Genomic DNA, 72,089 nt, shown 5'->3' with positions numbered 1-72,089 from the left:
TAGTTTACTGTAAAACAACCTCAGGCAGGTCCTTCAGGAGGGATTCCAGAAGAAGGTATTGTTATCATAGGAGATGACAGCTCCATGTGTGTTATTGCACCTGAACCTCCCAGTGGAACAAGATGAGGAGGTGGCAGACAGTGACACTGATGATCTTGTACAGGCTTAGGCTTATGTGTGTGTTTGTGTTGTAGTTTTTAACAAAAAAGTTTAAAAAATAAAAAATATAAAAAAAAGTTTTAAAAATAGAAAAATGCTTACAGAATAACAATATAAAGAAAATATTTTATACTACTGTACAATGTGTATGTTTTAAGCTGAGTGTTATTACAAACAAGTCAAAAAGCTAGAAAAATGAAAAAACATGTAAAAATATCACAGTAAGCTAAGATTAATTTATTATTGAAGAAAGAAAAACATTTTCTATAAATTTGTGTAGCCTGAGTGTTCAGTGTTTATAAGGTCTACAGTAATGTACCATAGTGTGCTAGGCCTTCACATTTACTCCCCACTGACTCACCCAGAACAACTTCTAGTCATGTTCAGTGCTAGAAGTTAACAGGCTCTATTCATATTAAGTGACCTAGAAGGTGTGCCATATTTAATTTTTTATACTGTATTTTTACCTTACCTTTTCTATATTTAGACATGTTTAAATAAACAAATACTATTGTGTTACAATTACCTACAGTATTCAGTATAGTAACATGCTCAACAGGTTTGTAGCCTAGAAGCTCTAGACTATTCTATATAGCCTAGGTGTCCAATAGGCTATATGATCTGGGTTTGTGTAAGTACACTCTATGATGTTTGCACACGGCCAAATAGGGTAATGACACATTTCATAGAATGTATCTTCCTCTTTAAGTGGCTCAAGACTGTATTTTAATTTCAGCCTTATTCTAGTTCTTTCTTTCTGGGGCTCCAAATAGAAGTAGACCATTTGATTTTGTCCTACAAATTGATGATGCACTTTTCTTTTTTTCAGTCTTTTTGCTCCTTGTCTATCATTTTGAAAGTTTCTATTGCTGCATTTACATAAACTCTTCTTCTGTGGTGTTACTGGTTTTCATACATTTTTGTACATTTGGAAAATTAAAAACAATTCCAAAGAACTCACTGTCAAAGAATAAAAGAGTGGAAGTTTGAAAATATTTAAACCAAAGTAATAAAGAAACTGAAATGGAAAGGAAATACATTTCAAACTCATTTACTATAGCCAAACATACTATTTAAAGAGAATTTAAATTATTAGAAAAATTTAAATTCTCTTTAAAAAACAAAATTAAGGCCGGGCGCGGTGGCTCAAGCCTGTAATCCCAGCACTTTGGGAGGCCGAGGCGGGTGGATCATGAGGTCAAGAGATCGAGACCATCCTGGTCAACATGGTGAAACCCCGTCTCTACTAAAACTACAAAAAATTAGCTGGGCATGGTGGCACGTGTCTGTAATCCCAGCTACTCAGGAGGCTGAGGCAGGAGAATTGCCTGAACCCAGGAGGCGGAGGTTGCGGTGAGCCGAGATCGCGCCATTGCACTCCAGCCTGGGTAACAAGAGCGAAACTCTATCTCAAAAAACTAAAAAAAAAAAAAAAAATTAAAAATTGATGAGCTAAGCACCTAGCTCAAGATGTTAGAAGAAAAAGCTGGGTGTAGTGGCACAAGTCTGCAGTTACTGCAAATATAGCCTCAAACTCTTGGGTTTAAGTGATCCTCCCTGCTCAGCTTCCTAAGCAGCTGGGACTACAGGAGTTCACCATAACACTCTACTAATTAATTTTTTTTTTTTAATAGAGACAGAGTCTCAGTATGTTTCCCAGGCTGGTCTCCAACTCCTGAACTCTTGATCTCATGTGATCAGAAGTTCGAGACCAGCCTGGGCAACATACTGAGATCCTCCTGCCTCAGCCTCCCAAAGCTCTGGGATTTCAGACATGAGTGTACCCAGACTCAGTTATATCTTTAATTTAAATTTAGGAAACTCACCAATATCATTAGCTATATTTATAAACTCACCAATATCATTAGCCTTTTGGTGCAATGTTAATTTCTTGGGACAAAATCAACTTAGGTTTAATCATATACTTAAAAAAAATTTCAGATAATAATATATTCTGAGTTTACTCCTAAATTATATAGATCATGTAGAATCTTAAGCATCTACTGCTGAATACAGAGTTGAAAAAATATATGCATAAACAATAATAAAATAGCATAGTTACACACTTATGATATCAATAACTATTAATTGACTAAAGGCATATCCAAAGAGTCATTGGGATAATTAAATGAGATAAATTATTTTTTAACTTTTAAATTCAGGGTTACGTATGCAGGATGTGCAGGTTTGTTACATAGGTAAACATGTCATGGGAGTTTGTTGTAAATAAGAAAAAAATTATAAAGTTCCCAACATAGTTTCTAACAAAGGTATTAAATGGCTGCTCTGTGCAGGACACTGTGCCAGGTGCTGGGGATATGAAGATGACTAAGACAGCACTGCTACTCTTTGGGAGCTTTGGCTTACAGGACCTACATAAACACCTCCCCTATATTTTGTCCACAAGGAAATTCCTAGTGAGCTGCAAGATCTTTACCCTAAGGTATTTCTCTTAAAATTTCAGGGCAATGTAAATCTATAGCTTACCTTTACAAGTGCAGTCACCCCCTGCCTGTCAGACACAATGCACATCTGATTGTTCCCCTGCCGCATTTTGTTTCTGTTATCTTATGTAAAATGCAGATTCTCTGCATTTTTCCTCTGCTCCATTTGTCTATGTCATCTTGTGTAAAGAAATACAGATTCACTGAGCCAGACAAAGGCATGAATATTTTTTCCTACTCCCCTCTTACATGAAAATTGTGTACTTCTCAATATCTCACCCTTTCCCCTTTAAATTAGGAGCCCTCAAAATCATCTTCAGAAAAACACGCAGACCTGTCTTCCAGGCATGCAGCCTTAACTTTGGCAAATAAACCTTTTAGAATGTTTGCGATTTGTTTCATCATTTTTCTCAGTTGACATCTGGAAACCAAGAAGGGACCCTGAGTGAAGGTGGTCAGGCCTGCAGTAGCTCTCCTCTCCATGCTTGGGACTAGTTTGGGCACATTATAGCCCAAACCAATCGGATGATTTGCGGAAGTCCAGGACCTTTCTCCCCCAGGGATCCCTGATCTTCCAATGTTTTTCGGTGGGGGGGTCTGATATTTATTTGCTGTTAAAAAAAAAAAAAAAAAAAAAAAACCTCCTGGCCGGGCGCAGTGGCTCCCAGCACTTTGGGAGGCCGAGGTGGGCAGATCATGAGGTCGAGAGATCAAGATCATCCTGGCCAACATGGTGAAACCCCGTCTGTACTAAAAATACAAAAAAATTAGCTGGGCGTGGTGGAGCACGCCTGTAATCTCAGCTACTTGGGAGCCTGAGGCAGGAGAATTGCTTGAACCAAGGTCATGCCGCTGCACTCCAGCCTGGCGCCTGGTGACGGAGTGAGACTCTGTTTAAAAAAAAAAAAAAAATGAAAAAATGAAATGAAAAACCTCTTTTTATGAGGAGTTTCCACTCACATCCAGAAAGGTGAGCCTGTCTGCTTCTGCATTGGTGGAGAGCAGTCTTCAGCTTGGGCCCCCTCATTAGGTGAGAAACTGGTTTGGAATTCTGTCTTGCAAATTCTTTTTAAACAGCTAAAGTTAGCACTAACAACCAGCTGTTGCTAATTTCTGCTTACACTTGGAGCGTTCAGAAATCATAATTTGTGTAATCGTTGTTAGTTTTGTTGAACTGTTTTGTTGTTTGTTTCTGTGGGGTGTGTGTGTGTGTGTGTTTCTGTCCTTTGCCTTATCGGATTTGACCAACTCCATACCCTCTAGCTCATGAGTGTGGAATCCTCCACTCTGAAGAAATAAGAGTATCTTACTCCCCTCAGCCTTTTGGGACATTCTCAGGCAACTGAGAATCATGTGAGGGTATCTGGGAGGAACGTTTCCTAAGACATGCAGTGGCTCTAAGTAGGTTTCCCCCTCAGAAGAACATATTTAGGGTCTAATCTCAGCGAGCAGGTGCATATAAAGAGCTGACCCCTCGTGTACCTTCAGCCCCTGACACACTATGCCAGGTAGCTGTGACACATGTGGACTGAACCGATTCTGTGGGTAATGGCCCTGAAAAGCTAGGTCTGCAAGCAGCACACTTTGGGTCTGACACATGTCCTGACTTGGCCAAATCCGAAGAGGAACCTTAAATTATGGGGAATGAGGCCTCTATGTTAGCTAAAACCCCAGCAGCTGTGGAACATAGTTCCACCTTTAGAAACTCTGACCAGGTATATGCAAAATATTTATGGTGAATTGTCATGTAAATATTTAACCAAGTAGACCACTATAACTAAAGCAGAATCTAAGTTACAATGCCCTAAATGGGGCTCTTTTGAGATGCCCAAATTAGTGTACTCATGAACCAGGATGGAAAATGCAGTCACAAAAACTAAACAACTAGAATGGGAGAGCTACCTTCAGTGGTACCTGGAGAGTAAAAGCGGGGAAGATCACCTCATTTCCTTACAGAAGGTCAACAATCAACATAGAAATGCTACTCAAGCACTCTCAAATTTTTTATCTGTCTTAGAGAAATCCTGGGAATCCCTTACTTCTCCTTTGGCACCTCCCCCACCTCCACCTCCACCCTCACTCTTCCCTGATCTCTCTGAACTGCCCAGACCATATCTGCTCCTTCTTCTGCATGTTCCAATCTGTCATCTTCTCCTCTTTATCTATCACTGGCTCAACAGAAGACAGTAGAAAGTCTAACTTCAAAGACCCTACCTCCTGCCGGTTCTCTGGTGGCCCCAGTGGCAGCCTCTTACCTGGAGAAGAGGGACCTTGCAGGGACATCTCTCATGATCACTCTATTTTGGGAACAACTGGTAACAGGTATGGGAACCCTAGTGATTGTCTACCAACCCTGGTCAAAGGCTGAATTATGAGGCATAAAGAATTTCCTGACCCCCATAAAGATTCAACTGGGTTTGCCTGAGAATTTGAGCTCATTATTAGAACCAATATCCCAGGTCATTCAGACCTTTATCAGCTATTCCACATGTTGGTCTCAGAAGCTAAAGCTAAGGAATGGCTGGAAAAATCACAGTGGTCTGACCCTATAGCTGATTTGACGCCTTAAGGCCCAAGAGAGCCACAACAACCAGCCCCCCAAAATCCAGAAGACAGGGGCAAAGACATACGGGAAAGAGCCACTGCTCTGTTAAATATCGTTTCTTCAGTGTTCCAAAGGGTTGTGGATTGGAATAAAATCCAACAATGCTGCCAAAACCCAGCTGAATCAGTTTTAGATTATTTTACACATTTTGATAAAACATTGAGACAATACTGCAGGATGTCAGCTGATTGTTTTGAAAACAATATAAATGGTATGTTATTAAGTGTAAATTATTCTGTTTTTTTTTTTTTAGGCAGAGTTTCTCTCTGTCGCCCAGGTGGAAGTGCAGTGGCACAATCTCGGCTCACTGCAACCTCCACCCCCCAGGTTCAAGCGATTCTCCTGCCTCAGCCTACTGAGTAGCTGGGATTACAAATGGACTAAATGATGATTTATCCACCCTTGTAAAATGCCACATGACAAATTGGGCCAAGGCCAGAACTAATGAACTAGTTAACTTAGCTGATCAATTATCCAGCACTATGCTAAAAAAGGATAAACAAAAGATTGCTTGAGTTATGCATTTACAGCTAAAGCAATCAACTTCTCAAACCTCTCAGCCCCAGAAAGATTTTAAGCTCTCTCAGTTTGAAGACTCTGCCCTCCCAGTCTGTTACTACTGTTAAGAGACCAAGACACCTTAAAAGGGACTGCCTTACACAAAAAGGAAAGAAAAGGCAGGTGAGTGCAACTCAGGAAGACTAAGGGTGCTCCGGGGTTTCACCTCTCCAGATATTCTACCCTGACAAAGAAACTGGGAAAGATTAGTATAACAATAAACCGTGAGCTAACAACTGCCTCAAATGACACAGGGGCAACTATATCTCTTATAAATCCCACCTTATTTAGAAACTCCATTCCTCAGAGTAATGAAAGAATGAACATGGTGAGTGTGTCTAATAAAAGTATCTCATGTTTTAGGTCTAAACCTATACCTTACCATTTCGTTGGGTTCAGCTCCCCGGCCACAGGCTACACGTGTGACACTCTCAGTGTGTCTCATGTGTTTCTAATATGCCCTGAGGCCCCTGTCAATCTTTTGGGCCAGGATCTCCTCAATACCCATAATGCCCATATCTCTTCATCAAAAAGTGAATTTTTTAAGAATTGAAGCAAGGAGACCAAAAATACCAAATTAAAAAACGTTGTGACAATTTAGTGATGTTAAAACGTCATCTTGTGACCAGGAAAGTGAAATGGAGACAGAGAAGGGAACATTAGAGGGGAAGAGAGAACATTAGAATAAAGGGCAGGAAACAGTAAAGCTCCTTTTAGCTTCCACAGTCTTCCTGTTAACCCCAGAAGGGGAACACTTGCTCAAGGATGTCCCCTCCCACTCATGGTCTCAGTCCAATGCAGATATAGAGAAAATATTCTCAGTCACTGTCACTCCTATCAAGGTAGCGATAAACCCAAAGAAATCCCTACCCAACCTTAAAAAATATCCTCTGTGACAAGAAACCGTAGATGAAATTGCCCCTATCATACAAGATTATCTTAAAAAGGGGCTCATTATTCCCTCTGCAAGCCCCTGCAACAGCCCTATGTTCCCTGTAAAAATAAAAAAAGCGGGAAAGGATGGAGATTTGTACAGGACTTGAGGGTAAGAAAAAATATAATACCTAGAGACGCAGTAGTCCCCAACCCACATACCCTTCCATCAGCTATACCCACCACCAGCCAGGATTTCCCAGTTGTGGATCTCTGCAGTGCCTTCTTTAGTACCCCTGCACATCTGGACTGCCAGTATTTGTTTGCCTTTATTTGGAAAGAATGGCAATATACGTGGACTGTAATGCTCCAAAAATATACAGAAAGTCCCACTCACTGTTGGCAAACACTAAACGTTGATTTAGCGGATTTAATTTTTCCCCAGGGCTCAGCGCTCATCCAGTTTGTGGATGAACTTCTCCTTTGTTCAGACACACTCTCTTCTTCTCAGGAAGACAGTCTATATTTACTCAGTTAGCCACCAAGGGACCCAGTGTCTAAAGACAAACTGCAGCTATACTCACCGAAACTTAAGTATTTGGGGCATATTATCTCAATCAAAGGACTGAGTATTAACCCTGATAGAGTGAGAGGAATTTTAGCCTTCTCAATGTCCACCACCAAGAAGCAACGTAGACGACTTTTGGGCATGGCAGGCTATTGTAGAAACTGGATACCAAATTTCTCCCTTAAAACTCAACCTCTGTATGCATATCTAAAAATTGAACAACCTGATCCTGTCATGTGGACTCCAGAGGGAAAATCAGCTGTACAACAAATAAAGGAAAATCTACCTAATACGCCAGCCTTAGGGCACAGAAATTACAAATTGCCTTTCTCCCTTTTTGAACATGAAATCAGAGGTACTACATCTGGGGTACTGACCCAGAAACATGGTGATCATCAGAGACCTAGAAGCTACTGTAGCCAACAGCTGGACCCTGTGGCTCAAGGGCTGCCTCCTTGTGTGAGAGCAATAGCAGCCATGGTCCTTCTGTACAAGTCTGTTGAAGAAACAATTATGGGTTCCCCCTTCATCTTTTTTTGTGTTGCATTCTCTTGAAACCCTTCTGAACTCTCATAGTCAACATCTCTCTGTCAACTGGTCATCCTCTTATGAAATTCTTCTTTTATCATCTCCCAGTATTACTATTTCCCACTGTAATTAATCTTAACCTGGCCACTCTTTCACCGGGCCCTTCCAACAGAACCCCTCATGACTATGTTCTGATAACTGACCTACTTCTCACACCCAGGACAGGCCTACGAGAGATGCCACTGGAAAATGCTGAGATAGAATAGTATACAGATGCGTCTTATTTAAGAGGAGAGGATGGAAATTTTAGAGTAGGATAGGCTGTGATTTCCTTACTAGAGATAACTGAAGCAGTCTTCTTCCCCAAGCCAGATTAGCTCAAGTGGCCAAATTGATTGTCCTGACCTGAGCTTGTCACCAAAAGACCAGGCTGCAAACATTTACACTGACAGCTCTATGCTTCTGGAGTTGCTTATGACTTTGGGAGATTAGGGAAAGAGAGAGAATATTTTAATTTCCTCAAGGCAACTCATAAAAAATGGACAACAAGTAACAGAGTTGTTAGAAGCCATTCTAAAATCAAAACGTTTGGCAATTATAAAAATCTCAGTTAGACACCACAGAAAGTCGGGGTAACCATTTGGCTGAGTTAAAAGGGCAGCATTTGGGCCACCAGCCCCAGTTTGGAAAATGGCCTTGAAACCTGAAACACTTAAAAGCATGTTGAAAGAAACCCAGAACATAGCTCCTACAAAAGAGAAATTTACTTGAAAACAGGCAGGGAGATATTTGTCTCCTCAAACTGAAATATGGTGTGGACCTAATAATAAACCCATTATTCCAATGGGATGTCAGGTGTCCCTTATGGAATATGTTAATAATCTAACCCATTGGAATTCAGATAACATGATATCCTGGTGTAGACGATATTACTGGAAACCGTCCTTCACAGTGGCACGAAAAGTTTACTCTTGATGTGTTATTTGTCCCAAAAATAACCCAAGAAAACCCCTCCATGGGGCCCAGTGTCAATTTCCCCTTCTGGCTGGACCCTTTGAGGTATGGCAGCTTGATTTTATCCCCCTGCCATCATCTCAAAGCTATCAGTATGTTTTAGGGTTGAAGCTTTTCCCTGTAGGCAAGCAACAGCCACAGCAGTTGGAAAAATCCTACCAGAAAAAATTACTCCACTATGGGGTGTCCGCAGTGAAGTTCACAGTGACAGGAGAGCTCACTTTACTGGCCAGGTTATTCAAAATATTTGTAAAATTTGGCCACATTTCAACATTCTCATTGTGCCTGCCATCCCCAGTCCTCAGGCCTGGTGGAGAGGGCCAATAGGATAGTGAAAACACAATTGGCTAAGTTCACAGAGGCATTTCACCTCCCCTGGCCCAGAGCACTCCTGCTAGTGCTGCGTTTACTCCAATCCACCCTTTCTGGACAACATCAACTGCCCCCTTAGGAAATTATAACTAGAAAGCCCATGTGGATGGGAATGAAAATAACCAATCCAACTTTTCTCAAGGGAGATATATTGCAATATTGGGTGGGACTCATTTATCACCTTAAAAAAGCCAAGATTTGGTAAAGAATTTCTTTCACAGTGTGCTACCTGAATATAAGGTGCCTGGTCATGATCTGCAGCCTGGAGGTTTTGTCTATTGGAAAAGACATTTAATAAGGGATTCTCTTCAACCCCGATGGAGAGGCCCATGCTAGGTACTATTGACTAATCCACCTGCCACAAAATTAGGGTGATTTAAAGCTCTCATGGATTCACATCTCTTATCTTAAAAAAGCACAAACTCCTAAGTGGATTGTAACTCTCATCAAAGACCTTCACCTCCAGTTCGCTAAACATCGACCTTCAACCCAGAATTAGAAGCAGATAACAGCTGTTGTGGACTGCTTAACCCCAAGACACAGGACAGCCTGTATACAAAAGAATGCCTATGTTTATTGTATAATAACCATTACAATTATTGTCCTAGAGATACTGGCACTGCTGTCTTATAAAGAATACTTGCCGTGTCTGATTTAACATCCTTTTAGTAGCTAAAATGAATTTCACAACCTTGCTATTATTGATCCTATATCCCTATACCTTCTTGCCATTGCCACCCACTGACACCCATGAAACAAACCTGTTTCTACAGTGGGCTCAGGATTATGGAGACAGATCACAAAAGGACACCTGCTGGATATGCAGACTCACACCTCTTTCCAGTGGCTCCGCCCTGCCATGGTGGGTATCCCCCTTCCAAGGTCAGGACTGGATAGAATACCAAAAATTTATTACATCACAGAAATGGTCTGGTATTCTTAGTGCTGGCATAACAGAGGAAGGAACATGGGAAAAGTTTTTCAATGGAGAGGACTAGCTCATTAGCTCTCACTTTAGCATCTCCCCCAACTAAAACAAAAGGTGGTAACTATGCCCAAAACAACAGCCTGTTTCAAAATGGAATAATGCAAATTTGGGATGAATTTATCTGGCCCACCCCTTCGTTTGGCCAACTCAGTTAAAATCCTGGGGGAAAAGAAACCACACCAAGGACCTATGGTCAAACAGTATGAGAAATATGGGTTGGATACCAGGGGAACGCTGTGACTCATTCTTATATTACAAGACACTGGCATGCCGCAGATCAGTTGTAGCAACCAGGTATTTGTTGGCTAGCTCCAAATGGGACATATTGGCTGTGTGGCATTAACTTACGGCTGTTGTCACCTCCAGGGTGACTAGGACAATGTTCCCTAGGTTATGCTTGGACACAAGGGTGAGTAACTCAGACCCTGCCAAAACTAGTAAGCCTTTTCCATTTACAATCTCACTGGACACCTTCAGTATTCCAATGGTATGATCACTTAACTTCAGTCCTCATACTTAAAGATTGAAGGTAGGTATTGAAGATATTATATAGCATATAGAGGCCTTAATGAATTATACCAATAAGGTCCTATGTGATAGCCAGATGAGTATCTCATTCCTAAACAACGAGGTCATGCTTTTGAGGAAAGCTGTGTTGCAAAACCATATGGCCTTAGGTATACTTGCGGCAGCACAGCAGGAGACCAGCATCATCATAAAAACTGAATGTTGTGTTTATATTCCACATGAATCGAAGAACATAACCTGACTTATGACTGATATGAAAACCCGATAACCAAGCTGCCAGATCCAAAACCCTCACTAATCGATTGGTTGAGTGGTTGGTTTGGATCTTGGGGAAGTTGGTGGCAGAAGCTGTTGCTTATAATAGTAATAATAGTAATAATTTCTGTTCTGTCTTGTTTCTGCTTACAACGTTGTTATGGTATGTGCTTGCAAATACTGTAAGTCCACGCACAACTGAAAGGGCTAGGGTAATGATTGCCCAGGGAATTTCTCTAATTGAGGAGGCAGTAATATAACCTGACCCAGTTTCATTTTATATTTACACACACACATACATACATACATACATACATACATATTCTTTTTTTCCTTAGAGATGGTGTTTTGCCTTCTTCCCAGGCTGGTTAAGCAATCTGCCCACCTCAGCCTTCTAAAGTAGAAGAGCGCGCGGAGACGCCGCGTGCCTTCCGGGTGACCTATAAAGACACTGGCGAGCAGAGTGCGGCCCCGCCCTGTTCGTCCACACCGCCCTGGCCCACGGGGTGGGGCCAGAGCAGGGAACCTCTACCTACCCTCCAGGCTTGGTCCTAAGCTGGATGCTTTTTTAGCGCCTGGAGTTGCCATGTATAAACAAAAAATTTAAAAAAGATAGCTGGCCAGGCGCGGTGGCTCAAGCCTGTAATCCCAGCACTTTGGGAGGCCGAGGCGGGTGGATCACGAGGTCAAGGGATCGAGACCATCCTGATGAACATGGTGAAACCCCGTCTCTACTAAAAATACAAAACATTAGTTAGGCATGGTGGTGTGTGCCTGTAATCCCAGCTACTCAGGAGGTTGAGGCAGGAGAATTGCCTGAACCCAGGAGGCGGAGGTTGCGGTGAGCCGAGATCGTGCCATTGCACTCCAGCCTGGGTAACAAGAGCGAAACTCCGTCTCAAAAAAAAAAAAAAAAAAAAAAAAAAAAAAAAAAAAAAAGAGATAGCTGGACGTCTGGCGGAAACCAGTTAGCTAGACTACTGTGTTCTGTTCTGTATCCACCCCGCCCATCCCCTGGATAAAATATATAAATAAAGTGTATATATATATTTTTTCTTTTCATTCTTCCCTGTTTTTTTTTTTAAATCTTTGTGAGGCATAACTTCTTAGGAACGAGCCTTCCTAGCAACGTGAGACATGATTTTTTTTGAGAAATGATCCTTCCTAGTAACGTGAGACCTGAACTTCTAAGAGTTAACCATCGTAGTGAGGGGAAACCAGCTCAAAAACAACAGCAAAAACAAAAACCAAACCAAACAAAAGAAGCAAAAAAAAAAAAAAAAAAAAAAAAAAAAGGCAGAAAAAGCAACGCTAGGCCAGAAAGTTGTATTGCTTCCTCAAAAATGCTTTCTCCAAAAGATTTTTTTAAAAAGAAGGGAAAATGTGAAAGGAAATTAAATCTGGAGACCCCAGGCTCATTAAGCTAAAGGGAAAAGTTAAGCTGGGAACTAGGTTATGCAAACCTGCCTCCCCATTTTGGTTTCCAAATAAGATGGCTACAGGATGAAAAGCTACAGGCCTCCTCCATATTTTACCCACAAAGAAATTCCTAGTGATCTGCAAGATCTTTTAAGGTATTTCTGTTAAAATTTCACCATGGCATTGTAAATTGACAGATTGTGTTTACAGATGCAGTCACCTCGATGCCCACCACACACAAATGCATGTCTCATTGTTCCCCTGCCCCATTCTGTCTATGTTATCTTACGTAAAAATGTAGATTTCCTGCATTTTTCTCTACTCCATTTGTCTATGTCAAATGTGAAAAATGCAGATTCACTGGAGAGACTTTACTCAGGTCTACACTTCCTTGTTCTGAATATTCAAAAATTATTGGAGTGTGGTGGCGCATGCCTGTAGTCCCAGCTACTCGAGAGGCTGAGACAGGAGAATCACTTATGTAAAAAAATGCAGATTCACTGAGCTAGGCAAAGGCATGAATGAGTATTCTTCCTTATTCCCCTCATACTTGAAAATTATGTACTTCTCAATATCCCACCTTTTTCCCTTTAAGTTTGGAGCCCTCAAAATCATCTTAGGAGAAAGGTATACAACTGTCTCCTGGGCATGCATCTTTGACTTTAGCAAATAAATCTCCTAAAACGATTGAGCGTTGTCTCATCATTTTTCTCTATTGACACCTTTATAAAAGGGCTGGAGGAAATTAGGCATGTTTGCCCTTCCTTCTTCCATCGTGTGAGGACACAGCAACAAGATACCATCCTGGAAGCAGAGACTGGCCTCTATCAGACATTAAACCAGCTGGCACCTTGACCCTGGGAGACCCAGTCTCCAGAATTGTGAGAAAGGAAATTTCTGTTCTTTACACATTACCCAGTCTGTGTGGTATTTTTTTATAGCATCATAAACAGACTAAGACAAAAGTCTTCGAACAATGAATGGATTTTGAAAGGAGTAAAAGATGGGCTGGGCACGGTGGCCCACGCTTGTAGTCCCGGCACTTTAGAAGGCTGAGATGGGCAGATTGCTTAACCAGCCTGGGAACATGAGAAAACCCCATCTCTAAGGAAAAAAAAGAAAAGAAAAAAAAGAGATGGAGGGGTGGGAGTTTTATAGACAAGGTAATATATAAGCAAACTGATAAGCAAAAGCACGTCATTAGTAATTCCATGTTGCTTTATCCGTATTCATGACCATGTTTACAAATTCCTTCTGGAATTCTGCTGACTATTGATATTTACAATTTTTGGCATTACCCCTCATTCACCTTTGAAAACCTGGAGCACATTTTTTTCTTTCTTTAATCTTCATATACATGCTTAAATAATTCTGATGATTAATGGAAATTATGTAACATTAATTTATTCACAAATATTTATTGGACCCTTGACATGTTCAAGGCCCTGTAGCTGGTGCTGTACGAGTTATTAAGATGAATATATAAACAACTATTCTATGTATACAAAGAACTGCTCTACAAAGCAGAAAGCTATAAAGTACCTTAATGGAGTTGAAATTGTATTTGCTATAGGAGGGCTGAGAGAAGAGGGAACATCTACAATTTTTTTTTTCTTTCCAATTCTCTTCCTACAACTAATTCATCCGACCTTGGAGGTTTGATTTGATTTTTTTAAAAAAGTTAACTGTTCTTTTACAACCTCCTTTTCAGGATTACTTGTCAAGGTTTGCTGCACCCTTCGCAGCTTGAAAGACTTTCTCTTCATCCAAAAATTTGGAGAAATTAGGAGCCATTGCCTTCTCCTCTGCCACTGGGTTCAAGAAAGCACCATACACTTTCTGGAGAGACTTTACTCAGGTCTGTACTTTCTTGTTCTGAGTATTCAAAAATTAGTGGGGCGTGGTGGTGCACACCTGTAGTCCCAGCTACTCGGGAGGCTGAGGCAGGAGAATCATTTGAACCTGGGAGGCTGAGGTTGCAGTGACCCGAGATCATGCCACTGCACTGTAGCCCGGGCAATAGAGACTCCATGTTGGAAAAAAAAAAAGGTATCTGATTGTGTTTAGCATATCTGCACTAACCCCTTGTCTTTGGCCTTTAGCCTCTTTATGAGTACCCTGATAGAGGAAGACCCAGAAAGTAGCCTTTCTAGTTTGTGACGCACTGTGTGTTTTGCGTGTTAGTTTAATCCTCAGAATGGCCCTGAAGGCTGGGACATCTTATCTGTGTTTAGAGTTATGGAAACTCTGATCCTCTAAGAGAATAATTTTTCCAAGGTCTCAGATCTCTGAAGTAGTAGACCTTGGATTGGAATATCTCTATTTCTGACCTTAAAGCCCATGCATTTCCCTCAACATATTAACCATGATAAGGTGTATTTTGAAGTTTATCTTCCTGGGTTTTGTAAAAGTCTTTTAGAAATCTCAGCTCATCACAAAGTTTCCTGTTCAGGCTCATGGGTTTCATGTACTCAGCCAGCGTTTATTTGCCAAAGTCTAGGACAGCCACCTGTCCTCTGCAGCAGCCCCAAGCCTATTCATTATTGTCATTTACAATTTTATAGTCATAATTATTTCTTTGTATAATAGCATTCTGAGATTTTCCAAAATTTCCCACTGTCCTTGTTTTACAGTGCGCAGAATTCACTTTTGCTCTAATTTGACTCCTAGATGACACAATTTCCCAGTTTTTTTAACGGGTGGGGGATGGGGGGATGCGGAACAGAATACAGTGGTCTAGCTAACCGGTTTCCGCTAGACGTCCAGCTATCTTTTAAATTTTTTTGTGTCTGCATGGCAACTCCAGGCGTTAAAAAAAGCATCCAGCTTACGACCGAACCTGGAGGGTAGGTAAAAGTTCCCTGCGCTGGCCCCGCCCCGTGCGCCCGGGCGGCGTGGGCGAACGGGGCGGGGCCGCACTCTGTCCGCCAGTGTCTTTATAGGTCACCCGGAAGGCACGCGGGGACTCGGCGAGATCTTCGCGGCAGGGCCTCTCTGCCACTCCAGCCCAGCGCCCCTCGCCCCTCGCCGCGGCCCTCAGGAGTCAGCGCCGGAGCTGCGGTCCCCGCCTCTCGGAGACTCTCTCGGCCTCAGCGCGCAGTTAGCGTCGCTTTCCGCAGTTCCGGACCGCGGGCGATGGCCGCCGCTGGGGGCGCCCGGCTCCTGAGCGCCGCTTCCGCGGTCCTCGGCGGCCCTGCAGGCCGGTGGCTGCACCACGCTGGGTCCCGCGCTGTTGCGGGCGGCCTCCTGAGGAGCCGGGCGCCTCGGGGGAGCTCTGGGGCGAGCCGTCCACTGAGCGTGTCAGCGCGGGCGCAGAGCAGGTAGGGCGCCGTGCAGGTGCGATCGCGGGCAAGAGCCGGGGTCCCGGTGGGTAGTGCCTGGCTCGCTGGGCAGGGTCTCCGGTTCCACCGCCTGTCCTGGGCGCCTGCGCGCCGGGCCCACACCCCGGAGGCCTGCCTCTCTCCCCTCTCCTTTGGGGTGCCCTTGCGGCTCAGTCTCGCTGCTCGGTGGCGTCGCTGCCTCCCTTCCGTCTCACCACAAAGCTCCTTCCTGCACCAGCCACTCCCGGGGGAAATCGGGGACCCACCCTGGACGCCCAGCTTCCTTTCCCAGCGCCTCCAGTGCCCTCAGGAAAGCCGGCAGTTTGCGGCTGTTCGTTCTCCTTTTGATTTGTTTGGGATCTGACCTTTGCTCTGCCTGCAACTGGTAGTGACCTTCGTGACAGGCTCCCTGCTGCTGTCCTGGCCTGACACTCCTGCTAGCAGTTTCTTTCAGGGCCTTGCCCTGCCGTGGGAGGACACCCTGGTCCCAGATCTTTGTCAGGGAGTGTTTAGGTAGAATACATCGAGCCCATACCTCTGCTGCCCTGTAGGCCTTTTGCTAGTTCCTCAAGTGCTGAAAGCCCCTCCGTTGAAGTAGCCTGCCAGGACTTGAAACTTAGCTTTGGTAGGGATTGTCTGACGTGTCTAACGTCGTCAGCCCTTAGGAACCCAGTTTCCCCATTTGAAGATAATAACAGTTTAAACCTCCTACGGTTAATTGAAGGATAGATGAGTTAATACAGCGATACAGGTAGTCTTGTGCCTGGCACATAGTGAGGGTTCTGTAGATGTCACCTGGTAGCGGTGGCAGCAGCAGCAGCTGCCGCCGCGGGCCGCCTCGTAGGCTCACATTGTTAAGAGAGTTTTGTATTAAATATTGCAAGATGGGACCAATTTCTCCCAAATGTGTTGAAGTTTTAGGTTCTCGGGCATATTTGTTTTTCAGAGACACTCCTTAGATATATTACAGATGAAATTTACACATAATTTCAGAGTCTAGCAACATGGTGGAGATTTATATAATGCATATCTGTCAACAGCTCTTTGACCCCATGATGTGGGGTAGCAGGAATCAAGAGCTAGTGGAAGTGTGTGTTGGATTTGTATGCTGCTTTTTCTAGTTTCTTCTTGAGAAGGTCCCTGAGAGCAGGGCCTAGGACTTTCAGTCATCGTTTCCCCACGAATCCCGTTATCTAAGGGGTACGCCATACATTTTTGTTGCGTGAACTTTGGGGGAAATCAGGGAGAAGGTAAGCCAGATATATTTGTTCCTGTTTCCTCTGCATTTCCCTGCCTTTGGCCTGTGCGGGTGCCTTGCTTTCTATTATACAATAGATGAGTTTTGGACAATTGTATACCTTGGGACAGATATTGAACATACTTTTGTAACTGGTATAATGGAACACGAATGTTTTTGTAGTAATTGGGAGTTGTCTCTCTCAGATTTGTTCGGATTTGGATATGTCAGGTTGTCTTAAAGGGGAACACATCTACTTCCTCATAATCCTGCTGCCCTCTTAAATTGGTACAATTTCTAATCGTGGTCTTATAATTCCTCTTACAGACTTTGGAGCTACTACTAGATTTTCCAGTTCTTACTGTGTTAATGGGACTTGTGCTGTCCAGTACGGTAGCTACTAATCACATATGGCTATTGATATTTAAGATAATTAAAGGTAAATAAAATTAAAGGTTCAATCTCCCAGTTACACTAGCTACATTTCAAGTACTCGGTAGCCACATGTGGGTATTGGACATTGTATTGGACATTGCAGGTATGTGGAGAACACCTTTGTTATGGCACAGAGTTCTTATGGACAGACAGAGCAGTCCTAGAAACTAGTTCTTTGAAGTTTAACAACTCAATAAGCTATCAGTAATTCAGAGTCGGAAAAACCTTTTACTCTAAAATACCGCGACACAATAATTTATATTTTGCGGTGATTTAGGTTACAAAGAGCTTTCATGTGCATTATTTCACATGACTCTTAAGACAATTCTATGAGGTAGGGAGGATAGATAAATGGGAATAAAAATTTCATATTAATTAGTTGGCAAAACTAGGACTAGAACTCAAGAAGTTTTGTTGATTTTTGAAAAAAATTTTAATTTCTATTTGTTTTTAAAATTTCAGTAGTTGCGGGGGGTGGGGAGTTGGGGAGAGATAGCAGGTTGAGAAATGCCAGATACAGGTGAAGGGAAGAAGGCAGCAAATCACACTGCCATGTGTGTACCTATGCAACAATCTTGCATGTTCTTCACATGTACCCCAAAACCTAAAATGCAATTTAAAAAAAAAGGGAGTTATAACAGTGCTGCTGTCTCAATAAAGCTGCTTTCTTCCAAAAAAAATTTTTTTTTAGTAGTTTTTGGGGCACAGGTGGTGTTTGGTTAATGGGTGAGTTCTTCAGTGGTGATTTTGGAGGTTTTGGTGCACCCTTCACCCGAGTGCAGTGGTGCCATCATGGCTCACTGCAACCTCTGCCTCCTAGGTTCAAGCGATTCTCGTGCCTCAGCCGCCTGAATTGCTGGGATTACAGGTGCATGCTACCACACTTGCACACTGTTTTGGTAGAGATAACGTTTCACCATGTTGGCCAGCCTGGTCTCAAACTCCTGGCCTCAAGTGATCTGCCTGCCTCAGCCTTCCTAAGTATTGAGATTACAGGCATGAACACCCGTGCCCAGCCTAATATCTACAGCTTCCGACTCCTAGGTTCCATACTCTTTCAACTGAAGAATTACCTTTTTCTCTCATTTCCAGTTCCTCTCCTATTCTTTGGTAAACCTATTAATATTCTTACTTGGCAGTTATTTTGTAAGGCTGTACGCCTTTAATACAGACCAGCAGGTTGGGCTTCTTAGCAAAAGGGCTTGGTCTTTAAATAAACGTTATTAATCAGTGTTTGTTGAAGTCTACTCTGTGTTACGTATTTTGCATGCATTGTCAGAACTATAATGTCCTGATTTTATAGAAGACGGGGCTGTTGTAAAAGAGATTTCAAATTCCTTTGCTGTAAGCTTAGCTGTAGAGTGCTTCAGAAGAACAGCAACACTAAAAACTCTGGCTTTCGGTAGTGTTTATAAATGATGGAATTCTTTCTAATGTGCTTCCTGTAGCTTTAGCTACCAGGCTTTCATTGATGTCAAATCTCTAGACTTCTCTGCTGGGCTCAGACCCATACCCATATTTCCATCTGGCTTTTGGACATTCTTATCTAGCTTTTTCACTGTTGAATTAAGCAGGTCTAAGCTTGAACTTATTTCCATCTTCCCCAAAGCTCCTTTGCTTCCTGTCTTATTTATTTATTTATTTAGAGACGGGGTCTTGCTATGTTGCCCAGGTTGGAGTGCAGTTGCTATTCACAGGCGCGATCCCACTACTGATCAGCACGGGAGTTTTGACCTGCTCCGTTTCCGACCTGGGCCGGTTCACCCCTCCTTGCTTCCTGTCTTAAACCTAGGTTAAATGGTACCACCTAATTGCGTGAGCTGGAAATCCCAGTGTTTTTCTTCCTCCCTTTTCAGTTTATCTTATGTAGATGGTCACTAAAATTTGGTCTACCTCCTGGATGTCTATTAAGTCACTGTGTTCTCTGTCCTTGCTTAGTTTGTGGTCTTTTGATAACCTCTAGAGTGGTCTTTCTGCTTCCTGGGTATTTTCATTCTCAGCCATTCTACTTTGAAAAAATGGCAGTTATCTTGTTGAAAATCACGAATAATGTGTGGGAATACTAGTTTTAAAGCATTTTTGGCTGTGAAAAAAAGTTGGAGAGCACAGGCCCTTTTGAGGAACATTCCCGTACATACACACAACATTTTGATGAGTTTTAATTAATAGAATCCTGGTTTTTTCTAGTGTTGTAATATTAGGGAGGGCTTCAGTTGTCTCATTTGTGAAATGGGATCACTGGACTTGATAATTTTCAAGATAGTTATGGCTCTGAAATTATTTAATTCTGAGTTTTACTTGAAGATGTAGCTGATGGGCTCTTGCCATCTATTGGTAGTAGTAAGAATAACAACTCATTATTTTAAGTTGAGAATCTTTTTAAATGTGAGGTTAAAATTAAAATGAACAATAGTGGAGGAATAAGGATCTAATTGCTAGTATAATGTCTTTTCTCAAGTTTTGGAGGGATGTTTGTGAGAAGTGAAAGAAATTTAAGTCTGCTAGCTGATAGCTAACAAACTATCTTATAAAACATGTAGGGAAGTATTTATCTTACAGATTCAAACAAATAAAAAACTTTTTCTAGTCCCTTCGATTTGTAAGTATATAATGTGGACTGATGAGATGTCAAATACACAGAAAACTATTAAACAACTTTTCTCAGCGATAGTATTCTATGTAGCACTTGCACAGCAGTCGCCCTATTAAGAGCAGAATGATTTGCTTTTTCTTTCTTTTTTTTTTTTTTTTTTGGAGACAGAGTTTCACTCTACCCCCTAGGCTGGAGTGCAGTGGTGTGATCTTGGCTCACTACAACCTCCGCCTTCTGGGTTCAAGCAATTCTCCTGCCTCAGCCTCCTGAATAGCTGGAATTATGGGCATGTACCACGATGCCCAGGTAATTTTTGTATTTTTAGTAGAGACAGGTTTCGCCCTGTTGGCCAGGCTGGAGTGCAGTGGTGCAGTCATATTCTACTGCAGCCTTCTCTTCCTCCTGGGTTGAAGGGATCCTCCCATCTCAGCCTCCCAATTAGCTGGGCCTGCAGGTCGTATTACTACACCAGGCTAATTATTTTATTTTTTGTAAAGGTGGGATCTTGCTATGTTGCCCAGGCTGATCTCAAATAATCTTCCCACGTCAGCTTCTCAAAGTACTGGGAATACAGGCGCAAGCCCCTGCACCAGCTTTTATGAGAGTAAAATAGACTTCATGAGTGATAATAATTGCCAAATGTCTTTTATTACCTGGTAGGTGGGTAGATGTGTTATGCCTTCTTCTCAAATAAATTTTGGAAAGAAAAGAAAATACTTTCGGCTAGGCATGGTGGCTCAGGCCTGTAATCCCAGAGTTTAAGGAGGCCAAGTTGAGAGGACTGCTTGAGGCTAAGATTTGAGACCAGTTGAGCAACATAGTGACACTCTGTCACTACAAAAAATAAAAATAAAAAAATTATCCAGGTGTGGTGCTGGGCACCTGTAGTCCCATCTACTCTGGAGGCTTTATAGGCTTTTAAACTAATTATTTTACATTATGTTTTGAAATTACTAAAAATACTAAAGGACTGCTTTCTTTTCCAGCTCAGAAGATAAAATAACAGTCCACTTTGTAAACCGTGATGGTGAAACATTAACAACCAAAGGAAAAGTTGGTGATTCTCTCCTAGATGTTGTGGTTGAAAATAATCTAGATATTGATGGCTTTGGTGAGTATGAAACATTTCTTAAAATGCGTAAGTAAAACTGTTAGGTTTCAAATTTTTTTTTGAAGAAGTTTAACCTATGGCATGCTAGGTAAAATGTTAACATTTAGGATGTGTTAGTGTTATATTCTTATTTATAAAGAATAATAGAGTGACACTGTTCTGTTCTTTGTACACTTAAATAACTCGTGGCCAGAAATCAATCTGCTGTAAGATTAGGCCTCTTTACCTTACTGTTTACGTGTGTGATGCAAAGCTGATGGTAGGGAGTACAGTTAAAAGATACCAGGTCGAGAGAAAAAAGTGTGATAGCACAGAGGGTAGTTAAATATCTTGAATGTCAGCTCGCCTTCCTAGGAAAGGTAACTTATCCTAGAAAGTGCTTTGTTTAGAAAGTTTTCATTTTTAGACTTCTGACCATATGCCTTAACTACATGTGCAAATCCGGTGTTCCTGCAACTGCCCTTTTACACTTCCTCAGGCGTACCCTGTACATCACCTGTCAGTTTTGTTCAAGCACTGCGTGCCTAGGATAGGAGTTCTCAAAGAGGGTTTCCTTGACTACTAGCATGAGTGTCACCTGGTAAATACAGATTTTCAGACACTTCTCCCCTGCCTGCCGCCCCTGCCCCAGACTCACTGAGTCACGAAGTTTGGGATAGGCCCAGCATTGCGTGTTTTAACAGCGTGTGTGTGATTTTGATGCATGTTCAAGTTTGAGAACCACTAGTCTGGAATAAGGCTCAAGGAACATATCTGACTAGGCTTCTTTCAAGGCATAGTTCACATTACACTTATAAAACCATTTCTAGATCACAGTTAATTTCTCTTTCTTCCGTTTTCCCATGATGTATTAAATCTACCTCTCTTTGTTAATGCTTATAACAGTTTTCCTTTTTAGAGAGACTGGACCTCTCTCTTATTAGATTACTTGTTTTTGAAAGACTGTTAGGTAACCTTATGGAGTAGGCTTTGTTCAGAGTTGGCACTCAATAATATTTGCTGAATATCTTTTTTTTTTTTTTTTTTTTTTTGAGACAGGGTCTCCCTCTGTCACCCAGGCTGGAGTGCAGTGGTACAATCACAGCTTACTGCAGCCTTGACCTTCTGGGCTTCAGTGATCCTCCTGATTCTGTCTCCTGAGTAGCTGGGATTACGTGTGTGAGCCACCATGCCCAGCCTTGAATATCTAAATCTACTTTTTTTTTTTTTGCTAGTTTTAAACTAATTATAACAACTAGAATTTGAGTGTATGCTACATTCCCGCATATGTTAAATGAAGTAGATTTTTTCTTTTAGTCTCTCTTTGATAGTTGAAGAAACTGAGTCTCATGGAAATTAATTTTCCCTGGTTATGCATGCAGCAAGTGAGAGGGCTAAGACTCAAACCTGTCTTGAAGTCAAGATGTGTATCTCATTGTGGTTTTGATTTGCATTTCTCTGGTGATTAGTGATGTTGAACATTTTTTCATAGGTTTATTGGCCGCTTTTATGTCTGTTTCTTTTTTGTTTTTGAGACCTAGTCTCACTCCGTCACCCAGGCTCAAGTGCAATCTTGCCTCACCACAACCTCTGCCTCCCGGGTTCAAGTGATTCTCCCGACTCTGTCTCCTGAGTAGCTGGGACTACAGGCGCTTGCCACCATGCCTGGATAATTTTTTGTATTTTTAGTAGAGATAGGGTTTTACCATGTTAGCCAGGATGGTCTCGATCTCTTGACCTCGTGATCTACCCGCCTTGGCCTCCCAAAGTGCTGGGGTATCAGGCGTGAGCCACCATACCCAGCTGTCTGTGTCTTCTTTTGAGTGGTGTCTGTTCATGTCTTTTTTTTTTTTTTTTTTTTTTTCCAATTTTTTTTTAAATTCAGCGAGTACATGTGCAGGTTTTTTAAATGGATGTATCCTGTGTTGCTGAAGTCTGGGGTATGAATAATCCTGTCACCCAGGTAGTATACATAATAACCAATAGATAGTTTTTCATCCTTGTCCCTCTCCTTTCCCCTTCTGGTAGTCCCCAGTATCTACTGTTCCCAACTTTATGTACATAGGACCCAGTATTTGGCTCACACTTAAAAGTGAGAACTACTTTGCTTTTCTGGTTCTGTGTTAATTTGCTTAGGATAATGGCCTTGAGTTGTATTCTTGTTGCTGGAAAGGACATAGTTTTGTCCTTTTTTTTTTGGCTGCATATTCTGTGGTATATATGTACTATATTTTCTTTATCCAGTCCTCTATTGACGGGCACCCAGATTGATTCCATATCTTTGCTATTATGAATAGCGCTGAGGTAAACATACAAGAGCATGTGTCTTTTGGTAGAATGATTTGTTTTCTCCTGGGTATGTACCCAGTAATGGGATTGCTTGGTTGAATGCTAGTTCCATTCTTTGAGAAATCTCCAAACTGCTTTTTGCAGTGGCTTAACTAATTTACATTCCCACCAGCACTGTATAAGTGTTTCCATTTCTCTGCAGCCTTGCCAACATGTGTAATTTTTTGACTTTTTAATGATATTCTTTTTTTTTTTTTTTTTTAATTTTTAAATTTTTTTTTTTTAAGCAGGCCGTTGTAAGGCCCCAGCTGGAGCGCTGACAACCCCGACTTTTTAATGATATTCTTTATGACTGGTGCAAGATGGTATCTCATTGTGGTTTTGATTTGCAAAGTGGAGTATTTTGTCGTGTTTCATGTTTGTTGGCCACTTGTATGTCTTCTTTTTTAAATATTTATTTATTTATTTTGAGACAAATTCTCACAGTCACCCAGGCTGGAGTAAAGTGGTGCAATTTCAGCTCACTGCAACCTCTGTGTCCTGAATTCAAGTGATTCTTGTGCCTCAGTCTCCTGAGTAGCTTGAATTACAAGGGTGCACCACCATGCCCAGCTAATTTTTGTATTTTTAGTAGAGACAGTGTTTTGCCATGTTGGCTAGGGTGGTCTTGACCTCCTGACTTCAAGTAATCTGCCCACTTCGGTCTCCCAAAGTGCTGGGATTACAGGAGTGAGCACCACGCTTGACCTCTGCCCACTTTTTAATGAGGTTATTTGTTTTTTAGTTGTTGATCTGTTTAAGTTCCCTAGAGATTCTGGATATTAGACATTTGTTGGATGCATAGTTTGTGAATATTTTCTCTCATTATGTGGGGTGTTTACTTTGTTGTTGTTGTTGTTTTTTTTTTTTTTTTGATACAGAGTCTTGCTCTATTGCTCAGGCTGGAGTGCAATGGTGCGATCTTGGCTTACTGCAACCTCTGCCTCCCAGGTTCAAGCAATTCTCCTGCTTCAGCCTCCTGAGTAGCTGGGATTAGAGGTACCCACCACCAAGCCCAGCTAAATTTTGTATTTTTGGTAGAGACAGGGTTTCACCATGTTGGCCAGGCTGGTCTGGAACTCCTGACCTCAAGCAATCTGCCCACCTTGGCCTCTCCAGTGCTAGGATTACAGGTATAAGCCACTATGCCTGACTACTGCCCACTTTTTTTTTTCCCGAGATGGAGTCTCACTCTGTTGCCCAGGCTGGAGTGCAGTGGAGTGATCTCGGCTCACTGCAACCTTTGCCTCCTGTGTTAAAGCAATTCTTCTGCCTCAGCCTCCTGAGTAGCTGGGATTACAGGTACATAAAACAAATAGCTGGCTATTTGTTTTGTATTTTTAGTAGAGATGGGGTTTCACCATGTTGGCCAGGCTGGTCTTGAAATCCTGACCTTATGATCTGCCTGACTTGGCCTCCCCACGTGCTAGGATTACAGGTGTGAGCCACCGTGCCCAGACCTCTGCCCACTTTTTAATGAGGTTATTTGTTTTTTGCTTATTGATTTAAGTTCCCTATAGATTCTAGATATTAGACCTTTGTTGGATGCATAGTTTGTGAATATTTTCTCCCATTTTGTAGGGTGTTTACTTTGTTGATAGTTTCTTTTAATGTGCCGAGGCTCTTTAATTAGGTCCCACTTGTCAATTTTTGTTTTTGTTGCTGTTGCTTTTGAGGACTTTGTTATAAAAATTCTTCGCAAGCGCCAGTTTCCAGGAGAGCATTTCTGAGGTTTTCTTCTAGGATTTTTGCAGTTTTAGGTCTTACATTTAAGTAATCTATTTTGAGTTAAATTTTGTATACAGTGATAGGTAGGGGTCTAGTTTCATTCTTCTGCAGGTAACAGCCAGCTATCCAGCACCATTGATTGAATAGGGAGTTCTTTCCTCGTTGTTTATTTTTGTTGACTTAGTCAAATATCAGATTTTCTAAATGTACGGCTTTATTCCTCAGTCCTCTATTCTGTTCTTTTGGTCTGTGTGTTTAGGTTGTCTAGTTTGTGTGCATAGGGGTGTTCATAATAGTCTCTAGGATCCTTGTATCTTTATGAGATTGGTTGTGATGCCATCTTTGTAATGTCTGATTGTGCTTATTTGGATCATCTCTTTTATTTTCTTTGTTAGTTTAGCTAGTGGGCTATCCATTTTGTTTATCCTTTCAAAAAACCAACTTTCAGTTTTGTTGATCCTTTGTGTAGATTTTTGGTTCTCAGTTTTATTCAGTTCTGCTCTGAGTTTAGTTATTTCTTTTATTCTGCTAGCTTTGAGGTTCTTGTTTTTCAAGTTCTTCTAGATGTAATATTAGATAGTTAATTTGAAATCTTTCTAACTTCTCAGTGTAGGTGTTCAGTGTTCTAAACTTTCATCTTACCACTGCTTATGCTGCATCCCAGAGATTTTGGTATCTTGTGTCTCTCCTTTCATTTATTTCAAAGAATTTTTTATTTCTGTCATATGGTGGAGCCACTTTAGCTGGTAGAAGTATTTCCTGATCTTTGACAGAAGTGGGTAAGCCATGCTGTGGTTTGTGTGCATTGGAACTTGTGGCTTTTATGCTGTTGAAAAAATTTAAATCTTAATATCTCGTAACAGTGTTAACTAAAGTTTCATTTAGTGATGGTATGGTACTGAAATATATCCTAAATTAATAATGTTGGAATGGCTGCTAAACATGATCCAACACTGAAAAAGGCTGAACAATCAGCCTGACATTTGGTGCTGTTTATTTAGGAGTAGATACTGTATAGACAAAAGTACTTACAAAATAGGATTTTAAAAAGGCATTAAAGTAGGATTTTTTTTTTTTTTTCTGAGACAGAGTCTTGCTCTGTCACCCAGGCTGGAGTGCAGTGGTGTGATCTTGGCTCACTGCAAGCTCCGCCTCCCAGGTTCAAGCACTTCTCCTGCCTCAGCCTCTCGAATAGCTGGGATTACAGGCGTGTGCCACTGTGCCTGGCTACTTTTTGTGTTTTTAGTAGAGGCGGGTTTCACCATGTTGGCCAGGCTGTTCTTGAACTCCTGACCTCAGGTGATCCCCCCGCCCCCCCACCTTGGCCTCCCAAAGTGCTGGGATTACAGGCATGAGCCAGAGCACCTGGCCTAAAGTAGGAATATTTTTAAGCTCACACACAAAAAATAACTTGGTCCAGGGTAATGGAAAACAATACTTGTGATATAGTATGGCTGTGTCCACACCCAGATCTCATATTGAATTCCCACATGTTGTAGGAGGGACTTGGTGGGTGGTAATTGAATCCTGGGGGCAGGTCTTTCTTATGCTGTTCTCGTGTTAGTGAATAAGTCTCATGAGATATGACAGTTTTATAAGGGGGAGTTTCCCTGCACAAGCTGTCTGTTTGCCAGCTGCCATCTGTGTAAAGTATGACTTGCTCCTCTTTGCCTTCCGCCAGGATTGTGAGGCTTCCTCAGCCACATGGAACTATAAGTCCATTAAACCTTTTTTCCTGTATAAATTACCCAGTTTTTTAATGTATGTCTTTGTCAGCAGTGTGAAAATGGACTAATACAGCAAATTGGTACCAGGAGTGGTGTGTTACTGAAAAGATACCTGAAAATGTGCAAGCGACTTTGGAACTGGGTAACAGGCAGAGGTTGGAATGGTTTGGAGAGCTCAGAAGACAGGAAAATATGGGAAAGTTTGGAACTCCCTAGAGATTTGTGGAATGGCTTTGGCCAATATGCTGATAATGATATGGACAATGAAATTCAGGCTGAGGTGGTCTCAGATGGAGATGAGGAACTTGTTGGGAATTGGAGTAAAGGTGACTCTTGCTATGTTTTAGCAAAGAGACTGGTGGCATTTTGCCCCTGCCCTAGAGATTTGTGGAACTTTGAACTTGAGAGAGATGACTTAGGGTATCTGGCAGAAGAAGTTTCTAAACAGCAAAACATTAAACAGGTGACTTGGATGCTGTTAAAAGCATTCAGTTTTAAAAGGGAAACAGAACATAAAAAAAAGTTTGGAAAATTTATGGCCTGACAATGTGATAGAGAAGAAAATCCCATTTTCTGAGGAGAAATTCAAGCTGGCTGCAGAAATTTGCATGAGAAACGAGGAACTGAATGTTAATCCCCAAGACACTGGGGAAAATGTCTCCAGGGCATGTCAGAGATCTTCATGGGAGCTCCTTCCATCACAGGCCCAAAGGCTTAGGAGGGAAAAGTGGTTTAATGGGCCAGGCCCAGAGCCTCCTTGCTGTGTGCAGCCCAGGGACTTGGTGTCCGGCATCCTAGTTGCTCCAGCCATGGCTGAAAGGGGCCAACACAGAGCTAAGGCCATGGCTTCAGAGGGTAGAAGCCTCAAGCCTTGCCAGCTTCCATGAGGTGGTGAGCCTGCCAGTGTACAGAAGTTAAGAATTGGGGTTTGGAAACCTCTGCCTAGATTTCAGAGGATGTATGGAAATGCCTAGATTTCCAGGCAGAAGTTTGCTGCAGGGGCAGGGCTCTCATGGAGAACTTCTCCTAGGACAGTACAGAAGGGAAATGTGGGGTTGCAGCCCTCACACAGAGTCCCTACAGGGGCATTGCCTAATGGATCTGTGAGAAGAGGGTCATTGTCCTCCAGACCTCAGAATGGTAGATCCGCTGACAACTTGTACTGTATACCCAAAAGAGCCATAGACACTCACTGCCAGACCATGAAAGCAGCCGGGAGGGAGGCCGAATCTTGCAAAGCCACAGGGGGGCGGAGCTGCCCAAGACCATGGGAACCCACCTCTTGCATCAGTGTAACCTGGATGTGAGATGTGGAGTCAAAGGAGATCATTTTGGAGCAATAAGATTTGACTGCCCCACTGGATTTTGGACTTGCGTGGGGCCTGTAGCGCCTTAGTTTTGGCTGAATTCTCCCATTTGGAATGAGTGTATTTACCAAATGCATGTACCCCTATTGTATCTAGGAAGTAACTAAATTGCTTTTGATTTTGTAGGCCCATAGGTAGAAGGGACTTGCCTTGTCTTGGATAAGACTTTGGACTGTGGACTTTTGAATTAATGCTAAAATGAGTTAAGACTGTTGGAAAGGCATGATTGGTTTTAAAATGTGAGGACATGAGATTTGGGAGGGACCAGGGGCAGAATAATACGGTCTGGCCATGTCCCCACCCAGATCTCATCTTGAATTCCCATGTGTTGTGGGAGGGACCTGGTGGGAGGTAATTGAATCTTGGGGGCAGGTCTTTCCCATGCTATTCTTGTGATAGTGATTTAGTCTCATGATATCTAACAGTTTTATAAGGTGGAGGTTCCCTGCACAGGCTCTCATTTTGTCTGCTGCCATCCATGTAAGACGTGACTTGTAAGGAGCCAATGTGTGTAGCTAGGCCTGGAGAAAACAAAAAAGAAGTAAGACATGACTTGTTCCTCCTTGCCTTCCGCCAGGATTGTAAGGCTTTCCCAGCCATTGTGGAACTGTAAGTTGATTAAACCCTTTTTCCTGTATAAATTACCCAGTTTCAGGTGTGTCTTTATTAGCAGCATGAAAGTGGACTAATACAACTGGTCCCATAGTTGCAGCCACAGAACTGTGGCATGAACATCAACCTTCAATGGCTGGTGTTTATAGGTGGTGAAAATTCATTTTTACTCCTCCCTGCCCTACCCCCTACTTTTTTTTTTTTCTGTAAGAAGTTTATCTCAACTTAACTTTTAAATTATGTGAAGATTTCAGCACTAGCATCTCTTGTATAAAAAAAGACAATTAGTTTTAGATTATCTTCCCTTCCCACCACACCATTTAACATACTGTCTGTTGTTTTTTTGACTTTTTAATAATATCCTTTTTTTTTTTTTTTTTTTTTTTTTGAGATGGAGTTTTGCTCTTGTTGCCTAGGCTGGAATGCAATGGCATGATCTTGGCTCACTGCAATCTCCACTTCCCTGGTTTAAGTGATTCTCCTGCCTTAGCCTCCTGAGTAGCTGGAATTACAGGTTCCCATCACCACGCCCAGCTAATTTAAAAAAATGTTTTTAGTAGAGACAGGGTTTCACCATGTTGTCCAGGCTGGTTTTGAACTCCTGACCTCAAGTGATCTACCTGCCTTGGCCTCCCAAAGTGCTAGGATTACAGGCATGAGCCACTGCACCTGGCCAACAGCTAATATCCTTTCTGACTGGTGTGAGATGGTATCTCATTGCATTTCTCTGATGATTAGTGATGTGGAACATTTTTTCATGTTTGTTGGCGCTTGTATGGCCTTTTTTGAGAAGTGTCTGTTCATGTCCTTTGCCTGATTTTTAAGAGGTTGTTTTTTGCTTGTTGATTTAAGTTCCCTATAGATTCTGGATATTAGACCTTTGTGGGATGCATAGTTGGTGAATATTTTCTCCCACTCGGTAGGTTGCCTATTTACTTTGTTGACAATTTATTTTGCTGTCTAGAAGCTCTTTGCTTAATTAGTTCCCACTTACCAATTTTTGCTTTTGTTGGAATTGCTTTTGGGGACTTAGTCAAAAATCCTTTACCAATCGAATGTCTAGAAGAGTATTTCCTTGGTTGTCTTCTATGTTTTTTATAGTTTGAAGTCTTATATTTAAATCTTTGATTCACTTTGAGTTAATTTTTGTATGTGGTGAAAGGCAGAGAGTCCAATTACAGTCTTCTGCATACTGCTAGCTAGCTATCCCAGCACCATTTATTGAATAGGGAGTCCTTTTCCCATTGCTTGTTTTTGTGTGCCTTTATTTGTGAGTTTTTTATTCTGTTCCATTGGCCTATGTGTCTTTGTATCAGTATCGTGCTGTTTTGATTACTGTAACTTTATAGGATAAAGTCTGGTAGTATGAAGCCTTTGGCTTTGTTCTTTTTCCTTAAGGCTGCTTTGTCTATTTGGTTTCTTTTTTGGTTCTTAGTAGGATCCGGGACTCGACTCCAGAGGTGGGACTTAGAACCAGACCAAATTGAAGACTAACTAAAACAGGGACAGAGCAGAAGCAGCTTTCCGTAAGACATGATCACCACTGGGCCATGTCAGTTTACCATTGCCATGGTTACACCTGGAAGTTACTGCCCCTTTCCATGGCAATGGCCCAACAACCTGGGAGTTACTATCATTTTTCTGCAAATTTCTGCCCTTTAATTTGTATATAATTAAAAACGGACAGAAATATAACTGTAGGGAGTTCGAGACCATCCTGGCCAACATAGTGAAAGCCTGTCTCTACTAAAAATACAAAAATTAGTTGGGTGTGGTGGCACACACCCCAGCTACTCCCAATTGCAGTGAGCCGAGATTGTGCCAGTGCACACCACCCTGGGTGACTGAGCGAGACTGTCTAAAAAAATAACCCCAAAACACAAAAAAAGAAAATTGCAAAATAGCCTCTGAGCTGCTACTCTGGGCACACTGCCTATGGGGCAGCCTTGCTCCACAAGGAGTTCTACCTCTGCTGCTGCTGTACGCTGCCACTTCAGTGAAAGTTTCTATTTTACACCACTCGCTTGACCTCAATCCTTTCCTGGGCAAAGCCAAGAACCTTCTTGGGCTAAGCCCCAGTTTTGGGGCTGACCTACCTGCATCAATTCCATATGAATTTTGGAATAGTTTTTTTTTTTATACTTCTGTGAAAAATGATGTTGGTAGTTTGATAGGAATAGTGTGAATCTGTAAATTGCTTTGGGCAGTATTATTTGCATATTTTTCTGATGAGGTATTGTTTATTTTCATAGGTTAGCCAAAGCTCTTTAAATGTCCCATTTGATAAAAATTGTGAAGATGAAAACTTTAAACATTTACTTAAATGGCTTCCAACTGCTGTTTTACATGAAGCTACATATTCTCAAAATAGTGTAAAGTGCCTTTTGTACAAATAATTTGCATGGTTTGCTTTACATTAATTTCTTCTAAATTAAAATGTAGGTATTATGATCTTAATAGTTGAAAGTATTATTTTTTTATAAAATATTTTTTTCTTCATCACTTGTGACTATATATTACAGTACTTTTTTTTTTTTTTTAACTGCATGTGGCAACCATTACTGGGTCATTTTGAAATCAATTTAGTCACTTCCAACTAGCATTTTAAAGAAATCAAAAAGAACAGAACATATAAAAACATACTATCTTTTACAAGCGTATTATGAAATGTTTATTTAGCTATTTTACAAAGTATGTGTGTACTGGGTCATGATGTAAAATGAAATTCATACTCTGAGTCACAGTTAAAGTTTTTTTTGAAAGTCATTGGTTGGAATAGAAGAATTTCCTGCCTGGGTTTCTTTCCCAGCTTTAGCACTTTTCAGCTTTGTGACCTTGGGTTAGGTGGCTAACGTACTTATACCTTGTCTTCTCATCTGTAAAGTGGGGATAATATTAATATCTCACTTATAAAGTTGCTGTAAAGATCAAATGAGTAAATCAAGTGCTAAATAAATATTAGCTAATATTGTTAACATAGGTATTAATACAGATTTATTGTTCATTATAGCAAATTTTAAAAATACATTTAAAAAGAATGTAACACTTCATGTCATCACACAGTGATAAGCACTAAAATAATCTTTTTTCCCAATACCTCGGAAATACAGAAAATTTAATGTAAATACAATCTTTAGTACTTTCATAAGAATTCTGCTGGTATCCCAGAAATTCACGTATTCAGGCTTGGAAGAAAAGCTTTAAAGATCAAGCATCCTGACATGTCCACATATTTTGGTATGTAAAGATAACCTTGAGATAAGTAAGCTAAACTAGGTTCATCAAAGATAGAGGTAAGCCTAAGCCTCTCTCTAGAATAAAGATGAAAGAAATGAAATCAGGAAGGCTGAGGTGTTATCGTTATAAAGAAGAGCTTACTACCACAACATTATGGGGGCATCCTAAGGCAGAATGCAGGAGCCCCTCTAAATACTGCACTTGTCAGAAGCCATACTCACCGATGACCACTACTGCAAACAAGGCTGACCAAAGTACTTAGTTTCTTTATGTTTTCTCTCTGAGTGATCTCATCCATTCTGTGACTTTAAATCCTTTCTAGATTTTGATAAACTCTTAAATTTACATCCTTAGCTCAGGCCTCTCCTCTGAGCCCTGACTTACAGACCTAACTTCCTGTTTTATATCTCTTCTTGGAAATCTCACATACTTAAAACAGTTTTTGATTTTTTTCCTCCTGACGAAACCTGTCCTCCTTCCCGTCTTTCCTGTCTCAGTGATGAGCACCACCCAGCTGTTGTAACCTGAAACTGGAGAGCACCATTCCTCCTTCTTTCCGCCTACCCGACATCCAGTCCGTCAACACCTGCCAGTTGTACCTCCGGTATTCCTCTCCAGTACGTCTTGTTGGCTCCATCCCTGCAGTCGGCACGTGGGGCTGGCCAGCCACTGTGCATCTGGAGCTGTGCTAACTTGCTGTGTTCTGGAGCCTAGCAGCCAAGTGATTTGTCCTAACAGAAATAACACATGTGAGTCCCGTGATTAAAAGCCATGACCTGTAATCCCAGCACTTTGGGAGGCCTAGGTGGGTGGATTACGAGGTCATGAGTTGGAGACCAGCCTGGGCAACATGGTGGAAACAAAAATACAAAAATTAGCCAGGTGTGGTGGCATGCACCTGTAATCCCAGCTACTCAGGAGGCTGAGGCAGAATTGCTTTAACCTGGGAGTCAGAGGTTGCGGTGAGCCAAGATCACCCCATTACACTCCAGCCTAGGTAACAGAGTAAGACTCTGTCTCAAAGAAAAAAAAACAACAACAAAAAACCCAAAAATCATGAGTGACTTTTTTTGCACTTAGGATAAAATTCGTATTCCCACTGTAAAAGGCTGCATTATCTGGCCCCATCTGCCACTCTTCCTCTTTTTTTTTTTTTCTCATTGTTCTTTGTCTCGCTTTGGTGATACTGGCCCTTTCTCAAGAGCTTGAACTCACCCAAAATTCCTACCTTCGAGACTTTGTATATACTTTACACTCTCCCTGAGACACATCCCTCACTCCCCCATCCTCAAAATTTAGCTTTTCATATATCAAATCTCAATTTATATGCTTCCTTAGCAAGGCTTTGCCCTGCCACCCAGTCCAAAGTAGGATTTCTTTTATAACCCTGAACCCATTATCCTCCTCCTCAGCATCCTGTTCATTTGTTTCACAGTATTTGTCACAGTTAATAATTATATATTTCTTGTGTATCTCTCCCAATAGACTGCAATGAGGGATAAAGTCATTCCTGTTTTATTCCTCATTGTGTATGAAGTAATGAGTGAACAAAAGAATAAAAAGGGACAGTCATAGATTTTGGAAACAGTTTCAACACAAACATTTTCATTGCCAACTTTTATATTAATATAGATCTTTTGGATGATGCAGGTGTTTTCAGAGTGTATCATAATATTCTGTCACTAGGGGGCAGTTACACATCTGTGGTTCAACTTACCTAGTTTACTCTCAAGACATCTTCTTTTCTTCTATATTATTTTCCTTACATGTCTGTTTTGAGGGAAATTATACAAATAGGAAGAACCTGATTGTATTTGTATAAGCTTATATTTATTCCCCTCACACTTGAGTCCCTATTGATACAATGTATTTCTGAGTATGCTAGATCAATCTTTACTTTAGAAAATTAGATTTTATGTTTACACATAATTTCATTTTTAATATATAGTATTCCCATGCAGCCATCATCTAGATTTTTGTTTGGGAAGGGGGTTAGGTGTCGGGGTGGGCAATCTGTGTTGTCAGCATCGTAGTAGATATACAAAATGATCTTAATATGAGATGCACACACACGAAATGTCTTTTCCTATTGGTAAACACTCAAGTTACATGAAAGGAGGAGCAACAGCCTGCCCAGATCTGACTTTCTCTGGGAATTAATTTCACAGTTAGTTTCTGAGGATTTGCGCAAGTGATTACTATCATTATTCCTATTTAAAAAAACAAAACTTGGTTCAGGAGTTCACCAATCTTGAAATTAGTAAGCATGCTTTACTATTCTTTGTATAATTTTGTATGCATATTGGAAATTGTGCAGATTAACAGTATTGAGATTCTTTCTCGGGCAAAATCAGAAGTATTGTGAAAACCAAAACTGTTGTCAGGAATCCTATAATTTTAAGCTGACAGGCTGTGTAAGTTGTAAATTTTATGTTTGTTACTGAAGATAAAGATGTACCCATTTAGCTGATAAACAAATCCCTGCTGTCCTTTGTCAGCACCATGTGAACAACACTCTTTATAGACATCTGAATGTCTGTGTGATTTTCTTAACTATGGTGATGATATTTTAAACTGTGGTTATAATTTAAAATCATTTTTAAAGACTGTATCTCGTTTCAGCCAAGCATTAAGTGCTAATGCTGAAAAATGTATCTGAAAATGAGTTATTTTGGAACAGAGGTTAGAGGTAACAGAATGCTAGGAAGAAAGCCAAAACACTGTCATGATGCATATTACTGTTAATTTAGGAGAAAGAACTCTGAATTGTTAGCCAGAATGTCAACAAAATCAAAGCAGTACTAAAGTATATATACTTTTAAGTTCATGAAAATTGTTGTATAACCAAGCCAGGCTGGTGGCTAACATGCTGGCACCAGGGGCTAATAGGGTGGCTATAACATGTTCCTAAATCAGGTTATTATCTGTGCTAAGGCATTAAGTATGTTATTAATTTTAATTGACAGATCATAGTTGTATGTATTTATGGGGTAGGTACAGTGTGATGTTTTCATATATGTATATAATGTGGAATGTTTAACTTAAGCTAATTAACATATCCTTTACCTCACTTATTTTTTTGTGATGAGACGTGAAATTTACTGTTAGTAACTTTTGAAATACAGAATACATTATTGTTAACTGCAGTTACCATGCTGTGCTGTAGATTTTTAAAAATTAATTAAAAAAAATTTTTTTGAGACAGAGTCTCATTCTGTCACCTAGTCTGGAGTACAGTGGCATGATGTTGGCTCACTGCAGCCTCCACCTCCTGGGTTCAAGTGATTCTTGTGCCTCAGCCTCCCTAGTAGCTGGGATTATAGGCAAGCACCACCACACTCTGCTAATTTTTATATTTTTAGTAGAGGCGGCCTTTCACCATATTGGCCAGGCTGGTCTCAAACACCTGACTTCAAACAGTCTGCCTGCCTCTGCCTCCCAGAGTGCTGGGATTACAGGCATGAGCTACCGTGTCCGGCCTGTGCTGGAGATCTTAAACACAAATTCCTCCTAACTGAAAGTTTTGCACCCTTTGAACAGCACATCACATTTCATTTCCTCACCCCCACTCTCACCCTCTGGTAACTACCGTTCTATTCTCTAAGGCAGCAGTCCCCAACCTTTTTGGCACTAGGGACTGGTTTTGTGGAAGACAAATTTTCCATGGACGAGGTTGGTGTCAAGATGTTTTTGAGATGATTCAAGTGTATTACATTTATTGCACACTTTATTTCTATCATTATTATGTTGTACCATATAATGATATACAACTCATCATAAGGTAGAATCGGTGGGAGCCCTTAGCTTGTTTTCCTGCAACTAGATGGTTCCATCTGGAGGTCATGGGACACAGTAACAGATCATTAGGCATTAGATTCTCAAAAGGAGGGTACAGCCTAGATCCCTCCCATGCGCAGTTCACAATATGATTCTCTCTCCTATGAGAATCTTTTTTTTTTCTTTCTGCACCCCCTTTCCTATGAGAATCTAATGCAGCTGCTGATCTGACAGAAGGTGGAGCTCAGGCGGTAATGTGAGCAATGGGGAGTGGCTATAAATACAGATGAAGCTTCCATTGCTGGCCATCTGCTCACCTGCTGTGTGGCCTGTGGCCTGGGGTTTGGGAACTCCTGCTATAAGGCATGATGTATTTTTTTTTTTCCCATTTATTTATTTTATTGCATTTTAGGTTTTGGGGTACATGTGAAGAACATGCAAAATTGTTGCATAGGAACACACGTGGCAGTGTGATTTGCTGCCTTCCTCCCCATCACCTACATCTGGCATTTCTCCCCTTGCTATCTCTCCTCAGCTTCCCACCCCCCACCGCCCCTCCCCTATTTCCCCCCAACTGACCCCAGTGTGTAGTGCTCCCCTCACTGTGTCCATGTGTTCTCATTGTTCAACACCCGCCTATGAGTGAGAACATGCGGTGTTTGATCTTCTGCTCTTCTGTCAGTTTGCTGAGAATGATGGTTTCCAGGTTCATCCATGTCCCTACAAAGGACACAAACTCATCGTTTTTGATGGCTGCATAATATTCCATGGTGTATATGTGCCACATTTTCCCTATCCAGTCTATTGTCGATGGGCATTTGGGTTGGTTCCAGGTCTTTGCTATTGTAAACAGTGCTGCAATGAACATCCGTGTACACGTGTTCTTATAGTAGAACGATTTGTAATCTTTTGGATATATACCCAGTAATGGGATTGCTGGGTCAAATGGAATTTCTATTTCTATGTCCTTGAGGAATCGCCACACTGTCTTCCACAATGGTTGAACTAATTTACACTCCCACCAACAGTGCAAAAGTGTTCCCATTTCTCCACATCCTCTCCAGCATCTGTTGTCTCCAGATTTTTTAATGATCGCCATTCTAACTGGCATGAGATGGTATCTCAATGTAGTTTTGATTTGCATTTCTCTGATGACCAGTGATGATGAGCATTTTTTCATATGTTTGTTGGCCTCACGTATGTCTTCTTTTGTAAAGTGTCTGTTCATATCCTTTGCCCCCTTTTGAATGGGCTTGTTAGTTTTTTTCTTGTAAATCTGCTTTAGTTCTTTGTAAATTTTGGATATCAGCCCTTTGTCAGATGGGTAAACTGCAAAGATTTTTTCCCAATCTCTTGGTTGCCGATTCACTCTAATGATTGTTTCTTTTGCTGTGCAGAAGCTGTGGAGTTTGATTAGGTCCCATTTGTCTATTTTGGCTTTTGTTGTCAATGCTTTTGGCGTTTTGGTCATGAAGTCCTTGCCTACACCTACGTCCTGAATGGTTTTGCCTAGATTTTCTTCTAGGGTTTTTATGGTGTTAGGTCTTATGTTTAAGTCTTTAATCCATCTGGAGTTAATTTTAGTGTAAGGTGTCAGGAAGGGGTCCAGTTTCTGCTTTCTGCACATGGCTAGCCAGCTTTCCCAACACCATTTATTGAACAGGGAATCCTTTCCCCATTGCTTGCTTTTGTCTGGTTTGTCAAAGATCAGATGGTTGTAGATATGTTGTGTTGCCTCCGAGACCTCTGTTCTGTTCCATTGGTCTATATCTCTGTTTTGGTACCAGTACCATGCTGTTTTGATTACTGTAGCCTTGTAGTATAGTTTGAAGTCTGGTAGTGTGATGCCCCCCGCTTTGTTCTTTTTGCTTAGAATTGACTTGGCTATGCGGGCTCTCTTTTGGTTCCATATGAAGTTTAAGGTGGTTTTTTCCAGTTCTGCGAAGAAGGTCATTGATAGCTTGATGGGGATAGCATTGAATCTGTAAATTACTTTGGGCAGTATGGCCATTTTCACGATATTGATTCTTCCTAACCATGAACATGGAATGTTTCTCCATCTGTTTGTGTCCTCTCTTATTTCGTTGAGCAGTGGCTTGTAGTTCTCCTTGAAGAGGTCCTTTACATTCCTTGTTACTTGTATTCCTAGGTATTTTATTCTCTTTGTGGCAATTGTGAATGGAAGTTTGTTCTTGATTTGGCTCTCTTTAAGTCTGTTATTGGTGTATAGGAATGCATGTGATTTTTGCACATTGATTTTGTATCCTGAGACTTTGCTGAACTTGCTTATCAGTTTCAGGAGGTTTGGGGCTGAGATGATGGGGTCTTCTAGATATACAATCATGTCGTCTGCAAATAGAGACAATTTGACTTCCTCCTTTCCTATTTGAATGCCCTTTGTTTCTTTTTCTTGCCTGATTGCTCTGGCTTGAACTTCTAATACTATATTGAATAGCAGTGGTGAGAGCGGGCATCCTTGTCTGGTGCCACATTTCAAGGGAAATGCTTCCAGTTTTTGCCCATTCAGTATGATATTGGCTGTTGGTTTGTCATAAATAGCTTTTATTATTTTGAGATACGTTCCATTGATACCTAGCTTATTGAGTGTTTTTAGCATAAAGGGCTGTTGAATTTTGTCAAAGGCCCTCTCTGCATCAATTGAGATAATCATGTGGTTTTTATTTTTGGTTCTGTTTATGTGGTGAATTACGTGTATAGACTTGCGTATGTTGAACCAGCCTTGCATCCCCGGGATGAAGCCTACTTGATCATGGTGGATAAGCTTTTTGATGTGCTGTTGCAATCGGCTTGTCAGTATTTTATTGAAGATTTTTGCATCTATGTTCATCATGGATATTGGCCTGAAGTTTTCTTTTCTTGTTGAGTCTCTGCCGGGTTTTGGAATCAGGATGATGTTGGTCTCATAAAATGATTTGGGAAGAATTCCCTCTTTTTGTATTGTTTGGAATAGTTTCAAAAGAAATGGTACCATCTCCTCTTTGTATGTCTGGTAGAATTCAGCTGTGAACCCATCTGGACCTGGGCTTTTTTTGGGTGGTAAGCTCTTAATTGCTGCCTCAACTTCAGACCTTGTTATGGGTCTGTTCAGGGTTTCGGCTTCTTCCTGGTTTACGCTTGGCAGGAGGCAAGTGTCCAGGAATTTATCCATTTCTTCCAGGTTTATTAGTTTGTGTGCATAGAGTTGTTTGTAATAATCTCTGATGATGGTTTGAATTTCTGTGGAATCTGTGGTGATATCCCCTTTATCGTTTTTTATTGCATCAATTTGGTTATTCTCTCTTTTCTTTTTTATTAATCTGGCTAGTGGTCTGTCTATTTTGTGGATCTTTTCAAAAAACCAGCTCCTAGATTTATTGATTTTTTTGAAGGGTTTTTTTGTGTCTCTATCTCCTTCAGTTCTGCTCTGATCTTAGCTATTTCTTGTCTTCTGCTAGACTTTGAGTTTTTTTGATCTTGCTCCGCTAGCTCTTTCAGTTTTGACAATAGGGTGTCAATTTTTGATGTCTCCTTGCTTCTCATGTGGGCACTTATTGCTATATATTTTCCTCTAGAGACTGCTTTAAATGTGTCCCAGAGATTCTGGTATGTTGTGTCTTCATTCTCGTTGGTTTCGAAGAACATCTTTATTTCTGTCTTCATTTCATTGTTTATCCAGTCAACATTCAAGAGCAAGTTGTTCAGTTTCCATGAAGCTGTGCGGTTCTGAGTTAGTTTTTGAATTCTGAGTTCTAACTTGATTGCACTGTGGTCTGAGAGACTGTTTGTTACGATTTCCATTCTTTTGCATTTGCTGAGGAGTGATTTACTCCCAATTATGTGGTCAATTTTAGAGTAGGTGTGATGTGGTGCTGAGAAGAATGTATATTCTGTGGATTTGGGGTGGAGAGTTCTGTAAATGTCTATTAGGTTTGCTTGGTCCAGGTCTGAGTTCAAGTCCTGGATATCCTTGTTAATTTTCTGTCTGGTTGAAATGTCTAATGTTGACGATGGGGTGTTAAAGTCTCCCACTATTATTGTGTGGGAGTCTATGTCTCTTTGTAAGTCATTAAGAACTTGCCTTATGTACCTGGGTGCTCCTGTATTGGGTTCATATATATTTAGGATCATTAGCTCTTCTTGTTGCATTGATCCTTTTACCATTATGTAATGTCCCTCTTTGTCTCTTATCATCTTTGTTGCTTTAAAGTCTAATTTATCAGAGATGAGAATTGCAACTCCTGCTTTTTTTGCTCTCCATTTGCTTGGTAAATCTTCCTCCATCCCTTTATTTTGAGCCTTTGTGTATCCTTGCATGTGAGATGGGTTTCCTGGATACAGCACACCGATGGGTTTTGTCTTTTTATCCAATTTGTCAGTCTGTGTCTTTTGATTGGGGCATTTAGTCCATTTACATTTAGGGTTAATATTGTTATGTGTGAATTTGATACTGCCATTTTGGTGCTAGCTGGGTGTTTTGCCCTTTAGTTGAGCTGGTACTTGTTGTTCCTTTATATGTGTAGAGCCTCTTTCAGGAGCTCTTGTAGAGCTGGCCTGGTGGTGACGAAATCTCTGAGTACTTGCATGTTCCCAAAGGATTTTATTTTTCCTTCACTTATGAAGCTTAGTTTGGCTGGATAGGAGATTCTGGGTTGAAAGTTCTTTTCTTTAAGGATGTTGAATATTGGCCCCCATTCTCTTCTGGCTTGTAGGGTTTCTGCTGAGAGATCTGCTGTGAGTCTGATGGGCTTCCCTTTATGGGTAACCCGACCTTTCTCTCTGGCTGCCCTGAGTATTTTCTCCTTCATTTCGACCCTGGTGAATCTGACGATTATGTGCCTTGGGGTTGCTCTTCTTGATGAATATCTTTGTGGTGTTCTCTGTATTTCCTGGACTTGAATATTTGCCTGCCTTGCTAGGTTGGGGAAATTTTCCTGGATAATATCCTGAAGAGTATTTTCCAGCTTGGATTCATTCTCTTCGTCGCATTCGGGTACGCCTATCAAACGTAGATTAGGTCTTTTCACATAGTCCCACATTTCTTGGAGACTTTGTTAATTCCTTTTTACCCTTTTTTCTCCAGTCTTGCCTTCCCGTTTTATTTCATTGAGTTGATCTTCGACCTCTGATATCCTTTCTTCTGCTTGGTCAATTCGGCTGTTGATACTTGTGCATGCTTCACGAAGTTCTCGTGTTGCGTTTTTCAGCTCCATCAATTCACTTATATTCCTTTCTATTTTGTCCATTCTTGTTAGCATTTCGTCAAATCTTTTTTCAAGGTTCTTAGTTTCTTTGCATTTGGTTAGAACATGTTCTTTAAGTTCACAGAAGTTTCTTACTACCCACCTTCTGAAGTCTGATTCTGTCATTTCATCACACTTGCTCTCCATCCAACCTTGTTCCCTTGCTGGTGAGGAGTTGTGATCCCTTTTAGGAGGAGAGGTGTTCTGGTTTCGGGTGTTTTCATCCTTTTTGCACTGGTTTCTTCCCATCTTTAAGGATTTATCCACCTGTCGACTTTGTAGTTGCTGGCTTTCAGATTGGGTCTCAAATCTTTCAGATTGACATTCTGTTTGTTGATGATGAGGTTATTTCTGTTTCTTGGTTTTCCTTCTGACAGTCTGGCCCCCCTGCTGTAGGTCTGCTGAAGTTCACTCCAGGCCCTGCTTGCCTGGGGTTCACCTGCAGCAGCTGCTGAACAGCAAGGGTTGTTACCAGTTTTCTTCTTCTGCTATCTTTGTCCCAGAAGGATACCCGCCTAGTGTCAATCTGATCTCTCTTTTATGAGGTGTCTTTTTGGATATATAGGGGTCAGGGAGCTGCTTGAGGAGACGGTCTCCTCTTTATAGGAGCTCAAATGGTGAGCTGCGAGCTCTGTTGTTGTTCATTCAGAGCTGCTGGGCAGGTACTTTTAGGTCTGCTGCAGCAGAACTCATAAACTGCTTTTTGTTCCCAGGTGCTCTGTCCCAGGGATTTAGGGCTTTATTTATGAGTTTCCGTTATGCTGCCGCCTTCTTTTTTTTTTTTTTTCCTTCAGACCTGCCCAGCCCAGCAAGGAGGCAGCCTAGTCACTGTCGGCCTATAGCAGCTTTGCTGAGCTGCTGTGGGCTCCACCCCGCCGCCGAGTGAACTTCCCTGCAGTCCTGTTTATATGGGTGTAGTTAGAACTGTTTTGGGGATGGTGGCCCGCCTCTGTTGGGGCGGAGTCTCTGCTGTGGCGGGTTGCCTTGGCAACGGCGGGCTGCCTGGGTAATGGCGGACGCCCCTCCCCCACAGAGCTGGAGCGTCCCGGGTTCAGCTGCGCTTGCTGTGAAATTCTCAATCCAGAGTTTCTGGTTGCTGTTCTTTTGTGGGGGTGGGACCAGCCGAGCCTGATCGCCTGGCTCCCTGCCTCAGAGCCTTTTTTAAGTTGGTGTTCCAGTCGCCTGTTGAAGAGGCGCCGGGGTCTGTTTGTTTTCCCCTGCGGCCACTCACTGCGCTGGCTTAAACAGCGGCACTAAGGTTTGTGGCGCTTTTTTTTCTTTTTTTTGCCCAGGAATCTACTGTCCTGGTTCTCTGCTCAGTCCTCTTTTTGAACCAGCGTATGGGCGACTTCCCGTGGCTCCAATCGCCAGCCTAAAGGGCCCCCGGACCAGTGTATTTTGTACGGAGAACCGCGGCTCCGGGGCGCCGACAAAGCAGCCGCGCGGGGCAAAGCAGCGGCGCTGGCCGGCACAGCCGGGCTGGCCGAAACAGCCGCGCTGGCGACCGTGGAGCACCTCTGCCCGGGAATTTCCTAGTCTGTGGGCAATAAAAACGCGGCGTCCACTCACCCTCTGCGCTTTCACTGGGAGCTGCAATCCTGAGCTGTTCCTAAACGGCCATCTTGGATCGTCCCCCCGGCATGATGTATTTTTGATTATTTGAAAAGTGGGCATAGTAATGTAAAGAATTTTACTTCAAACATTTGTTCTATCTAAGTATATTTTAAAACAAAAATATTTGAGGATTTTAGATTTTTAAACTTTAGGAATCCGCTTTTCTATTTTGTTTCATTGAGAAAATAATTCTTGAAATATGAGACTTGCACAATTTTCAAAATCTTTGAGAATGCATTTCTCATAAAATGGGATCACTTTGTGTTTACATATATGTGTATATCCATGTATATATACACATGCACATAAATATATATACATATACATACACATTTTCCCTATTCATTTACTTTTATATAACCAACCATTTAGAAAGACGCTAAAAGCTGACAGCCACCAATATTACTCTGGGGCTGTGTATATAATAAGTTATATAACTTTTTTTTTTTTTTGAGATGGAGTTTTGCTCGTTACCCAGGCTGGAGTGCAGTGGCGCGATCTCGGCTCACCGCAACCTCCGCCTCCCGGGTTCAAGCAATTCTGCTGCCTCAGCCTCCCGAGTAGCTGGGACTACAGGCGTGTGCCACCATGCCCAGCTAATTTTTGTATTTTTAGTAGAGACTGGGTTTCTCCTTGTTTACCAGGATGGTCTCGATCAATTGACCTCGTGATCCACCCACCTCGCCCTCCCAAAGTGCTGGGATTACTGGCGTGAGCCACCGTGCCCGGCAAAAGTTATATAACTTTTGTACGTCATTCCTTCATGTGTATCATTTACTAGTATACCCATATTGTGACCAGCTGCAAGTTTTAGTCTTGTAGTTGTTGTTATTTTTATACCCTTTATTCTTTTATGGTTTCATAGGTTATTTTCCACTGTTTGTTTTGTAGGGTTCTCCGTGTATGTGAAAAGCAAAATAAAAAAGAAATGCTTCCCATTTTGTGAATAGGTTTTGTTTCCATAATCTATTTTCAGGTCAGCTACTTGTTATTTAGAATTTGTTTTCCCTAAAAATAATGTTGGCTAAATTTTTGAACCAATACACAGAACCTATTTCTTCACAACTGACTTAATCACCATTTATAGCTTGGTTTTTGGGAGGAAATGCATTGTACCCTCTGACTCTTGTAATTATAGCTGCTGCTGCTTCCTCCTCCTCCTCTTCCTGCTCCTCATCCCCTTCCTTCTTCTTCTTCTTTGAGACAGGGTCTCATGCCAGTCAGAATGGTGATTTTATTAAAGAGTCAAGAGGCAACAGATGAGGTTGTTTCAGCTTCAGCTGGTGAGGTTGCAGAGAAATGGGAACACTTTTACACTGTTGGTGGGAATGTAAATTAGTTCAATCATTGTGGAAGACAGCGTGGCGGTTCCTCAAAGATTTCCTCAAAGAACCGAGAATACCATTTGACCCAGTAATCTCATTGCTGGGTATATACCCAAAGGAATAGAAATCATTCTATTACAAAGATACATGCATGTATATGTTCATTGCAGCACTATTTACAATAGCAAAGACACAAAATCAAGCCAAATGCCCATCAATGATAGACTGGATAAAGAAAATGTACATAAATACCATGGAATACTATGCAGCCCTAAAAGGAATTAGATCGTGTTCTTTGCAGGGACATGGATGAACCTGGAAGCCATTATCCTCAGCAAACTAATGCAGGAACAGAAAACCAAACACCACATGTTCTCCCTTTCAAGTGGGAGCTGAACCAAGCGAACATATGGACACAGGGAAGGGAACACACCTATAAGTGGGAGCTGAACAAAGAGAACATGTGGATACAGGGAAAGGAACAACTCCTACTGGGGCCTGCTAGGGGAGGGTGCAGTAGGGAGAGCATTAGGGAAAAGAGCTAATGCATACTGGGCTTAATACCTAGATGATGGTTTGATAGGTGCAGCAAACCACCATGGTACACATTTACCTATGTAACAAACCTGCACATAATGCTCATGTACCCCAGAACTTAACAACAACAACAAAGAGATGGGATCTCGCTCTGTCACCCAGGCTGAAGTGTAGTGGTATGATCATAGCTCACTGCAGCCTTGATCGCCTGGGCTCAGGTGATCCTCCTGTCTCAGCCTCCCAAGTAGCTGGGACCATGGGTGTGTGCCACCACACCCAGCTAATTTTTTAAATTTTTTTTTTTTCTTTTTTTTTTTTTTTTTTTTTTTGAGACGGAGTTTCACTCTTGTTGCCCAGGCTGGAGTGCAATGGCGCGATCTCGGCTCACTGCAACCTCCGCCTCCTGGGTTCAGGCAATTCTCCTGCCTCAGCCTCCTGAGTAGCTGGGATTACAGGCATGCACCACCATGCCCAGCTGATTTTTTGTATTTTTAGTAGAGACGGGGTTTCACCATGTTGACCAGGATGGTCTCGATCTCTTGACCTCGTGATCCACCCGCCTCGGCCTCCCAAAGTGCTGGGATTACAGGCGTGAGCCACCGCGCCCGGCTAAATTTTTTGTAGAAATGGGATCTTGCTGTATAGCCCAGGCTTGTCTTGAACTCCTGTCCTCAAGAGATCCTCCTACTGTGGCCTCCCAAAGTGCTGGGATTATAGGCATGAGCCACCATGCCCAACCTGTACCTTCTAATCCCAGATCAGGAACATCTTAATTCCCTGGACCCACCCTACACACACACACACACACACACACACACACACACACACACAGAGAGAGAGAGAGAGAGAGAGAGAGAGAGAGACACTCATAAAAAACAGATATTCCTTTCGCCATGTTGCACCTGAGTCTGATAGTGGGAATATATGCATGGGTGATTCTCAGTGCAGAAGATTCCCATGGTAGATAGGAGCCTGGGAATTCTGTGATGCTGAAGAAGACTTAGAAGATGAGGCCTGGCCGGGCGCGGTGGCTCAAGCCTGTAATCCCAGCACTTTGGGAGGCCGAGGCGGGTGGATCACGAGGTCAAGAGATCGAGACCATCCTGGTCAACATGGTGAAACCCCGTCTCTACTAAAAAAATACAAAACATTAGCTGGGCATGGTGGCGCGTGCCTGTAATCCCAGCTACTCAGGAGGCTGAGGCAGGAGAATTGCCTGAACCCGGGAGGCGGAGGTTGCGGTGAGCCGAGATCGCGCCATTGCACTCCAGCCTGGGTAACAAGAGCGAAACTCCGTCTCAGAAAAAAAAAAAAAAAAAAAAAGAAGATGAGGCCTAACGACAATCTCATCTACTTTGTTTCTGTGAATAACCTTTGGCATCTGGCGCTGCGGCTCTAGTGCAGGTGGGAGCTGTAGGGATGTTCATTATGGCTGTGAACTCTCTATGTCAAAAGAGATAGAGAATTGGTGGCAGTTCTCATGTTTTGACTGGAAATAAGGCACTGCCACATCAACTCTGTGCAGAATAAAGTACTGATAAAGGGAGTCTACAAAAAACTCTATAACTAACATTGTGCTTAATGATGAAAAATTGAATGTCTTTTCTCTAAAATTGGAGACAAGGCAAGGATGTCTACTTTCACCACTTCTGTTTAACACCACACTGGATGTCTTAACCAGTGTATTAAGGCCAGAGAAAGAAAGAAAAGGCACTTAGATTGAAAAAATGAAACTGGTTTTAGATTGTTTATGAAGAAAGTCATAAAAATTCATACAAAAAAATTCTTAGAACCAATAAGTGAGTTTAGCAAGGCCCTAGAATATAAGGTCAACACACACACACACACACACACACACACACACACACACACACACAAATCAATTGTATTGCTATATACTTAACAGTGAATATTTGGAAATGAAACTTAAAAAAACTGATTTATAATAGCTTCCTGAAATGAAAATTTTAGATTTAAATCCAACAAACTATGTTTATGGAAAAGCAAGGAAACTACAATATCCAAAATAATTTTAAAAGAAGAATAAAGTTAGAAGAAGTACAGTACAGGTCTTAAGACTTATGACAACACCACAGTGATGAAGACAGTATAATATCAGCTGAGAAACAAGCAAACATGTAGATCAGTGAAACAGAATAAAGAGTTCAATGATAGACCCATAAAAATATGGGCAGTTTTTTGGTAGCAGCATTATTGCGATATCATTCAAATACCATACAACTCATCTATTTAAAGTATATAGTGAATTTTTTAAATATATTCAGAATCGTGCAACATCATCTTAAAACATTTTTATTTCTTCAAATAGAAATCCTGTACTCTTTAGGTAGCACCTCCCAATCCCCCATTTCCCTATCTGTAAGCAGCCACTATTTTCTGTATCTATAGATTTGTCTATTCTGTACATTTCACATCATTGTGAGTGGCTTCCACTTAAAATGTTTTTAGCATTAATCTGTGTTTTGGTATGTATACGTCATTTTTTTGTGGCCAAATATTTCAGTTTATGGACGTATACCACATTTTCTTTATCACTTGAGAGACATTTGGGTTGTTGCCACCTCTTGGCAATGGCCAATTGGTTTTTGACAAAGGTACAAAGCAATTAGTGAAGAAAGGGTATTCTTTTCAACAAATGATGCTGAATCAATTGGATATTCATGTGGGAAAAAATGGAATATCAACCTAAACCTCATATCTTATAAAAACATTAGCGCAAAATTGACTTAGATCTAAATGTGGAACTTAGAACTGTAAACCCCTAAAAGAAAGAACAAGAAAAAAATCTTTAGGACCTGTGGATAGGTAGGCAAAGAATTCTTAGACATGACTGTGAAATCACAATTTTTTCTTATGCATAAGAAAAAATATATAAATTAGACTTCATCAAAATTAAAAACTTTTCTTCTTCCAAAGGCACTATTAATAGAATGAAAAGACAAAGTACGGATTGGGAGAAAACACTTGCAAATCACATATCCAGTGAAAGGACTTTTATCCTGAATATGTAAAAAGCTCTCAAAACATAACAGTAAGAAAACAACCCAATTAAAAAATGGGCAAAAGATATGAACAGACACTTCACCAAGGACAATGTAGAGATGGCAAATAAGCTCATAAAAAGATAATGAAGGGCATCTGGACCTGAACTTGTACATATGAACGACTCTGTGTTGTTTAGAGTTTTCTTATAGAGGGACAGGAGACTAATGGTGATGCCATACTTCCAAGTGGCTTTGGAAAAAAAAATGATGCAAAGCTAAAAAAAAAAAAAAGGTATTTTACACGTTTAATTTCTTGGAGAAATGTGTGAAAGTCACAGTGTGACACCACTGTATACCAACTAGAAACAAACCGTGGTACATTCAAACAGTGGGATGCTTCTTAGCAATGAAAGGGAGCAAATTATGGAAACACGCAACACGTTGAATGAATCTCAAAGGCATTGTGTTGAGTGAAAGAAGCCAGTTTCAATCATACACTGTATAATTCTGTTTATATGAATACTCTGGAAAAGACTAAACTACAGTGATAGAGAACAGATCGTGGTTGCCAGGGGTTAGATATTAGGAAGACTGTGACAACAAAGCAACGGCAAAATGGAATGTTTTAGACTGAGGAAGCTTCTCTCTATCCTGAGTGCGGTGGTGGTTACACAAGTCTATACATGCATTAAAATCCATAGAACTGGCCAGGTGTGGTGGCTCATGCCTATAACCCCAGCACTTTGGGAGGCTGAGGTGGGCAGATCACCTGAGGTCAGGAGTTTGAAACCAGCCTGGACAACATGGTGAAACTCCGTCTCTACTAAAAACACAAAATTAGCTAGAACAGGACAGTACTTCTTCATTTCGACTGGCCACTGGTGCAAAAAGTGATGTCCTTTGTTTTTCAGGAGGGATTTATTGGCATATGAGCCTTTTCTCTCCATTTAATATATTAAGTAAGGCAACTTACAGTACTGTCTGGTGATAACAATAATTACTAGTTGCCTACAGCATTGGGAAACTTAAGTTGAAGTCATAACTCATCTCTAACTAGTAGGATTACCTTAGTCCATTTAACTTCTTGGGCTTAGTTCTTAATTTCTCTTACATTTACAAATCAAGTTGAATTACTCTGAGAGTTTCTGTAACTTCCAGATAATAAAAATAATGATTACCAACACATACATAGTGCATATTAGCTACCAGTCATGGTTGCCAGTATATATATATTTATATATATTAAGTACACAGTCATGTGTAATTCTTAAAACTACTAGGTGAGGTTAGTATAGTTACTCTTGAGGAAACAGACATGGAAGGTAAAGTAGCCCAAGGTGTCAGGGCTAGTAAAAAGGGAAGCTGTGTTTAAAGGGAGAAAGTCTGGTTCCAGAGCCAATGCTCTTAACTCCTGTACTTCACTATATGGCCTCTCTCTCCCATAATTCTATTATTGCTTTGAATTGGATTTAATAAAAATGAAGATGTAGAGAAACCTCTCAATGGTTTTTTTTGAGACAGAGTCTCACTCTGTCACTCAGGCTGGAAGGCAGTAGTGCAATCTCAGCTCACTGCAACCTCCACCTCCTAGGTTTGAATGATTCTCCTTCCTCAACCTCCCAAGTAGGTGGGATTACAGGTGCCTGCCACCATGCCCAGCTAATTTTTGTATTTTTAGTAGAGACAGGGCTTCACCATGTTGTCTAGCCTGGTCTTGAACTCCTGACCTCAGGTGATCCACCTGCCTTGGCCTCCCGAAGTGCTGGGATTACAGGCTTGAGCCAATGTGCCTGGCCTGTTCCTTTTTTTTAAAAAACAGCAAAATATGAATAACAAATGCTTAAATTGTAAGGAGGGAGCAACTCTAGTTAAAATGATCCATTCAGAGGAAAATTAAGAAGGTTACCAGTTGTTAATAGTGGTCGTGTTATATATTTCATAGAATGTGTAGTGACTGAAAGAGAATATAAATCAAACTGAAGTTACTCTGAGGACTCTACAGTCTTTGAAGTTGTACAGTGGCTTTAAAAAATTATGTAGAAACAAACCCAAATCACTGTTTTTAAAGTCAGATTTAACCAGACTGTGATTCTGCACGATTCTGTTGTCAGGCCCTCCCCTGGGATACAAATGTGTTCTGGATGCTATATTTTAAGAAAAGCCCAACTGGCCTGAGGGATGAGAGTTAGAACTATGTTATGTAAGAAACAGTGGAAGGAACTGGAGATGCTCAGCTGGGAGAAGGAAGAATGATCTCAAATATATGAAAAGCTGTCCTTTAGAAGGATTAAACTCCATGGGATAGAGTTGGACCAGCAGGTGCTAGTTACAGAGTGGCAGACTTGAGCTTGGTGGAAGCCAGCTGAATGCAAAATTGGCTGACTTACGTGGTGTTGATTTCTTTGTCAGGAGATTTTCAAGTGAAGGCTAAGTAACCCCAGGAAACGGATGTTGCAGAGCAGATTCGTCCTGGTTTAGATGGACAAGGTGATGTTGTAGTTCTCTTGTCACAGTGTCTGATGTATGATATGTACTCAGTAAACAACTGTTAAATTAAAGACTTAAAGAAATAGAACAGGAGAAATATTCTGATTATTTAAAACCACAGTGACTCATTTTAAAATGACTGATTTGATTCTGTCCAAATTACTAGCAGAGATTGAGAGGGAAGAACATTTAACTTAATTTAGTGATAGGTTTGATTGCTTTCTAGTTCCTCTTATATACCATAACTTACATCACTATTATGTAAGTAATTACTATATAAGTTTAAGAATGCACACATTTTTATATGTATACATGTCTCAGCTTATTAACTTATAAGCTCTCTGTTATTAGGATTATGTATTTTCATAGGTATTCCTTCACAGCACCAAGCCAGAACCTTTGTGAAATAATATAATGCAAAGGATTTCAAACTTGTGTGTGTGTATGTGTATGTATGTGTGTGTGTGTGTGTGCACGCACACACACGTGTGCAGTGGTGGGGGGGTTGTTGCCCCTAGTCTCTTCGTTTTCGCCTTTCATTTATATATTTTACTTCCTTTTTTTGAGACAGTCTTACTGTGTTGCCCTGGCTGGAGTGCAGCCTCAGCTCACTGTAGCCTCTGCCTCCCCAGTTTAAGTGATTTTTCTGCCTCAGCCTCCCTAGTAGCTGGGACTACAAGTGTGCACCACCATGCCTGGCTAATTTTTGCATTTTTAGTACAGACAGAGTTTCACTATATTGGCCAGGCTGGTCTTGGCTCCTTACCTCAAGTGATCTGTCCGCCTTGGCCTCCCAAAGTGCTGGAATTATAGTTGTGAGCCACTGTGCCTGGCCTCATTCACGTATTCTAATGCTGATTCTAACATTTAGAAACCTTTACTGAACCAGGTTTGATTCGTGTCTGATGTAGAAGGGAGTATGTTCAGTGTTTGTTGTTTTTGTCAGGTGCGTGTGAGGGAACCCTGGCTTGTTCAACTTGTCACCTCATCTTTGAAGATCACATATTTGAGAAGTTAGATGCAATCACTGATGAGGAGAATGACATGCTCGATCTGGCATATGGACTAACAGACAGGTAAGATTTTTGGACTGTTTCAATTGTGCTAATAATCTGGGAACATAGATATTTTATTATGTTTTCTATGTAAGACCAGACTCATGAATGTAACAGTGTTCTACCAGGTTAAATAACAGATTTTGAGTATCAGATACGTGGCATTTCTCTTTGTTTTCCCTGTTCCACAGTTTAGACCTTATGAAACATTTTACAAAAGTAAAAAAAAAAGTTAATTGGAAGTATTGGAAATATAAGTTCTAGATCCTAACAAATCATCTTTAGGTCTCTTTTTACTCCAGGAACTAATATTTATCACAACTTAATGGGAGGGGTTAAATTTAATGATTTTATAGTATTCTTGAAGGACACATTTGATAAGTGAACAAATTATAGTGGAAAGTTTTACCTATTTGAGAGAACAGAATTTTTAAAGAAACAATATATAATAGTAATTATGTTAAAATGAATAATTATTTTTCTAAGTGTACATTAGTCAGAGCTTCTTATTGTTATTAATTTACTCTTAGAAATGACAAGATTTACAGTGGCAAGTGACATCAAGTGCTACCTTCTTTTTGAAAAAAATTATCTAGTCTTTTGATTGGAGTCAAGGAAGGTAGCTAGTTGATATACTGCTTCAAGGGGTAGGATAATGAGGGCTTATTACTTAATTAAGGTTGGTACTGTTTAATTTGGTAACCTTAATGACAAGTAATTTTTTAAAAATAGTTTTATTTCAGGTATGTTATATAGCTAGAATTTTAATCCTCACAATCATTTTTAGGTCATTTGAATTTATTTAGATAGGAAGGATCATTTTGTTCCTTTTATGGTTTATTTCCCTCTTGGTGAATGTGAGACTGATAACCCTGGGAAGAGAAACTGATAAAATAGTATTTCTTTAGACACCAAAGCAGAGTGGCATGTGGCTACTGTCTGCCTGTCCTCTGACATCTTCATTGCACGTTCTCTATGAGCACCTCCTTTCTTTTTCCCTTAACACAGAGACTAAATCCAGTGACCGACTGTATTAGTTAGGTTCTGAGAATTGTGCCTCTTAATAAGAGAGCTAAATCATAGCTCACTGCCTGCCCTTTTCTATAGATACAATTTGTAGATGGATGTAATATAATAGATAATATTCTAATTGAAAGGGAAAAGGGAGCGCTACATTTAGAAGAGATACAAAAGGTCTATAATAAATGTAAGCTAGCAAGAATATTGATGATAAAATTTCCAAGTTTTAGCGCTATCTGTTGGGAACTTACTGTAATACCTAGGCACTTAAATATTATTTCTAACTTTCAGGGTTAAGCAGTACTATCACCATGTTGTAGGTGGGGAGATGCGGCTTAGTTATTGCAGATTTCCAAGTTTTAGTGCTAAAAAATGGAGAGCAAGGAACAGCTTTTATAGTGTTTTATAGCTGGTATTCTTAAATACACAGAATTTTAGTAGAAATACTTTGGGGGAAAAAGTATAATTAGTTTCACAGGAGCATTTACAAAACACACTGACATTTGGAATGGGAAGAATTTTGTTCAAAGCTAATAACCACATGTAAACTTATTTTTAGGGTATCAGAAAGTTTCAGAAAAGGAATAAGGAAATTCAGCCTTTTAATTCATAAAGTTAAATACTATGTAAATGTTTTTAATTTTTAAGGAAAAACATTATCATTCCAATAATTTTTTTTTTTTTTCATTTTGAGACAGTCTTGCTCTGTCGCCCAGCAGTACAATGGCATGATCTTGGCTCACTGCAACCTCTGCCTCTTGGGTTCAAGTGATTCTCCTGCCTCGGCCTCCTGAGTAGCTGGGATTACAGGTGCCTGCCACCACGACCAGCTAATTTTTGTGTTTTTAGCAGAGATGGGGTTTCACCGTGTTGGGCAGGCTGGTCTTGAACTCCTCACCTCAGGTGATCTGCCTGCCTTGACCTCCCAAAGTGCTGGGATTACAGGCATGAGCCACCATGCGTGGCTTCAATGTTTTATTGGTTGTCCTTAACCTTGATTGTTGATAGATGAATGATACATGATAGCCTTATTTTTTTTTTTTTCATACTGGTTGCCTGTCTCCCTTTTCCCAGTAGAAGAACAGCCATGTCTTGTTTTACCATTGTATCTCCAATGCCAGATTCACCATAGAGGTCACCAACAGTTTGCAGAATTAATAGTTTATAGAAAGGGAGATTCAGGAATTACCTGTGAGTTTACACTGGATGATTGTCATTGCTCCCTGCCACCAGTATCCATGGATAATCTACACAAAGGTCTCAGATTCCTCATATGCAAGATGTGGATAATAATAGTACCTACCTCATATTATTGCTGTGTGAAGCTAATGAGGAAATATATGTGAAGCTCTCAGAATAGTGCTTGGTGGAGAAAGCATTCATTAAATGGTAGTTGTTAGCATCATAGCTACTATCATATTGACCTATCTGTTGGAAACTTACTGTAATGCCTAGGCACTTAAATATTATTTCTAACTTTCAGGGTTAAGCAGTACTATCACCATATTGTAGGTGGGGAGATGCGGCTTAGTTATTGCAGATTTGCTTAAGGCTGCACAGCTAGTGTGTAACACCCCTGATTTGAATCCAGCTATTCAAAGCCCTTGGTCTTTTAGTATGTCAAGCTACTTCTCTGAATTGAAAACCAAACCCCAGAACTAAAGTAAACCCGATACCCAGTACATTTTCACCGTCAGGGATATGTAGGAAGAGACTGGAGAAAATAACTTCCAGGTTTGCAGAAGTGTCAGAGTGTTGTGGGACTTAAGTGTGAAATCAGGGGAACCTTGTTGTCTGTCTCCTCCTCTAGAAGTATGAGACACTGTCTATACTGGTGGATCTTGGAGCCAGAGACCTTTAAGGAGATAGAAGAAGTAGGAGAGTGAGAAAATAGCCACGAAGCGCACTACTGCCTTATTTTCTAGAGTGAGCTGGAGCTTTTAGTGCTGTCTTTCTCTGTGTTCCCATAATAGACCTATTGTTCTTCTATCACCACACTTGTGATACTCTGCCCTGTTTCACTGATAACTGTTTCCATCTCTGTTTCCCTTGCTAAAGTAACAGTTCCTTGAAGACCAGCATCATTTTGCTATCTGTATAGACATACCAAGAGTAATCAACAGGCTCTCAAGGGCTTGCTGTCCTAATGAATTTGTCCAAATTGGCTTGCCACTTTTTCTTTCTTGCAAACAGAGCTTAATGCATAATTGAGTGTTGTCAAGGCTGTTTCCAATTCTGCAAATGCAGAACTCTTGGTAGAGGGAATATTTTTCTATTAGGAATCAGTATTTCTCATGGTTAAGCATACTCCTTTACTTCAAAACTTCCTGGTGGTTCCTCCTAGCTCACCAGTAAAAACACAGGCCCCTTAACTGATATTCACAGCTGCCTGTGGCTCTGGTCGCCTTTCTGGCCCATCGTTCCCCTTGTCCTTGTTTGTGCTGTGCAGCAACCAAGCTAAAACGCCCATCTTGCCTTAAAGGTGACTTGAGCTTCCCTGCATTCTGTTGCCTTTGCCTCACGTACTTTTCTTCTTTATCTTTTATAAAATAGTAAATAGTAAATCCTACCTATCCTTCAGAGCCCATTGTGGATACCACCTCCTGTGGGCAGAAGTAGGAAGTAGGTGCTTTTTCCTTAGACCTCTTAGAGCCATTTGGTTTTCTCCCTTGGTGGCATTTGCCACAGTCTTGCATGTTAACTACCTGAATGTGTCTCATCTCTTCCCTTTGACTGAAAGTTTACTCATTAATGTTGGCGTTAGCGACCAATTCTAACAGCAGTCCTGTGAGGAGTTCTCCTACTCATCTTGAAGATTAGATTAGGAAACCAGCGTTTGGTTAGGTTAAGCAAGTTGGTGTATTAAATGCTGGATTCCATACTGCTGGTCTCATTGGCTGTAATTCTGATACTGTCTCTTTAAGTGCATCCCAATGGCCAGAAAATAAGACGTTAAGAAAGTATGGAGTTGAGTTGCTGTTTTTCACTGACATTTAATATTGTGCCTGTAGGTGCTCAATAAATGCTTGAAGAATACATTAATAAAACCAAGACCTGAATATCACATTTCATCAAATCGAAGACATGTTGATTGTATGATTAACATTTCTTTTTATATGCCACTAAGGATGAAAAAAAGCACTGCTAATTCAAATATGGCATAGTGTTATCACTTAATGTATTTTCTGCATATTGAAAGAGTTATTTAGGCTTATCTAGACATAGATTTGAATTATATATCACTACTGAGAAAAGAAAACAGGCTGACTGTGGTGGCTCATGCCTGTAATCCCAACACTTTGGGAGGCCGAGGCAGGCAGATCACTTGAGCCCAGGAGTTTGAGAGCAGCTTGGGCAACATGGTGAAATCTTGTCTCCACAAAAAACACAAAAAGTTTCCAAGCATGGTGGTGCACACCTGTAGTCACAGCTATTCAGGACGCTGAGGTGGGGTGATCACCAGAGCTCGGGAGGTGAAGGTTGCAGTGAGCTGAAATCATGCCACTGCACTCCAGCCTGGGTGACAGACCCAAACCCTCTCTTAAAAAAAAAAGAAAGAAAGGAAAATATACACAAAATAAATTTAGTAGTAATTCTGCAAAAAAGAGGAAATTATAGTCATTCTTACAATGACAAATATTTATTAATTCCAAATTTATACACTACTTTCTTTCTGTATTCTTCTTCGTTTTCATTTTGTAATCTTTTTAGACTTATTTTCTAAAGTAGGTAAATTCAACATGTGGTACTTACGTACTTCCCATAACTAAGTTGAAGAGATCCCTGTATGAATATTGTCATCAAATTTGTAGCTATGACATGACCATTACCTGACAGTGTAGCAGTGATTATAAGATTCCATTGATTTTTTTTTGAGACGGAGTTTCGCTCTTGTTACCCAGGCTGGAGTGCAATGGCGTGATCTCAGCTCACCGCAACCTCCGCCTCCTGGGTTCAGGCAATTCTCTTGCCTCAGCCTCCCGAGTAGCTGGGACTACAGGTGCGCGCCATCATGCCCAGCTAATTTTTTGTATTTTTAGTAGAGACGGGGTTTCTCCTTGTTGACCAGGATGGTCTCGATCTCTTGACCTCGTGATCCACCCGCCTCGGCCTCCCAAAGTGCTGGGATTACAGGTGTGAGCCACTGGGCCCGGCCAATTCCATTGATTTTAAGATGCTTCTTGATTTTCAGAGATGGTAAAAATTTGAGAAAAAATATGCTTTTATAATTGATGACTTAAATCTATGCATTTATTCCAGATTTCTTCTTTTAAAGGCTTTAAAAAGTATAGCTTTCTTTTATAGTCTGTGTGGTTTTAATTATCCAGGAATTGATTAATCATTTTCTTGGCCTTGCTAATAACCTCAGTTCTCCACCATTTTGCCTTCTGATTGTTTCCTTGCCTGTCAGCTCTTTGACCAAAAAGTAGTGGTCTGGTAAAAATAGGAACTAAAGGCTAAAATGAAGCTTTGGCATACCAGGTTTATTGTATTCATATTTATTTACCTTTTGTTATCCTTTAGTTGGTGGGGTTGGTTATATCTGTTTTGACATAAAGGAAATTTAAAAGGTTGATAAGTTTCCTAACTGCTTTGGGTAAGAAAACATAAAGGCTATCTTAAACAACTGGATTGCCTTGTGAATCATATATAAATAATACTAAACCATACCATCCTCCTTTTCCATACAGATCACGGTTGGGCTGCCAAATCTGCTTGACAAAATCTATGGACAATATGACTGTTCGAGTGCCTGAAACAGTGGCTGACGCCAGACAATCCATTGATGTTGGCAAGACCTCCTGAACTAGAACAAATAGGAATATTTTCATGGAATTTTACCTATTTTTATAATTATTATTTCTTAATATCATTAAATGAGAACATGGATGAGTGGACTTTGTATTATGACTAGCTTTACTATTTTAATTCACCTCATATAACTACTGAATTTTGTAGTTCTTGAAAGTATGCAATTTTTATTTTGATTATATTACAAAAATGTCAATCAAATATTAGAAAATAGTTAATATGATAAAAAAAAACCTGACATTTTTTTCCTTATGTTTGTTTAGTGACTTTAGCAAAATGTTTTCATATAATCTCATCTGTTTACCTAGAAGATAGGTTAAGAAAAAGATATTATTCTTGTTTGATGTGGGTGAAGGCAGAGATCTAACGGGCTATACCACTAATTAGAAAATCTGTACTAGAACCTGTGTCTTATTACTATAAGTTATATGTTCAGACTGAAACTGGAGAAATTATGACCATCTTATTTATAGCAGTAGTTAAATATGATTGTATATGGACAAAAATATTTAATTGCTCAGTTAACTGCTTAACTTCAAAGATAGTTATTAACCTTATAAATAAATATTTCCAAATTTTGATTGTGAAGTTTTAAGTCTGAACATAGGCATTATAACACTGTCAAAGATGTTTGATCTCTGTTTTGACTAAACTAGAGGAAAGACTATTGGATGCGTTTATTCTTTTCTATTCTGAGAAGAATGGCTTAACTTTGTACTCTTTGAATAACAGTGCTGATTTATAAATCTCTGCCTGTAACAGAATGGAAACCTTATGAATGAATTATGTGTCTCTGTCCTGAGCTGGAGAAGGGAATGAGCGGGCTGACATATCACGCAGCCCCAGGTGGCGCCATTCTCTCACACAAGGATGAGGCTCCAGAGTGAGCAGCCTGTGCTGCAGTGTGTGTCAGTCCCAGGAGGGAGGGAGTGGCCTGAGCACCACAGATTACCAAGTATGTGTGGAAGACATTTGTGTCCTTATCTTTACTATAAATAAATTCATAAAAGTTAACAAAGGGGTACACAGAATGGTCTTTGGAAATGTAATAAAACTTTAACTTGGACTAATTGTGAGGAAGAGCAGAACAAATTAGTAGAAAAAAAGTGAATTACAGGACAATTGAGTTAGCTTCATGTGTATTATTGCAGCTTGGTCATTTATATAAATACTTGTCTAGTACAATGCTTGACATACAGTATTGTGTTAGGCCCATTAGGGACACAGAGATGAACAAAACAAGGAATGTCATCAGGGAATTCACATTTTATTAGGAAAAGGTAAAATATGTATGTATGTGCAAATAATTTGCTTGAACTAAACTGACTAGTTCTGGAAAGTAAGATTTTAAACTGATTTATATGTAAAAAGTGATTAGGAAGAACTTGAAGTATCTGATTTTCATTTGATGCTTAACAACTACTGAATGTGTTTTTGTTTTTTTTGAGACAGGGTCTCGCTGTGTCACCCAGACTGGAGTGCAGTAGTGCCATCTCAGATCACTGCAACTTCTGCCTTCCAGGTTCAAGCAATTCTTGTGCCTCAGCCTCCTGAGTAGCTGGGACTACTGGCACAAGCCATCATACCTGGCTGATTTTTGTATTTTTTGTAGGGATGGGGTTTTGCCATGTTTCTCACGCTGGTCTTAAACTTTTGAGTTCAAGTGATCCCCCCAACTCAGCCTCCCCAAATGCTGGGATTACAGGTGTGAGCCACTGTGCTTGGCCATAACTATTGAATGCTTTCTATGCAGAGTATGCTTGTCTTAATTTTCTGTTGCTAGAATAGAATACCACAGACTGGGTAATTTATAAAGAAAAGAGATTTATTTGGGTCATGGTTCTGGAGGCTGAGAGGTCCAAGAGCATGGCACCAGCATCTGCTTGGCATCTGGTGAGGGCCTTCTTGCTGCATCCTTACATGGTGGAAGGGCAAAAGAATGCGAGTGAGAACAAGAGAGCAGAATGATTATCCTTTTATCAGGAGCCCACGCCTGACTTAACTAATCCACACCTGAGATAAAGGCATTAATCTATTCATGAGGGCTTTGCTCTTAAAGGAGATCACCCCTTACAGGACCCAGCTTTCTATGCCATTACAGTGGCGACTAAATTTCAACCTGAGTTTTGGAGGGGACATTCAAACCATAACGGTGCTATAATTTTAAAGTACTTCAAAGCCAATTTATTCCCTTAATTAGCTTCAGTATTCTTGTCTTTGTGTGTAGATTACCTAAACTCTCCTTCCAGAGCTACTTTAATGATTATATTCAACCAAAGCACTCTAAAATTTAGAATATAAATTGTCTTATACTTCAAATTAGAAAAGTTCAAATAAATGAAGTTTAATTGTGTTAGTATAGAAAGCCTTCTAAAATTATTAAATGGAGGCTATAATCTATAATTGGTTTGTATAAAGGTGATTTTTCAGTTTGAAAAACATCCTTCTGTATTTGATATATGTGTGTTGTAGGTAAATGTGTTCATTTATCTATTGCTACAAAACAAATTACCCCAAAGCTTAGTGGCTTAAAATCAGAATCTTACATTATTTCAGACAGTTCCTATGAGTCAGGAATTCAGAGTACAGGGCAAGGATGGCTTGTCTCTGCCCCACAGTATATGGGTCTTAAGCCAGATGATTCAAAGGCCAGGTTTTAGAATTATCTTCAGGCTTATTCTTCATATGACTGGTATCATATGTTGGCATCAGCGTGGGTGGGGGGTGTCTGGGAGAAGATGTTGACTGGAACACCCACACGTGGCTTCTCTGTGTGGCCTGGACCTCCTCACAATGTGGTGGCTGGGTTCTAAGGGCAAGTATCCTCAGAGGAGCATGCATGCCAGGCAGAACTGGATCCCCTTTATGAGCTGGTTGTGGAAGTGACACAGTATCACACCCAACTATTCTTTTCACTAGAAGTGAAGCACTAAGTCTGGCCCATCATTCAAAGGGAGGGGTTTCCAAGTATTTGGGGCTATCGCAGTAACTGTTAACTTATTGGCCCTTGATTTCCTGTGAATATTGGCCTTTTAACTAACAGTGTTCTAAACTTCTTAAGAGTAGCTAGTTTTTTCTCTTATATTTGAAAGATTCTTGTGTCTGCTTTATTATGATGGCTCACTTGTTTTATTCTGTAACTCCTAACGTTTTGCTTCTTGACTATTGATTTAAATGAAAAGAAAAAATAGTGGGCTCCCTTTCAATGCTATGTAATTTTTTTTTTTTTTTTTTTTTTTTACCTTTCGCATTTTTCCACCAAGAAAGGCATCTTCCTTTGGTATAGAGCTCTATGTAATTATTGGTTATGTGCTAATACTTAATATTGTATCTGGCTTTCACAGATAAAACCAACCTATAATTACTTAAGTAATTCAGAACCATTGAATTAATTTCTTAAGTGAACCATTGTAAGGAATTCTAAAACCTTTTGCCTTTCACTGTGAAAATATTGTCTAATTTTTCTGTCTTGAAAGACAGCTTTCTTATTTTCTTACTAGCTATTTAAGTATCAGATAATGATCCATGTGGTCACTTAGTGGTCATTCAGCAGTTACTAGAATGATTATATTTACTTGAATAATTGTTTTCTAGGAGAGACTTTGACTCTTCATATGTTTTCCCAGCGTTTCTTTTTCTTCTTTTTCACGAGTCTTTTAATTGTTTTTCCTTCCTGAAATTTTGTGGTAAACCACATTTTGGATCAGAATTTGTTAGATGGCTTTCTTATTTGTAGCACAACTTATTCTATTTTCAAAAAAAAATCGGAATAATTTTACATTACTAAAACTTTATAAAGTGTAAATAAACCACAGTAAGACATTCAAACATTACGTATGAATTTTGTTTTCTATTAGAGAAATATTGAAGAGTAGAAATATGATCTTTGTTAGGCAATGACAAGATTCTTTTAATGTGTCAATACATCACATGACATCAAGTTATTTTTATAAGATTTTTTCTGTTTATAATCTCTAGAAACTGAAAAATTAGAAAATCAGCTGGCAGGAGGAAGGCATGATCAGTAGCAGATACAAATACATGTGGCCATAATAGAATAGAAATGGGGAGTTAAAGGATAATTTAAATCTACCAGAAACAGCTTCCGAGGGGAGTTGATAGAAGGATCTTCACGGTGAGGGGCATCACTGCTGCAGTGGCAGTTACTAGTAAGCTATCTAATAGACACCTCTTTCCTTTTTCCTTTGACTCCCATTTGCTTATTATCTAAGATATTATTTGTCATTTCATTTGTAGAATTGATTTGATAGTAATATGAAATTAAGGAGAGCCTTTTGCTTTTCTGGCTCCCTTGCTTACCAGCCATTTCTGAAATCATCACCCCTCAGCTTGGTTTACCTCAGTGACCTTTATGACTCTCTTATCTGTCCCATTACTCTGCTTCAGGCTGCCCTTTAGAGCATTTACTACGTATGGCATATGTAGTACTTACTCTATCTAGCAGTTAGCACATCAGCAGTTTTCATCAGTTTTTTCCTGATAGAATAGCACTTACTCTTTTTTTTGTTTGTTTGTTTAAACAGAGTCTTGCTCTCTTGCCCAGGCTAGAGTACAGTGGCATGATCTCTGCTCACTGCAATCTCTGCCCTCTGAGTTCAAGCAATTCTCAGGCCTCAGTCTGCCGAGTAGCTGGGACTACAGGCACCTACCACTATGCCTGGCTAATTTTTTGTATTTTTAGTAGAGACAGGGTTTCACCATGTTGGCCAAGCTGTTCTCAAACTCCTGACCTCAAGTGATCCACCCGCCTTGGTCTCCCAAAGTGCCGTGATTACAGGCATAAGCCACTGCACCCGGCCAGTGCTTACTCTTTTTTTAAAAATTTAATTTAATTTTTAAATTGCATTTTAGGTTTTGGGGTACATACAAAGAACATGCAAGATTGTTGCATAGGTACACACATGGCAGTGTGTTTTGCTGCCTTCCCCCCCATCACCTATATCTGGCATTTCTCCCCATGCTATCTCTCCCCAACTCCCCGCCCCTCGCTGTCCCTCCCCTATTTCCCCCCAACAGACCTCAGTGTGTGATGCTCCCCTCCGTGTGTCCATATGTTCTCATTGTTCAACACCCACCTATGAGTGAGAACATGCAATGTTTGATTATCTGTTCTTGTGTCAGTTTGCTGAGAATGATTAATGCAAATCAAAACTACATTGAGATACCATCTCACGCCAGTTAGAATGGCGATCATTAAAAAATCTGTAGAGAATAGATGCTGGAGAGGATGTGGAGAAATAGGAACACTTTTACACTGTTGGTGAGAGTGCAAGTTAGTTCAACCATTGTGGTAGACAGTGTGGTGATTCCTCAAGGACATAGAAATAGAAATTCCATTTCACCCAGCAATTCCATTACTGGGTATATATCCAAAGGATTACAAATCATTCTACTATAAGGACACATGCACACGAATGTTCATTGCAGCACTGTTTACAATAGCAAAGACCTGGAACCAACCCAAATGCCCATCGGTAATAGACTGGACAGGGAAAATGTGGCACATATACATTGTGGAATACTATGCAGCCATCAAAAACGATGAGTTTGTGTCCTTTGTAGGGACATGGATGAAACTGGAAACCATCATTCTCAGCAAACTGACACAGTGCTTACTCTTTTTAAGAATAAGGACTTGGTTGTGTTCAATTTTATAACTGCAATGTCTATCATAGTATTTAGCCCACAGTAGATCTGTAGTAAGTATTTGAATTAATCAAATCCTGGCCTTACAAGGAATCTGCTTCTAGCATTTGGTTCTGTGGCAGTCACCTGCTATGGATGGGACTGCATAAGCCCAATACAGACCAATATACCGAGCCTGCATCCTAATTAACAGGAGTCAGGTTACACAGGAATGTGTTTTTGAAAAATGAGATAATTTCCACTGCAATGAAAAGGACAGTGTTCAACTTTTTTTTTTTTTTTTAACATATCTCAGAGGAAACTGCCTTCAAATGAGCTGAATGCTACTTTTGATCTTGTAGGTCAGTGGTTCTGAGGCATGAGTGCTGAAGGTCCTCTAGGTGACACATGTACTCCACATCCTTGCATCACGTGGTTCCGCCATGTGCATGCCTCCAGATGAGTGTTCCTCCATCACTTGGAAGCACCTGGCCTCATGCATTCTCATAGCTCTTGGTAACTTCTTACCAGCCTTAGGTTTCCCATGGATTCTAATGAGGATTCCTCAAGGAATGAGAAAGGGATAGGTGGTCCACAGAATATTCTCTTCAAGCAAGCAAGCCAAAGACTGAGAATTACTGATTAACTCTTTTCTTAGTATTTTTGAATTTTAACCTTTTTCTTTCATACAGCTTTATTCATTTCTTATCTGAACTCTAAGGACTGAATGAGCCTCAGAGCGATAGCAAAGTCGGCTTTCTTACGTAGTAGGGGAAAAGCATCACATTTATCATTTGAAGCCCTGGATACTGTTTAAAAATTATCTGAAAATTGGAAATAAAGAACTGCATGTCTCTTCAAAGTTGTGTACAGAGGATTGTCTAACTGGGTCACTGAAGGATCACTTGATGTTTTAGGATGGGGATTAGCAAACTATGTTGTGTGGGCCCACTCCAGTCCACTCCCTGTTTTTTTGTAAATACAGCTTTATGGGAATACAGCCATGATCATTCATTCCTTATTGTCAATAGGTGCTTTCATACTACAGCAGCAATGTTGGAAAGTTGTGACAGAGACCATATGGCTTATAAGGCCTAGAATATTTGCTGTCTGGCTCTATGCAGATAAAGTTTGCTGACTCCTGTGCTAGGGGAAGGTAACTTTGACTTACTGTGTACTGTTGATTAGTACTGAGACTCTCTAAACTTAGATGTTAGCTTAGAAAAAAATTGGTAGGTTGCAAAAAATTTCTCTTTGGTAGGGAAGGTAACCCCAAGAGTTAATGGTTTCTTGCCTTGAAGGGCGTTTTCCAGTTTTGTATCTATCTCTATAGTCTTATTACGGCATTCTTTTTCCGATGGACTGCATGTGCCAGTTTCTGATGCCCTTCTTTGAGCCACTTTTGTCATTCCGCAGGTCCCTTCATTAATGAATTAAATAAATCTTAGACACATGCTCACTATATATTCCTATGAAAGTCTTTATTGTATGAGGAATTAATATACAGTGTCTCCTTGAGGCTCAGCAATGCTTCATGAATGTAGTCATTTAGCCCTCTTGGCCTCAGGTAACTTCTCTGTTCAGTGGAGATAATCATACCCAGTACCTTAGCCAAATTACCGTCTCACCCAAATAATAATTGGACATAGTTTTGTAATTAACATAAAAGATGTTATGTTTATGAAACAGTTTTGTTAACTGCAAAGCACTTTGATTGCTGGATATTGTTTCTTGAAAAAAATGTAGATCTTAGGTATTAAAGCATAGGTAGAAGCCTGTTAGGTGTGAATTATAAACAGATATTTGATTCTTTGAGTTCTGCATTAAGAATAGTTATTTTTAAAAAACATATAAAGGCCTTTCTACTCTTAACCCTAACCACTCATCTGATGAGTGTACTGAAAATAGAAGTGCTTTCTGCAATATGTCAGAGAAATATTCCACTGATAACCACCCATACATGAAATGTTAAAGAAGTAGTTATGAGTTGGAAGTTTCTAGGCTATAATCAGAAAAGGAGCAAATGACAGAATACATCTGTGCATTGTTTGGAAGTGGGTTGGAAAGAATTCATTGCCTCTTTAATTGAAAAAAAGCAGGGAGTGATACTAATCAAAGTAAAAGAAGGGAAGTTCTTATAGCTGAAAATGGAACTATCAATTGTTTGCTTTTTAGAGAAACATCAGTTCTTTGAAACCCATACAGTTCCTTGTAATATTCCAAAACAAACTGCCATATGGAAACCTGTTGAGAAAGGAATAATAGCACACTACCCTACTCCGAAGCCGCTAAATTGAAACATACATGCCAATTTAATGTATTTTTTTTTAAATCAAGATCAGAAAAAATATTTTACATATTTTTTTGACAGTCCAATCTAATTTTTTGAAGTATGATCGTTGGGTAGATCTTGCCCAATAGATAAACTATTCTTTTTTATTTATTTCATTTTATTATTTTTGAGATGGAGTCTTGCTCTGTCGCCCAGGCTTGAGTACAGTGGCACAATCTCAGCTCAATGCAACCTCTGACTCCTGGGTTCAAGCAGTTCTCCTGCCTCAGCCTCCTGAGTAACGGACTGGGACAGGCACCTGCCACCACGCCTGGCTAATTTTTGTATTTTTAGTAGAGACGGGGTTTCACCATATTGGCCAAGCATATCTTGAACTCTTGACCTCAGGTGATCCACTTGCCTTGGCCTCCCAAAGTGCTGGGATTACAGGCATGAGCCATCATACCCAGCCAATAAACCATTCTTTAAGCACAAGCAAATATACTTTCAAGAAAATTTTAATAATCCTGGAAGGGCTACATTCAACCTAATTCTGTTGTGGGGGGGAAGGCAGCATGCTCTGGCTGCTCAGTGACAACCAAGTGAAATTGCCAAAAAGAGATTCTCATGCATACAGTAACTTAACGTGATGCAGTCTACCTAAGATGAGGTCTGAGGTATGAAATCAAAAGTGGCAGCTCCTATAGTCTGTTAAAGTCCAATTCGTTGTTATTTTCCAAATGCCTTGAGTACTTGATGTAGAGTAGGTGACCAATAAATATTGGTTGAATTTCTTGAATGAATCTTTTATGAAAAGATCTACTTTGCTCATCTCTGTGTCCCAAAAACAGGAGCTTGAGGAGAAGAAGAAAATCTTGGGTTAGAGCTTTGGATTAATATGTGTGATTATATTAAATGGATTCGCTAAATCAGAAAGAGCAAAGCAAAACAGCTAGACCAAGAGCTCTTGAGGTTAAAGTCTTGTGAGGAGTAAAATCATCACCCTAAGCTTTTAGGATGTGATGACATAAGTTTTCAAGTATTTTTCTGTCTTTATTGCTTTTGTAAGTTGGTCAAATTCTTCAGTTCTTTTAAGAAGACTGCCAGTATTTACAAAACTGTTCATGTCCGCAGTGGAGTGGACATACTTTGACCTAGCACTCACCTCCCTCAGCCTCTACTTGTATGTCCTGAGGTGCCCTGCAAGGTGGCTACACTTGTAGGATATAGAGGCTTCTTTTATTGTAGAGGACAAAAGAGAGGGTGACCCTGGGAAGCTGACTTTCCTGGCTTTTCTTTCCTTCACCAGGGACTGAAACCTTTGTTCAACCATTGTGCTAGCTCTCAGTCAGCCATCCTGTTACTTTTGGGCAGTACACAATGCACAGTCTTGGAGCTCTTTGGCAACCCTGGTGAAACCCCATCGTTTGGAGGACATGGCCTCATCTTGATGTAGCTAAAGTATACACCTCAAAATGCCCATCATCAGGCTCAGAATCCATGCTGAGCAGCAGGATAACAGCTGATCACAAGGCATTAGATTATGAAATGACCTGTTGGCACTCTTCTGTCTCTATTATTACCCAACTTTTTAATGCCACAAGTCCAATTTTGTGGATCAGCTACAGCCTTCCAAGACAAAAGTTGTTTGGAGAGAGAGCAAAGGAAAAACTGAACAGGAAATAAGTAAGTCAACAGTCGTCACCTAATGCAACTGCACAGAAAAGCTGAAAAATATTTTAAGTGATTTCAAAATGTTTGTAGATATCAAAGAGCCAAACCATCTGGGTGAAATATTCCATTACTCTTATTTCTTTTGTAGGGGCATTAATTTTAAACTGGAAAAATCGCACCTCTGCCCAAGTTAACATACTTTGTACTTAGCACCTCATTCAAAACTCTCAAGCAAGTTAAGTTCTAATTAGTAATAAAACTTAGAAGTGCATAGCCATTAATGTTTTTCTTTCAAAATTTGTCCATGAGGCTTGAAAAGGAGAGGGATCCCTCCCTGTCCCACTCATACTTCCTGCCAAGATATTAATTCCATTCTAGCTCCTCCCCTATGCCAGGAAAGTCATGCCCTCCTCATTAATGTCCTTTTAATATTATTATATGCAGCTGCTTTACCTTCTGCTCTAATTCTCTGGGGTGCTCTGCCTACTCTCCCTTCTTACCTGAGTCTTTGGGTAGTGCCTACCCTTCCCTCCTTTTCCAAGGTGCCTTCCTTGCCTAGCCAAATACTGGCCGTGGGTAGTTAGCAGGGAAGAGCTTATTGGTAGGACTCCTTAATCTCGAAAGAAATGATCAGTTTGGTCACCTGAAAAACCCAGACTGGAGATTGGGGGCTATGATTTGAATGAGGAGGAGATATCTAAGAATGTTTAGGGTCAGTCTCTGCAGATCAGGTCACCTGTAAAGGCCATGAAGGACTGGCAAATGAGATTATGTCCACTTGGGAGGAAGGAGGACCAGAGGGGACAGGAGTTGCTGTTTCACTCTATCTTGCTATTTCCAAATAGCAGGGCGGGACACTATTTTCAGAATTTTAGAAAGAGAAACTGAAACCTAAATTTTGATGTGAAATCTGATTTTTATATGTTTGCAAGGATTTTAAGTAGTTAGTTTGTTTTTAGTATGTGGGATGAATAAAATATCCATGACAGATAGAATGGGCTGCAACCTCTGGTCTAGAGGATCCCTCAGGAAGGGGTTAGTTGAGTCCTAATTTTTACATTTTTTATTTATTTATTTTTTTAAATTAGAGATAAAGTCGTGCTCAGCTGCCCAGGCTGGAATGCAGTGGTGCAATCATGGCTCACTGCAGCCTTGACTTCCTGGGCTCAAACGATCCTCCTGCCTCAGGCTCCTGAGTAGCTGGGGCTACAGACATGTGAAACCATGCCCACTAGTTTTTGTATTTTTTGTAGCGATGGGGTCTCACTGTGTTTCCCAGGCTGGTCTCAGACTCCTGGGCTCAAGTGACTTTCTGGCCTCAGCTTTGCATAGTGTTGAGATTACAGGTGTGAGCCACCGTGCCCAGTCTTGATTTCTAATTATTAGACCTTGGGTGTACTCAGTGGGCTCTGAAATGTCAACAGAGATCTTGTTCGATGAGTTTGACTTTCAAGAAACCTCAAAATTGAGTATTCACTTTCTAAGGGATTCTCTGGTCTTAGGAGGCTGGTCAGAAGATCCGGAGTGAACCTGTAGGTTGACAATGGACTGGAACAGACCAGCTGGTCTCTCTCTAGGTTATATGTCTGATTCGAAGGGGATCTCTTAGGCTACACAGGTTTCTGAAGGGTCTACGTTCTCTCTTGTCATCATGTGGAAAGGGCCAGATGTGTCATCTAAGCTTAAGTCATTAGGGAGTTCTCTCTCCCTTAAAAGCATTTTAAATAATCTCCCCAAGTCTTGCTTTAATTGGCCTTCTAAATCTTTAATAAGCCTGGATTAAAACCATTCCTCCATTAGGATGATCAATCTGAAAACAAATTAGATTGATTCCACAAGTCCAAGCCCCTTCGTACAGCATATAAGAAATGCCGAGCCCTATAGCTTATGTTTCGATAACACAAACCTCCTGTGTTCCCTGAATACATCATGCTGTTTCATAACTCTGCATTTGCTTAGGCTGAGCTCTGACTGGAGCTTCCTCCCGCTCTGTTTTGGCCCAACTAACTCTCAGTTATCTTTCAAGATGTCTCTGGGAAGTGCTCTCTGAACTTTCAGCTGTGATTAAATGCCCCCACCTTTTTGGGCCTCCCCAGGATCTAGTTCTATCTTAGCCTTTGCCATGTTATAATATATTGAGCCTGGTGGCGAGTGATTGTCTCTGCCAGCAAGCTGTTCCTGTGTACCATCTGGCGCAGAGCATGGAGTCTGACACCCAGTAGTCAGTCAGTACCTGCTATATAAAAATATTGGAAAGCAGAAAAAGGGTGACTTCCTGCTGCAGGGACAAGCCGTGTGAACACTTTAAAAAAAGGAAACATAGAGTCTAGACACCTCAAATTCAGGAAGGCGTGATACTGTGGGTAAGAAGCCCAGGCAATTATTCGTCCCTGGTTTGAACATGTCCTTTGTCTTGGAGCCTGTTAACTGTATTTTTTACTTACTGACAGTTCAAGTTTTTCTCGTGTTCCCCGCCCCCCCATACTTTAGAAGGGCGGAGACATCTGATGTAATAACATCTGTGACCCAGGGAGGGAAGGGGGGAGAAGGAAGGGAATATCCATTTATTCACTTAACAAATATTTCTTGAGCATCTGCTAGGTGCTGAGGATTTGGCAAGGACAAAACAAAAGAATTCCTGCCCTTGCAGCTTCCTCTCCAGTGTGTGGGGGAATAGAAAATGAATAATAATAGAGGCTACCTTAGGTGGTAATAAGTGCTAAGGAGAATGTAAAGCAAGAAGAGGAATGCAGGTGTTGGGGGTGGGGAGCAAGGAGCTGTGGATTTTGAATAGGGCGGTCTCTGAGGTGGATGCCACAGGAAGGCTTGCTTGGGGAGCTGGCCTGGGAGGGCAAGGGAGCAGGAGGAAGGGTGGTCCAGAAGGTGAATGAGCAGAGAGGGGAGTTTGCAGATGGTGCAGGCCCTGTAGGCCATGGCAAGGGCTCAGCTTCCACTTCCACGGGGTGGAAGCCACTGAAAGGTTTTGATAAAAGCAGTTCAGTGCTCTGACTTACCATATGTCCACCACTGTGCTAGGTATTCACATAAATGACCTCATTTAATTTTGTAAAGTAACCTGCAAGATATGTGGTTTTATCATCATTTGCAAGTGAGGACTTAACACAGACTGTCTCCAAGATTAAATATGCAGAAACCCGGGGAGCCAGGAAGACTTAACCTCTTTAAGGCCCAGCTTTGACCTCTGTAAAATAGGAATGATGCCTATAAACCCTCTGCAATTCTGAAAATCAAATGATAATGTAAATAAAGAGAGTAGCAAAGTACTTGAGGAACTCAATAAATGTCAGTTCCCTTCTATGTTCCAAGGCCACACACACAATAGCAAAGTGAACACTGGATAGAAAATCTGCTCCATCTTCAGTGAACCCAAAGTAGGCACATCCATGGACTTAATAGATTTTAGCTGCTGCTTTCTCCTCCTCCTATCTGCGTTTCCTTATCTGTATATTGAGGCTGTTGGACTGTTCTCCAAGGCAATTTCCAGTTATAAAGTTCTTTACTGATTCTACAGTGTCTTAGCTGTTTGGTACCCATCTTCCCTAATAGCTAGCAAAGGGTGATTGATGCACACTGTGGAAATGCTGCCACTACCCAGTGAAAGATCTGAGAGGTGTGATGATAGAACCGGTTAAATGCCAGTGTCCTCTTCAGGTTTGACTGGGTCAGTGATCTTGTCAAAGGGGCATGATGAGCCCCAAGGAGGATCCTAGAATTTCTGAAAATGGATGCGAAATATGAAATGTCAATGCTTCCCCAGTGATGCTAGAGCACTTCTGCCTCTCAGATGTCATTCTTATTACTTTATAATTACCTTCTGACCTTTACTGACTCTGACAGTTGTGAGTCTTTAAAAAAAGGATTTGAGAATATTACCATTATGCAGTTGCCTAGAAACAGGGCCTAAAATACATCTGGCTTTAATAGAAGAGCTAAAATGAGTTTTCGTTTTTTGGCATTGTCTCTCTTTCTCCTTTCTCTTTTCTCTCCTCCCTCCCCCAACTTTTTCTTGGTATTAACCATGAACTGCAATAGAATTTTTCACTAATCCTTTCTGAACTGTCCAGAGCCAAGGTACCCAACATAGAGACCATTTTTCCATCATGGGAAGCTTTAGCAACACTAACTGGGCATCATGAAATCTAATCCCCAGACCACTTACATGGAGCAGGTATAGAATCTGTATCGTCAAATCACTCATCGCTTTCTCTCTAAGGGAGCTTTGCCAGCACTCAAAGGATGCTAGGAGAAGGAGATTCTATTGAGATTCTGTTTGTCGCTTCATCAAGGCATGTTCTAGTACACTATGCCGAGTGGCTACAAACGTGATTTTCTGACCCACAAACATTTCTGTTCACCACTTTAATGTTTCCTCTAAGATGTACTCTCTTGCTTTTCTCTATCCTTTTTATCATTGCAATGTTCCATCAGTCTGTAGCTGGTGCACCTTGCAAACCCAAGCCCTTATCATCTGATAAAAAGAAAAGACAGTGAAAAAAAGTAACAGAATGTATTTCCTTTTTTTCTATGACTGCTATTAGATTTCTACCTGTGGAAATACTCTGATTTGCAAAAATGCTTCTGGCAAAGGTCACAGCAGACTTACTAGGTCGAGAGGTCCAGAAGTCTGCTGGCCGGGTCAGCACACCACCCCTAATCACTATGCAGATGCTTGTGGAGGTTTAGGGATGTAGAGTTCTGTAAGGGGTGGGGGCCTCCAGGGATCAAGACACTCACAGTTCAGAACTGCTCCAGAGTGAGTTTCCATGGCCAGCATCACTCCCAAGCTGTTTCCAAATTTGCCTGATCATAAGAACCATCTGAGGGCTTGTTAAAAGTACTTATTCAAAGCTCCTTTTCTGAAGAATTCTGATTCCATAGATCTGGTGTAGAACTTGGGGAACAGCTTTTAACAAGTACCCTGGTGATTCATGTCAGGCAAGTTTAGGAAACAGACCAACAGTAGAGTCCGGGAGCCTTGCCACTGCAGACAAGGCGTTCTGTGATCTTGCTGCAGATTCCATAGTTAGCTCCAGACATACACTGGTTTGTGCTGCGCTGTTGTACAACGCCAGGCCTTGACTCCTTGCTGTGCACGCTGCCCAGCGGCTGTCTGCCATCTTCATCGGGCTTCCCCAGGTCTTAGGACCCAGTGCAGGTATTGTGTTTCTGGAACGCCCTTGCTCTTGCTTCTAACAAAAGAACAGTACTTAAAGTTTATTGCAACTATTGGTTTACCGTCTGCTGTCCATTTTCTGTGTTATATTTTTCATAGGATGTCTACCTCGTACTCCTCAATTTGAATAAATGTGCTGGGAAGGGGGACTCTGCATGTACTAAGTTGTATCCCAAGCTTCAACAAGAGGCCCTGGCCCATGGCAGGCACTCTGTAGATATTTGTGAATTAATCTCTGTCTGTGGTGCTAGACTATGAGCTGGTCTTTAATCTCTGCAATTCTAGCACCTTGCTCGGTGCCTCTCACTCTAAGGATAGTTGGATGAATCACTGAGATATTTGACTTTATAACCAAGTTTCAGTCCACTCAGAGCTCTTAGTGACAAGGAATTAGGCAAATGCAACCTCGAAAAGGAAAAAGGAGTTAAGTTGGGGAACAGCAAGGA

At 40.8% G+C, this 72,089-nt stretch overlaps 1 protein-coding gene across 1 annotated transcript; it reads left to right on the top strand.

Moving 5' to 3' along the window:
* The first annotated feature begins 15,260 nt into the window (after positions 1-15,260).
* Positions 15,261-57,871, top strand: FDX1 (ferredoxin 1). The gene is made up of 4 exons (XM_032285642.1): positions 15,261-15,631; positions 20,883-21,007; positions 50,917-51,046; positions 56,737-57,871. Exons 1-4 carry the CDS (start codon positions 15,447-15,449, stop codon positions 56,849-56,851), a joined length of 555 nt encoding a protein of 184 aa, XP_032141533.1. The 5' UTR covers positions 15,261-15,446; the 3' UTR covers positions 56,852-57,871.
* Positions 57,872-72,089: the final 14,218 nt, after the last annotated feature.

Source organism: Sapajus apella, unplaced genomic scaffold, assembly GCF_009761245.1.
Source record: "Sapajus apella isolate SASKATOON/1434 unplaced genomic scaffold, GSC_monkey_1.0 scaffold16, whole genome shotgun sequence".
In the NCBI taxonomy this organism is placed as follows: domain Eukaryota; kingdom Metazoa; phylum Chordata; class Mammalia; order Primates; family Cebidae; genus Sapajus; species Sapajus apella.
Note: the sequence above shows the minus strand (reverse complement) of the source record. Positions and strands in the feature narration are given on the sequence as shown.

What these genes read in the sequence shown, in the direction of transcription:
- FDX1 (XM_032285642.1), top strand. Translation starts at nt 15,447, where the DNA reads ATGGCCGCCGCTGGGGGCGCCCGGCTCCTGAGCGCCGCTTCCGCGGTC. An exon ending in TCAGCGCGGGCGCAGAGCAG is followed by an intron (nt 15,632 to 20,882) that starts GTAGGGCGCCGT and finishes TTTCTTTTCCAG; the next exon opens with CTCAGAAGATAAAATAACAG. An exon ending in GCATATGGACTAACAGACAG is followed by an intron (nt 51,047 to 56,736) that starts GTAAGATTTTTG and finishes TTTTCCATACAG; the next exon opens with ATCACGGTTGGGCTGCCAAA.